At 46.9% G+C, this 68868-nt stretch overlaps 2 protein-coding genes across 4 annotated transcripts; one reads left to right on the plus strand and one right to left on the minus strand.

Moving 5' to 3' along the window:
• The first annotated feature begins 27421 nt into the window (after positions 1 to 27421).
• Positions 27422 to 43950, plus strand: ZC3H3 (Zinc finger CCCH domain-containing protein 3). 3 transcript variants are annotated; one of them, XM_089579797.1, is made up of 11 exons: positions 27422 to 27640; positions 27726 to 27846; positions 27980 to 28690; positions 30070 to 30163; positions 30251 to 30384; positions 30462 to 30672; positions 30737 to 30898; positions 34352 to 34550; positions 40329 to 40495; positions 43146 to 43261; positions 43626 to 43950. In XM_089579797.1, the coding sequence occupies exons 2-11, from the start codon at positions 27783 to 27785 to the stop codon at positions 43661 to 43663; spliced, it is 1896 nt and encodes a 631-aa protein (XP_089435923.1). In that variant the 5' UTR covers positions 27422 to 27640; positions 27726 to 27782; the 3' UTR covers positions 43664 to 43950. The 3 variants fall into 3 exon arrangements, with proteins under 3 accessions (XP_089435923.1, XP_089435924.1, XP_089435925.1); XM_089579798.1 differs by having other exon boundaries at positions 43149 to 43261; XM_089579799.1 differs by lacking the exon at positions 27726 to 27846.
• LOC149350690 (putative ATP-dependent RNA helicase DHX35) lies at positions 43734 to 60476 on the minus strand. The gene is made up of 19 exons (XM_089579796.1): positions 60026 to 60476; positions 59828 to 59964; positions 59671 to 59763; positions 59531 to 59608; positions 59355 to 59459; positions 58979 to 59205; positions 58065 to 58265; positions 55383 to 55470; positions 49785 to 49881; positions 49557 to 49709; positions 49375 to 49499; positions 49238 to 49292; positions 49089 to 49181; positions 48930 to 49024; positions 47546 to 47623; positions 44375 to 44504; positions 44151 to 44304; positions 43957 to 44068; positions 43734 to 43884 (listed from the first exon to the last, which is right to left on the minus strand). The coding sequence occupies exons 1-19, from the start codon at positions 60054 to 60056 to the stop codon at positions 43852 to 43854; spliced, it is 2085 nt and encodes a 694-aa protein (XP_089435922.1). The 5' UTR covers positions 60057 to 60476; the 3' UTR covers positions 43734 to 43851.
• Positions 60477 to 68868: the final 8392 nt, after the last annotated feature.

Here is a 68868-nt window from a genome sequence, read left to right on the forward strand (position 1 = left end):
GTTATGGGCTGTTAGTGGAAATGCGTATAGTTGAGCCCACTTATAACGACCTTGATCGTCACGCGGCATTTGTTCGTTGTATCCAAAGTTCTTAGTAAGTGGACCACCTATAATACGGGCAAAAAGAGCAAGCGAGACGAAAGTTAACTTTATTTTTGAAATAAGTCCGTGATGCATGTCTGCTTCTTCAAAGCTGATCGCATCACTGCCGTTTCTAATTTTTCCAGCGCGCAAATATGTTCATCGCCAAGGCCTCTGCTGCACACGAGTTCCTTAAGCGATGCGATGTAACCGATCGCGGTTGAAGCGTTCACAGCAACCGGCGGTAGAGCAGCATCCTCGTCATCGTCCTCGTCGGTCTCTGGGCAGTCAGGAAGGGCTCGCACTTCACGCACAATAGCTTCGTCAGTGCATGGCTCCGCAATGTCGGCGTCGTCATCAGCAGAAACGAAATCGTCCCAGGCAACGTCAGGTCCGGCCAGGTGCGTGTCAACGACGCGTTGCCACAAGTCCTCGTGCGACCGGAAGGCCGGTCGCACGAGGACACAGCTCGCACGAGGTCGCACAGCTTTCCTTTTAACACCTGAAGAGGTCGGCGTACAGTCCTCCATCGCACCAGGCGCAAGTCAAGCCCTTGGGCTCGCGCGTCGAGGCAGCCTTCAACTCCCCGATCTGGGAAAGGCACAGATGCGGCAACGATGTCAACGCAGTGCCATCGCACAGGAAGAATCGACGGCGCAATGCCCTAAGCGCGGGGTGGCAACGGAGCAACAAATCACGTGGATGCATCACAGCGACGCGGGCGGCGCCACTTTCTCTTTCGTCACCGCGCGCGCGCGCGCTTTTTCTTTTTAGAGCGCAGCTCTTTGGCGTCCGTTCCTGGGTTTCGCGTCGTCGTCGGCGTCGGCCTCGTAACCAGCTCCGCCCCCCTTTCATCCCCCCAGCGCTATCGGCGTCAGAGGCATCAGTCAGTCGCTGTTATCTCTTCCCTCCTCGCTTTATCGTGTTGTCCGCTTGCTGCGCGCGCTTCTGCCCCCATCGTTTGCCGCTGGGTGTACACGCAGCCCCCCTCCCCCCTCTTCCTGCGAGTCTCCGGTTGTCAAAGCGCCGGCTCGAACTTAATTCCTTTCTTCGCTCCTCCTCCAATGCAACCCCTGTGCGGTGGCAATCAGAGAGCCAGATCGGTGGCGGCGGATCTGTATATGTGCACCGCCCGAGCCGAAATTGCGAATACGTGTGAAAAATAAAAAAAAAATTCTGTGATAGCGCATACATGTGTTGCTCGATTTCTTTGCCTCAATCTATCGAAAAGGTGAAACAGCTTATTTGCTGCGCTCAAATTTCCCATTAGGAAGTAACGTAATCGTCGGTAATTTTTTTTTACTTTATTTTACCCGCAAAGGAGCGCCAGGGGACGCTTTGTGCGCTCTATGTTCGCGTCGTGTCAGGGGAACACAAAGTGCGCGAAATTCGCCTGCCGCGGGTTCGCAGTCGAGCGAAACCGCGCCAAACACCTCCGGCTCGGTCAACTACGGAGGCCCGACAGCTTCGCGTTCGCTCTAACCGAGTGTTGAGGCCACAACAGTTCGTTCTATGTGAGACACTGTGCCATTGCCCCAATATATATTTTGACGGTAGCACCGCCCTCGTTCGTACTAAGCGAGCGTTCGTTATATCTGCGGCTGTTATAAGTGGGCTCCACTTATAACAGCATACAAAATTTGCACTCGTCCCTTCGAATGTGTCTGACTAGGTTTTTTTTACCGTGACCATGGTCACGGTACTGCCTCAGGAACATACGGACCTTGCGGCATCTTGACTCACTGCGGGACACGACACGAAGGCGAAAGAAGACAGACGACTAACGTGTCTTTCTTGAGACATCGATTATATGGCAGTATTTGCTGCAGAGTTTCCAGCGATTGAGTTGGCCTTACTAAGACCCCTTGCAATGTTTATTAGGCCATTAAACTTGCTGACAGCCTTTCTGTCCTGACAGCACTCGGAGGCTCGACGGACGCTCTTCTGAGCCGTTCCCTTCGTTTCAGAGCGGAAGCTCTACTCCTCGCATGCAAAACCTCAAGGTCATGTCGTTCCGAAGAATGACCTTCAAGCGGCGGAGCAGGGGGTATGGCTGTGACGTCATACCATGTGACTCGCCGCGCCTCGGCGCAGCTGCGGCGCGCGGAGCCGGCGGTGTTCGCTCGCCTTCGCAACTGCGTTGAGCAACGTGATTTAACGCTCACCTCGCAGTTGCACTGAACCACGTGTCTTGCCCTTCATCTGATACGATAATAAAAAGCGCGAAGCGTTGCTTAAAGTTAGCGCGCGCTGCAGTCAGTGCTTCGGCACGTGTATCGTTGACGGATGATTGAATCTAATGATTCTTATGATCAAGAACGTCGATAGGGCGCGTTAACGAAGTATAGAGCGATGAAGCGTGCTAAGATTGAAGCAGAAACCGAAGAAGCACGAGGGGCTAGTCTGGAGAAGCAGCGGAGAAGCAGCGGGCACGTCACCGCTTCAAACACGGTCATGTCAACTCCGTTCCTTACGCAGGCTGTCCTGATATGGACCGTATCGACGCTGCCTTTCTGCTTCGGCCACTTCTACCCGGTCGAGGAACATCATCCCACGAAGCCGTTCCGTCAGCTACCTCGGATCGAGAACACTGATCAGCAAACCTCGGCATTCACGCTGTTTCCGGAGTGGAACGAACCTCTCATCTGGCAACCTGGTAGCACAATCAACGCGGGATCTTCGTGTATAAATACGTGGCACAAGCACCGGCGCGACTTGGGGCACGTCACCGCTTCAAACACGGTCATGTCAACTCCGTTCCTTACGCAGGCTGTCCTGATATGGACCGTATCGACGCTGCCTTTCTGCTTCGGCCACTTCTACCCGGTCGAGGAACATCATCCCACGAAGCCGTTCCGTCAGCTACCTCGGATCGAGAACACTGATCAGCAAACCTCGGCATTCACGCTGTTTCCGGAGTGGAACGAACCTCTCATCTGGCAACCTGGTAGCACAATCAACGCGGGATCTTCGTGTATAAATACGTGGCACAAGCACCGGCGCGACTTGGGGCACGTCACCGCTTCAAACACGGTCATGTCAACTCCGTTCCTTACGCAGGTTAGTTACTTACCGAACGCTTGTTCTACCCGTACAAGCGACCCTTTTTTATTCGCGGTGTCGTGCCCACTTGAGTTCATTGATTCTTGCCGCAAACTGTTGTTCGACATGTGTTTACATTGCATCAACGCCTATTATTTTCGTGTCTTGCTTATGCTCTCTGACGATGTTGAAGTGAACCCTGGACCTGACCAAAACGACACCCCAGCAACCCTAGAATCAATCGCTGCGGCAATATCGCGCCTTGAATTGTCCCAGAATACTGTTTTGTCCGAGCTTTCCAGCATACGTGGTGCACAGATTAGTATTGAAAAGAACGTCAGCGCCCTTTCATTGCGTGTTGATGCTTTGGAAAAAATTGTACATGCTGGTCAAACCGAAGAACAAGCTTCGCCCTCAAGCTCGAACGCCGACATTACCACTTTCCTCTGAAATCAAAATGCTCACGGAAAAGTGCGACGACGCAGAAAATCGCTTACGCAGGTCAAATTTAATCTTTTTTGGTATCGCGGACACGAGCGACGAAACCTGGGAGCAATCAGAGGCGCAGGTTGTCACCTTCTGTTCACAACACCTTGGACTGTCGATAAGCAGTGATATAGAACGCGCCCACCGAATGGGCCGCTTTCAGGAATCGAAAAACCGCCCAATCATTGTGAAACTGGCACATTTTAAGGTCAAGTCAAAGATTCTGGCTGCAGGGCCAAAGCTGAAAGAAACAAACTTTTCTGTTCGAGAAGATTATTCGGCGCATGTTCGATTAGCCCGAAAGAAGTTATACTGTTTTGGCAAGGAAAGAGATGTCACGTTTAAAATACGTTACGACAAGCTGCTTATCAACAAAAAGCAATACATATATAACGCCGACACAGATTCAGTAGTCGAGCTTTCATCATAGCAGTCATCGTCCGCCTCCAAGTTTCTCTCTAATGCGCCGCCCCAGCCTTTGCATATTTCACGCGCCATCCCATCTTATCATCACATGGCTGTCATGCTAACAAATATTCGCAGCTACTTACCCAAGAGAGGCTGTGGAAGCGCTTCTCGAAGATCACTGCTCAGATATTGCTATCCTTACTGAGTCATGGCTTACCGATGACATTCGAGACAATGAACTACTCGAGGGCAGTAAATCTTTCACTATCTAGAGGTTTGAAAGAGCTGGCCGAAGAGGAGGGGGTGTTCTGGTTCTGATGAAATCTAGCATACGCTCACACTTCGTGCCAGTCGGTTGTAGCCTTGAATTAGTTTGTGTTAACCTGTCCCTTACTTTTACCGCGACCATACTTATCGCCTGTTACCGGCCGCCAGATTCTGACTGCTCTTTTGTTGATGAATTGTATTCGGTCTTTCTAGACTTGCAGTCCCGCTTTCCCCGTGCACACTTAGTCCTTTGTGGCGATTTTAACTATCCCGACATCGACTGGGATCAGCTATCAGCACCTTCTCGTCAGTCAAAAAAATTTCTTGAATTAATTCTAATGTTTAACATGGTTCAGTGTGTTAATACTCCAACGCGTGGTAGCAACGTCCTCGATCTTGTATTCGTCTCGAAGCCTGAGTTGTTTAAGTCTCCCTCGTGTACCAGTGGCCTTAGCGATCATAACCTGCTATTTTTTAATTTGTCATTTGCCATTCCTTCCCGCAAGCCATCAATAAAATATTGTCACGGACGCCGGTAGGACGTTCTATTCCTGGCAGAACAGTACCTGGCGAGCACACTGGGCAGAGCGCAGCCGGCAGGCCCTAGCACCGAGCAGAAGAGGACGAAGTCCGGCGCGCGACAAAGGTCGAAGAAATTCCAGATGTTGCATTCAAATCTGCACATTATGCCGTCCTCCCATATTCGATCTCCCAGCTAACAGGACCCCTTTCGTTGCGTCGTCCAACCTGTCAGCCTATACCCTATTTATTCTCCTTTTCCTCTAAAGTTCCTAATCATTCCAACAGTTCACCGCCTGTGTCTTGGCCACTCCCCCGCAGTGGGTATGTGCCATTCTACTCGAGGCCAACCAACCATCCAACCGCACGGGGGCGCCGGTAGAGTGATGTCTAAACTAAGTGCGGCATTGCCCCTCCCCTCTGGAAAGGCATCGACTCGATGCCTGAAAGTGAGGGGGAGCCGCGTGTGGGTGTTAATGAAATCCCAGGCACTGAACGTGGTGAGAGTTGTCCTAGCGGGCATGGTATGGCTTGAGTCTTGCGACGTGCACAATTTCGGATGTCGGCGGGCGTCTGGAAGAACGAACACTCCCTTGCGGGCGCACTTCATACGTAACGTCGCTGAGTTTGCGGAGTACCTCGTAGGGGCCGAAGTAACGGCGCAAAAGCTTCTCGGAGCGACCGCGCAGACGGATGGGGCTCCAAACCCACACTTGATCGCCAGGCTGGAAAATGAATTCGCGGTGACGGAGGTTATAGCGGTGAGCATCGAGTTCTTGCCGCACGCAGGTTCGTTGCCGAGCCAGCCGGCGGGCAGCCTCTGCATGGCGAACGAATGCATCAGCGTCGGCAACGGATGGGCGTGCAATATCGGGCAACATCGTGTCCAACATAGTCACGACTTCACGACCGTGCACCAAACGAAATGGCGTGAACCCCGTCGTCTCTTGAAGGGCAGTATTGTATGTGACGTACGGAAGGATTGCGTCCCAGTTCTTATGGTCATCGTCGACGTACATAGAAATCATATCAGCGATAGTCTTATTGAGGCGCTCGGTTAGGCCGTTGGTTTGAGGATGGTAAGCTGTGGTCTTACGATGACTTGTGCCACTGAGCCGCATAACTTCCTGAGTAAGCGTGGACGTGAACGCTGTGCCTCGGTCAGTTAAAACAACATAAGGGGCGCCATGGCGGAGGACTATGCTGATGATGAAAAAGTCCGCAATTTCAGCAGCAGTGCCGCGGGGAAGGGCTTTCGTCTCACAATACCGGGTTAGGTAGTCGGTGGCAACCACAATATACCGGTTACCCAATGATGACGTGGGAAATGGTCCCAGTAAGTCCATGCCGACTTGGTGGAAAGGAATTCTCGGCGGAGCAATGGGTTGGAGCAAGCCAGCCGGCTTGAAAGGTGGTTTCTTTCGACGTTGACACTCGCGGCAAGTGCGTACATAACGCTTGACAGCCACAAAAAGCCTGGGCCAGTAATAACGGTGACGAACTCGTGCCATCGTTCGAGAAAATCCGAGGTGGCCGGAAGGAAGCTCGTCGTGGCATGCCTGCAAAACGTCAGTGCGGAGCGCCGTTGGAACCACGAGCAGGTAACCAGAGTCCGTCGGGCCGTAATTTCGTTTGTAGAGGACGCCATCTCGTAAGCAAAACGACGACAAGCCACGCGCGAATAGACGAGGCGGTAACGAGGCGGTACCCTCAAGATAATCGATGAGTGGCCGTAATTCCGTGTCGTCCCTCTGTTGTTGAGCGAGGGCGGACGTGGTCAGAGCACCAATAAATAGAGGGTCATCTTCGAGGTCATCAGAGCTGGACGGGATAGGAGCACGGGACAAGCAGTCTGCATCGCTGTGTTTGTTGCCCGACTTGTAGACAACTGTTACATCAAATTCTTGCAAGCGAAGGCTCCAACGAGCGAGCCGGCCCGAGGAGTCTTTAAGATTCGCGAGCCAACAGAGTGAGTGGTGGTCACTCACGACCCGAAACGGGCGACCATATAAGTAGGGCCGGAACTTCGTTATCGCCCACACAACAGCTAGGAACTCCTTTTCAGTGGTTGAGTAATTGACCTCGGACCGAGATAGCGTGCGGCTGGCGTAAGCAATCACGCGCTCAACACCATCTTGCCACTGGACGAGGACTGCACCAAGGCCAATGTTGCTGGCATCGGTGTGAAGTTCTGTATCCGCCTCCTCGTCAAAATGGGCAAGAATGGGCGTTGTTTGTAGGCGTTTGCGGAGCTTTTCGAAGGCGTCCTGCTGTTCCTGTGCCCAGACGAAATGCTGATCGTCTTTTGTCAGCCGTGTGAGAGGCTCAGCCAGCCTGGAGAAGTCTTGCACGAAGCGTCTGTAATATGCGCAGAGGCCAAGAAACCGGCGCACAGCTCGCTCATCAGTGGGAGTCGGGAACGCAGCTACAGCGGCCGTCTTGTCGGGGTCGGGGCTGACACCCTCAGGTGTCACAACATGGCCCAAAAACTTCAGCCGTTGGTACGCGAAGTGGCATTTTTCCGGTTTTAGAGATAGACCGGCTGATCGGATGGCCGTCAATACTGCACTCAAGCGTTTGAGATGTTCGTCGTAGGTCGCAGCGAAAATAACCACATCATCAAGATAGACGAGACACGACTGCCATTTGAGGCCAACCAGGACAGTGTCCATCATTCTTTGAAAGGTGGCCGGAGCGGTACACAGGCCAAAGGGGAGCACCTTGAACTCGTACAAACCGTCGGGGGTTATGAACGCGGTCTTTTCACGGTCACGTTCATCGACTTCGATCTACCAGTACCCACTGCGTAGATCAAGAGAGGAAAAGTATCGGGCATGACGCAGGCGATCGAACGAGTCATCAATTCGGGGCAACGGATAAACGTCCTTTTTAGTAATCTTGTTGAGGCGACGATAGTCGACGCAGAATCGGAGAGTGCCATCCTTCTTGGCGACCAGCACAACGGGCGAAGCCCACGGGCTTGTTGACGGCTGGATAACCTCGTCGCGGAGCATTTCCTCAACCTGCCTCCGAATTACCTCCCGTTCTTTCGCAGACACTCTATAGGGGTGGTGTTGTATAGGCCTCTCGCCTTCATCCACTACAATGCGGTGTTTAGCGACCGATGTTTGCCGAACTTTAGAAGTGGTCGCAAAGCAGTCACGAAAAGAGGCGAGGATCATGTGGAGGCGGTGTTTCTGATCGGCGGTTAGGTCGGGGTTCACGTCAGTCATAACGGGGGCGTCAGACGTCGATGCATGGGTATCGTTGAGGGACAAGGCGCAGTGGGAGACTGAGTCACTAATTTCATCGAAATAGGCTATGGCGGTTGCTTGCGGCAAGTGGCGGTATTCGGCGCTAAAGTTCGTAACAAAAAGCTGCGTTCGCAGTCCGCGGAGGGACGTAACACCCCGCGCAACGCAGACTTGTTGACTCAGCAGTAACGACAGGTTACCTTCCGCAACCCCGTGAGGCGTGCGGGGGTTGGAGCATTCCACCGTAATAAACAAACTGGAGCGTGGTGGTAGCGTGACATTGTCATCACACACGCGAAAAACAGACCTGCCGGGCTCGCTGCGGTCGGCTATGGCACACTGAGGTGAGAACGTCACGACAAGTTCGCGGAGGTTGATTATGGCACCGTGTTCCCGAAGAAAATCTAACCCGAGGATGAGGTCCTTCGGGCAATGAGCCAACACAGCGAAGCAGGCAGTGAAGGTGACACCACGAATCTCCATTCTAGCGGTGCAGACGCCAAGCGGTGTCACCAGATGGCCTCCAGCTGTCCGGATGTGCGTTCCAGGCCAAGGTGTCAGTACTTTCCTCAGGACAAGCGTCAGACCACGACTCATGACGGAGAAATCGGCGCCGGTATCTACGAGAGCAGTCACGCGGCGGCCATCAACGATGACCGGGATTTCAGCCGAAGCTTGGTCACCTTCAGAAAAACGCTGTGTGAGGGAGGGCGGACTAGGTGATCGTTCTCGCGGTCGGGTTGGGGCGTCAAGCGGAGGCGTCTCCGTTCGTCGAAAAGTCGTCGGACTTAAGGGTCGTTCAGATTGTCCGATTGAGGCGTCAAGCGAAGGCGTCTCTGGGCGTCGAAAGGTCGTCGCGGCGTGGGGTCGGAGGTCGGGTCGCATGCTAACGTCGGTGAGCGGAGGATGTTCGTAATTATGTCCGGTGACGGCGGCCCTACCTCCGGGGGTCGCCGTCCTCAGTTTTCCCGGCCCGGGCTGGAGGACTGCCGGACGTAGGACTGGCGGGCCGGTGAAGAAAACCGTCGAGGCGACGGTGACCTGGACTGACGTTGGGCAGTGGGTGCAGGTGGGACGTTGGCCGCTAGGTACTGATCGATCTCGCGGGGTCGTTCACCATAGCGTGGCAGGGGTGCGTCTGGCGAAAAGCCGCGCAGGCCAATCCGGCGGTACGGGCAGTGACGACGGATGTGGCCTGCTTCGCCGCAGTGGAAGCACAGGGGCCTGTTGTTCGGCGTTCGCCACATGTTTGCCTTCGTGACGGGTGGGCGGTCGTCTGGCAGCGCTGTCGTATGCGGGAATCGGTGGGACGGCGCGGTAGGGGCAGGAGAGTAGAATGCCGGCGGTGGTGGCGCAGGACTTCGCAATGCCTCGCTGTAGGTCATCACATAAGGCGCTGGCGGTTGCGGAGGTGGAGTGGGCTGCACCGTGCGGCGTATCTCGTCACGGACAGCCTCCGAGATGGCGGTGACACTAGGAGGCTGCTCCACAGAGCGAAGCTTCTGCAGCTCTTCGCGAACGATGCTCCTGATGAGCTCTCGGAGGGAGGTGTTCTCATCCCCGGACCTCGGCATGCGGCACTCCACAGCAGTGATGTTTGACGGACGGCCGTAGTGCGCGAACCGCTGCTGCAGGGCGCGCTCCATGCCTGCCGCTTCCTTTGCAAAATCGGCGACTGCAGCCGGAGGATCGCGCACGAGCCCAGCAAACAATTGCTCCTTCACGCCCCGCATCAAGTGACGCACCTTCTTGGCTTCCGACATCGAAGGATCAGCGCGGTTGAAAAGCCGGGTCATATCCTCCACGAACATCGCCACGCTCTCGTTTGGCTGCTGCGCTCTCGATTGCAGGGCCAATTCAGCACGCTCCCTCCGTTCGTTGCTGCTGAACGTATCCAGCAACTGGCGCCGGAAGTCTTGCCAGGTGTGGATGGCGGACTCGTGGTTTTCGAACCACGTCTTGGCGGCGTCCTGGAGGGCAAAGTAGACGTTCCGAAGCTTGCGGTCCTCGTCCCACATATTAAATTCAGAGACCCTGTCATACCCGTCCAACCAGTCCTCCACATCTTCAAACTTGTCACCATGAAATGACGCGGGCGTACGAGGCGAATGAAGAAGCAGCGGTGGCGAACTCACAGATTGCTGGAAGGTCTGGCTGGCCACCGTAGAGGTCATCTTGCGGGATGGCGCGGTGAGGGGACTGTACTCGGGGGCTAAGCCTTTCAAGCGGCGGCTTGACTTGTGGACAGGTGTCGTGTCCAGGGGGTGTGGCTGAGCGCTGGAGGTTCCTGGGACCTCTTCGTACATAGATCGTACCCAGCACCTCCACCAAAAATGTCACGGACGCCGGTAGGACGTTCTATTCCTGGCAGAACAGTACCTGGCGAGCACACTGGGCAGAGCGCAGCCGGCAGGCCCTAGCACCGAGCAGAAGAGGACGAAGTCCGGCGCGCGACAAAGGTCGAAGAAAGACCGCACGGGGGCGCCGGTAGAGTGATGTCTAAACTAAGTGCGGCAATATATTCGCGACTATAACAAAGCTGACTATGCTTAAATTAACCAGGTTCTAGAAAAGTTTCTTTGTCATTTCCGTAACTCTGCTCCCTCTCGAACAGTTAATAGTAACTGGTTGCTTTACAAGCAGAAAATGCTATCGCTGATGGAGTCATATGTGCCTCTTGTGTGCATACGCGGAGATGCTGATAAGCATTGGTTTTCCAATTCTCTTCGAAGATTATTAAAAAAGAAAAAGCGTCTTTTCCGAGCAGCCAAAAATTCAGCCACCGTTTCAAAATGGGATAAATACTTCGAATGTCTCCGTAATTATACGAATCTTTTGAGACGCTCCAAAAAGAAATTTTTTAATAATGATTTGCAAAACATAATTAAAAATAACCCCCAGAAATTCTGGAAGATTCTGTTGCCAAACCATAACTCGCCGCAGGGTATTATCTTGCGTGAGCAAGATGGCTCGCACGTCTCTGCAGATCGCTGTGCAGATGTTATGAACAATTACTTCTCTTCCGTTTTCACTCATGAACCCGTCCTCCATGTACCCAACCATAACAGCTCTCATTTCAGCCAGATGCCCCCAATCTCCATTTCTGCCGAAGGCATAGGTAAACTTATCGACAGTTAGAAGTCGTTTAGCGCCCCTGGGCCTGACGAGATACCTACCAAAATACTAAAAGGCACTAGAGAAATTTCATGTCAGATATTACAAATAATCTTTAGCCAATCAATTTCAAGTAGTTCGATTCCAAATGACTGAAAGTTAAGTAGGGTTGTTCCGGTTTTCAAGTCAGGTGATCGCTCTGATCCATCAAACTATCGCCCTATTTCATTAACATGTATTGCTTGCAAAATGCTAGAACATATCATATACTCACAGGTTGCTCTTCATCTAGACAAAAATTCCTCATTCTTTGCCAACCAGCATGGATTCCGTTCTGGTTTCTCGTGTGATACCCAGCTTTACGAATTTACTACGGACCTTAACCTCAATTTGGATTCTTCATTTCAAACTGATATTATCTATCTGGATTTCTCCAAGCAAACAAGGGAAGGGTAATGAGGGGCTCGTTATAAATATGACAGAAGCCAACAGCCACAGAAACCAAGGGGCACAGGGGATTTTTTTTTATTATTAATTTATTTTGTGGTGTTGATCAATTTAGAATATTACTGAATATGTTATCGCTTAAAGATAATTGATTAGAAAAGCAGAAGAAAAAACAACTACATGCCGCCGGTGGGATCCGAACCCACGACCTCCGAATTACGCGTCCGGTGCTCTACCTCTGAGCTACGGCAACGGCTGTCAATTCTTCTGCTTTCGGGGGTATTTATGTTTACAAGTAACCTAACCTTGAGAGTGTTCATCAGCGCCACCCACGTTCATAAGCGGCGGACGTAGAACGTCCTGAGTTACCGCAGGTGTGACGTAGAACGTCATCGAACGGAGAGGGTGGAAGCTGCGTGAGAACCCTCTTATGCTTCCTATGGCGTCAAGGCTGCCAGAATCGAGGCCCTCGCTAAGCATTAAGCAAACAAGGGAAGGGTAATGAGGGGCTCGTTATAAATATGACAGAAGCCAACAGCCACAGAAACCAAGGGGCACAGGGGATTTTTTTTTATTATTAATTTATTTTGTGGTGTTGATCAATTTAGAATATTACTGAATATGTTATCGCTTAAAGATAATTGATTAGAAAAGCAGAAGAAAAAACAACCACATGCCGCCGGTGGGATCCGAACCCACGACCTCCGAATTACGCGTCCGGTGCTCTACCTCTGAGCTACGGCGACGGCTGTCAATTCTTTTGCTTTCGGGGGTATTTATGTTTACAAGTAACCTAACCTTGAGAGTGTTCATCAGCGCCACCCACGTTCATAAGCGGCGGACGTAGAACGTCCTGAGTTACCGCAGGTGTGACGTAGAACGTCATCGAACGGAGAGGGTGGAAGCTGCGTGAGAACCCTCTTATGCTTCCTATGGCGTCAAGGCTGCCAGAATTCTAAATTGATCAACACCACAAAATAAATTAATAATAAAAAAAATCCCCTGTGCCCCTTGGTTTCTGTGGCTGTTGGCTTCTGTCATATTTATAACGAGCCCCTCATTACCCTTCCCTTGTTTGCTTAATGCTTAGCGAGGGCCTCAATTCTGGCAGCCTTGACGCCATAGGAAGCATAAGAGGGTTCTCACGCAGCTTCCACCCTCTCCGTTCGATGACGTTCTACGTCACACCTGCGGTAACTCAGGACGTTCTACGTCCGCCGCTTATGAACGTGGGTGGCGCTGATGAACACTCTCAAGGTTAGGTTACTTGTAAACATAAATACCCCCGAAAGCAGAAGAATTGACAGCCGTCGCCGTAGCTCAGACGTAGAGCACCGGACGCGTAATTCGGAGGTCGTGGGTTCGGATCCCACCGGCGGCATGTGGTTGTTTTTTCTTCTGCTTTTCTAATCAATTATCCTTAAGCGATAACATATTCAGTAATATTCTAAATTGATCAACACCACAAAATAAATTAATAATAAAAAAAAAAATCCCCTGTGCCCCTTGGTTTCTCTGGCTGTTGGCTTCTGTCATATTTATAACGAGCCCCTCATTACCCTTCCCTTGTTTGCTTAATGCTTAGCGAGGGCCTCGATTCTGGCAGCCTTGACGCCATAGGAAGCATAAGAGGGTTCTCACGCAGCTTCCACCCTCTCCGTTCGATGACGTTCTACGTCACACCTGCGGTAACTCAGGACGTTCTACGTCCGCCGCTTATGAACGTGGGTGGCGCTGATGAACACTCTCAAGGTTAGGTTACTTGTAAACATAAATACCCCCGAAAGCAGAAGAATTGACAGCCGTCGCCGTAGCTCAGAGGTAGAGCACCGGACGCGTAATTCGGAGGTCGTGGGTTCGGATCCCACCGGCGGCATGTGGTTGTTTTTTCTTCTGCTTTTCTAATCAATTATCTTTAAGCGATAACATATTCAGTAATATTCTAAATTGATCAACACCACAAAATAAATTAATAATAAAAAAAAATCCCCTGTGCCCCTTGGTTTCTGTGGCTGTTGGCTTCTGTCATATTTATAACGAGCCCCTCATTACCCTTCCCTTGTTTGCTTAATGCTTAGCGAGGGCCTCGATTCTGGCAGCCTTGACGCCATAGGAAGCATAAGAGGGTTCTCACGCAGCTTCCACCCTCTCCGTTCGATGACGTTCTACGTCACACCTGCGGTAACTCAGGACGTTCTACGTCCGCCGCTTATGAACGTGGGTGGCGCTGATGAACACTCTCAAGGTTAGGTTACTTGTAAACATAAATACCCCCGAAAGCAGAAGAATTGACAGCCGTCGCCGTAGCTCAGAGGTAGAGCACCGGACGCGTAATTCGGAGGTCGTGGGTTCGGATCCCACCGGCGGCATGTGGTTGTTTTTTCTTCTGCTTTTCTAATCAATTATCTTTAAGCGATAACATATTCAGTAATATTCTAAATTGATCAACACCACAAAATAAATTAATAATAAAAAAAAATCCCCTGTGCCCCTTGGTTTCTGTGGCTGTTGGCTTCTGTCATATTTATAACGAACCCCTCATTACCCTTCCCTTGTTTGCTTAATGCTTAGCGAGGGCCTCGATTCTGGCAGCCTTGACGCCATAGGAAGCATAAGAGGGTTCTCACGCAGCTTCCACCCTCTCCGTTCGATGACGTTCTACGTCACACCTGCGGTAACTCAGGACGTTCTACGTCCGCCGCTTATGAACGTGGGTGGCGCTGATGAACACTCTCAAGGTTAGGTTACTTGTAAACATAAATACCCCCGAAAGCAGAAGAATTGACAGCCGTCGCCGTAGCTCAGAGGTAGAGCACCGGACGCGTAATTCGGAGGTCGTGGGTTCGGATCCCACCGGCGGCATGTGGTTGTTTTTTCTTCTGCTTTTCTAATCAATTATCTTTAAGCGATAACATATTCAGTAATATTCTAAATTGATCAACACCACAAAATAAATTAATAATAAAAAAAAATCCCCTGTGCCCCTTGGTTTCTGTGGCTGTTGGCTTCTGTGGATTTCTCTAAGGCCTTTGACCGTGTCCCACATCAACGTCTGATGTTTAAACTCTCATCCCTCACTCTTGACCCCTCGGTACTATCATGGATTTCCTCCTTCCTTTCAGACCGCACTCAGTTCACTGTTATTGGCGACCATCGCTCCAAAAACTCAAATGTCATTTCAGGCGTACCCCAAGGCTCTGTCCTCGGTCCACTTTTATTTTTAGTCTTTATAAACGACCTCCCTACAGGCATTTCATCCACAATCCGCCTTTTCGCTGACGATTGTGTACTTTATCGTCGCATCACTAATACATCTGACCAGTTGCTCCTGCAGAAAGACCTCAACACAATAGAAACCTGGTGCGCCACCTGGCTGATGAAACTGAATGTGTCCAAGTGTAAGAGCATGCAAGTCTCCCGAAAACGCTCCAACCTTGATTATTCATACTCATTGAACTCCATGATCATTTCACGTGTAGAATCATACCGATATCTGGGAGTTATTATCACAGACAAACTGAACTGGTCTGAGCATATCACGAAACTTGTGGCGGACACATCTAAAACACTTGGCTTCATCAGGCGTTCTCTCTCTTTATCCCCCAGTAACATTCGTAAGCTCGCATATGAAGTATACATTAGATCTAAACTTGAATATGCCTGCGCAATATGGAGCCCTCATCAACAATACTTAATTGACTTACTAGAAAGCATCCAGAATCGTGCAGCTCGCAGCTCGCAGCATAGCAGCATAGCAGCATAGCAGCACGCGATAATCGCGCGAGAAGACCCCGACTGCAATAGTAGTCAATTTTCGAAGCGTAGGGCGTGGTCTAAGGCCAGTGAGAGCACCGCCGCTGCCTGTGACGAAACGGATGGACTCTTGCGTGAGAAAGAGGCTTCGTGCAACCGAAACGGCTGGCAGGTGTGCAAGAGCATAAACAAATACTACGAGCTTCAATAGGTGTCGAATGTGAGTTGTAAAGTTTAGGGTTGAGCAAGTACACGCAGTTTCATATCGTTGCCGTTGTTTGCTAGTTTATGTGATGCCGTGTAAGTATCGGCGACACTTAGCGAATCGGTGAGTGGCAAGCAGTCAACTCCCTGTCACCGCTGTCCGCCAGTAACAAAAAAACGATGTGAACCATGGCCTTCTATATTTGTTTTCTGCAGGCGTTAATGTGCAGCTGCCAATTGCAAGAAATAAGACCACCTTATACTAAAAAAAAAAGAAACTAAAAGAAAACAACTGTTGCGGTTGTGAAGTACCGGTCGTAATGTATACACAGTTCAGCACTTCTTTTTTGGCCAAAAGGCGATTTATACCGTTGTGCGTGCGCATTAAAGCTTACCAGAGGTTGTTTCAAAAGCATAGGACACCAAAATCACCCTACTGTGCGCTAAACAGCAATATACGAGGTCTGTTAGAAAAGTATCCGACTTTATTTTTTTTTTGCGAACACCTGATGGATATGAGACAAGCGCGCTTGCATCAGGCGACCTTGAAACTTCATGCGCATGCATGAATTTTTTCCCGCCTGCCGATAGCGTCAGTCGCTGGGAAGCAGCGTTTGAGTGAGGCAGTGTGCAGTGCTCTCGTCGGTTTTTTATTGCAAGGAAAATGGCGGAGTGAAAGGAGCAGCGCTACTGCAACAAATTTTGCCATAAACTTGGCGACAGCCGAGTGGAAACCATTCGAAATATTCAGACGGCTTTCGGTGAAGATGCTATGAGCAGCACACAGTTTAAGCAGTGTTACAATTGTTTTAAAGATGGCCGCACATCAGTGGAGAACGAGCCACGCTCCAATCGGCCATCAACATGCCAAAATGACCAGGTCATTGCCGAACTGAACGCTATGGTGATGCGGGACTGTCGCGTGACTATCCGAGAAATTGAGGAAGAGGTGGACATGAGCAATTTCTTCGCACATTCCATTATCACCGAAGATTTGGCCATGGAGAGAGTTGCGGCGAAATTCGTGCCGAAGCTGCTCACGGTGGAGCAAAAGCAGCTTCGTGTTGAAGTCTGGATTCCGCAAACAGTGACCCCGACTTCATCAACATCATAATCACTAGTGACGAGTCTTGGGTGTACAGGTACGACCCGGAAACCAGATCCCAGTCGTCAGAGTGGAAGCATTCCACGTCACCAAGACTTAAGAAGGCCCGCCAATTGCGCAGCAATGTCAAAGTGATGCTGACTGCTTTCTTTGACACCCTCTGTGTGGCAGACCACGAGTACGCACTCTACAGGGTCAAACAATGACCAAAGACTACTAGAGGGATGTCCTCCATTGCCTACGTGATGCTGTGCGGCGCAAGAACCCGGAGCTGAGGTCAACAGGAAATTGGCGCACCCATCGCGCCAATGCTCCTGCACATTCCTCGCACTCGAATCAGATTTTTTTGGTGAAAAACCAGACTCCTGTAGTTCAGCAGACTCCTTCCTGTCCTGATATGGCCCCTGCGATTTCTGGCTGGTTCCCAAAATCAAAAGGCCATTGAAAGGAGCGCGATTTCAGACAAGGAAGAACATTATGGCTGCAACGACAGCTGAGCTAAACTCCATTCCGAAAAGGGCCTTTTCGGAATACTTCCCACAATGGCAGCACCGCTGGGAGAAGTGTGTGGAGTCCCAAGTAGACTACTTTAAAGATGACTAGGTTTGCAACGCTCCAGTTATGCAAGTTTTTTTTCAACGGCCAAAGGTCGGATACTTTTCTAACAGACCTCGTATTTGATGACAATTTGAGCGGTGAAGGCAGACAGAGCGGTAAAGTGTGTGTTTCGCATATAAGGCTTTTATTTTCTGCCGGGGACCGTCCGCTGTGGTGTCGGCTCATAATCCAAAGGTTGTCGGTTCGAATCCTGGTGTTTTCATGTATGTTTATTTCTGTTTCCTTTATCGTTGTTATGTGTGTCAAGTTCTGTCAAGAACTATCTCGCTCTAAATTACGCAGGAAATCACGTGTCGTTTACATTTTTTCTTAAAATGTCTGCTCCCGGGGACTAACTGTCGCACCCTTTCGAAGGGGACCAACAGTTACACTCTTTGCAGTTAGTCCCGAAAAGGACGAATGCCAGTGGCAGGTCAGTTAGTCCCCAAAAAGACTAACCCCTGTTAGCCCCTTTTTCCTAAGAGTGAACGGCTGCTGTTATACCCCTTAAATTGTTTCTACTAAATGGCTTGTACGATGCTCTTACAGCATGAGGTGCAAAACTCTTTCACGAACCGTGGGGCAAGGAGGCAAAAAAAAAAAAAATCTTGGTCGATTTGCTTAGTAAAGCCAAATGCGAATTATGTGCGCTAGCAGTTCGGTTTTCACTTTGGTTCCGGTGTTCAGATCCCGTGTTCACGGATGGCAGTTGTTCGGATAGCGATAATGGGCGTTGAAGGAAGGGTTCGGGGTCGCAGCTGCTGCTTGACGGAACCGCGGCCAAGTCGACGTCCGTTCCCACCACCAAGACAGCAGTGCCGTCGAGTGAAGGAGTTGGGTGATGGGAGAAATATTACGAGTAGCTTTATTTACATATTTTACATCGTAAGAGCAAACGGGAGAACATCTCGGCCACACACAGCCCAGTTATATAGGCCTCTCATTCCCTAAAGACCCTAGGTAGAGGACGGCCTCGCCCAGGAGGGAGTGGCCTGAACGTTCACTTTCGCGCACAACCTCACACTTTCTCTCAATTGTGTACATGTCTTTGTCATGGGTTTGAGCTTGAGAGTCAGGAGAACGCCGTCGAGGTCGCGTAGGCTGCGGTAGGTCATCACGTGTTGTTTCATGGCCAGTTGGTGGTCGACACGTGTTGCCGAAACCTGTGCTTCAAACACCCGACTCGTGAGGAGGGGAAACACCGGAAATAAGACATTTGTCCCCAGACGTGGTAGCGGCAAACGGGGAAGATAACGCCCGCCTGCTCGCTGCGGTGTCTCTCCGCACGTGAATCGACACCGGAAATTTGGCGCTTTTGTGTCCAGACTTCCGTCCGTTGTTCTTCTGGGTCCCGCACTCCGATGGAGCAAAGCACGTTAACTGAAGCCAGATGAGAACCGGACCCTCTCCTAGTGGTCCATTACGGCAGGTCTTGAAACAATCGTCGTCGAGTAGACAGGAGGTACTCGGAGCAACCCAGAAGAAACATGTGCGCTGGCTGTTTCCAACCGAGACCTTCTGACGGCGTTCTTAAAGGGACTATGCAACGAATTAAAAGTCGCTTGTAAATGTTTTCAATGCTTAGAAATGATGCTAGAAGCATTCACACCAAGTATGAGTCTTCGAAACTGAGCCAGCAATTTATTAAGAATTTTTAAAAATCGTGTTTTTTTTAAATTCGCGGGCCGATTGGTGTGCTCCTAGTGACCGATTTTGAAACTGAAATCGTGAAAATAGACGTCACTGGTCCCGTGACGTCGGCAGACCACCAAACGCTGTCATTCGCTGGAGCCACGGCAGCCACGACGTCACAGGCACACTTCTGGTAGCCGTGAAAATCGTCTGCTCGTGCCGCCGCGCGACCACATTGGGCAAGCGCGAGCCAGGGCATTGCCTTCGCGCATATGGTTTCTACCTCTGCCGCCTCTTTCTGTCGGGAGTTCGGGAGCCACTCGCAGGGCCTTTGTCGCAGTGACAAAGAAAGAAATCTGACGCGCGCCGCAGTCCAGGAAGGCGAAGAGAGACCGGAGAGACGTTGCTGCTGGGTGCTGGGTGCGACAACCGGAAGTCGCAAACCGAACGTCAGCGAATTACGTATTCATGGGCGGGGCCCAGTCCCAGAGCTGTTTTAATTTTTTTTCTGGTGCCCCACGTGTACGAGTTGAGGGGGGAGAGGAGGAGCGTAAATTTTAATCGTCTATATCTTCGTTGTTATAGATGCTATAGTCGGATACAACTTAAGTCTGCAGTGAAGCTCCGCCCACATTCAGCCTCCGCGCACACAATTCCTCCACGACAAAAAATATAGTACTCCGCTTAAACGTTTCTTGTTACCTGTAAACAAGAAGCTTGTCACAAGAAAAAAATCTAGAATTTTGATACGTGGATTGTTTGATATAGGCAGACATTAAAATACTGATTTCTCTTACTGTTGCGATTGGCCAGCGGAGTAATACAGGATGCCCCGGCTCGGTGTTAGCAACTGCTGTTTCTTTAAGTTGTATCCTACTATAGCTCAAAAATTCTTGCGCTGGGGTGACGAGTGATGGAATGCCTATCTCTCGTCTCCTTTGCGTAATCTCAATTAATTTATTGCATAGTCCCTTTAACGGCTCCTCCGCGGCCAGGAGAATCTCGATTCTCAATCGGCCAGTGGTCGCAATCACTTGCCGTGGAGAGATGGACTTGGGTTGTAGCGTGGGATGCGTTTCTTGATTTTCTCTGCGAGCACAGAACAGAGTCCTAAACCTCGCACAATGGAGGCATTAGTCGAAACCAACCACGAAACATAGCGCCACTCCCCAGGCAGTGCAAGAAATTCACCCGAGGTCCGCCAGGCTCTTATGCAATAAAAATGCGTTGTAAGCATAAAATTGAACTCCAAATTTTGCAGTTGACAGCAATAGCCGTGCCCATAAAGCGAGTCTATATGCAACCTCAAAACCGCCAAAGTCAAACCGCCACGTAGCACGATTAAGGCGGGGTCTCTCAAAAAGCTTTGTCCTACAACTAAAGCTTCAAAAAAAAAAAAAAACGCAAAGCTTGGATCGGGCCGAGTCAACCCACACACTGCAGTCGGGCTGGGCTCGACCCCCTATAGCGTATATACTGTATGAGCCCGACAGCCGGCCGGTTTTCAGCCTGACAGCCTACTTAACGACTTGACCCGACTTTTGTCGGGCTCATGTAAACCTCCAGTCTGTGCCCCGTCCAGACACTGCGAAAGCCTCGGAAGCGCGTGTATAACCCTACTACAAAACATTGGTCCCCCTTAACACTTGAGCCAGCTACACAATTCCCCTTCTGACCAGACTGCTGACACAGCAGACGCAAACGTGCTTCCCGTGCCTTTTCTTGTAGCCTGGCGCTACAAAGTTGCCGTGGTGGCTTTCGATGTCGTCTTTTTCGCTTGGGATCGCCCCGCACATCTTCATCGCGTGACTGAGTGTTTCTGCAGTCGGAATTCTTTACTTCTACTGTTATCGTCCTTTTTCGAGAAGCGGATGCTCTATTTCTAGCAGGACGACTCACTCTCATGCTGACTGCACTCAGGACTCTGCTATTTCTGCACGTCGCGGCCTTTTTGGTGGCTCACCGCCACTTTCGCCCCTGGAAGAAAATTTCCTGTCATTTTTGAGGGGTTTGTTGTCTGACCTATCCGCACGCGTCGCATGATTAGAATCTACTCACTGATACGCAATGCGGGTCTTTTGTTTAGGCTTTGGAACAATCCCATCTTTCTTTACATCAGTGACAGTTCGCACTGCTAACTCAAGAAAAGAGCTTTTCCTGTTGCGTTTGCGCATCTCCCTGACTGCCTGACTGAAGGCTACCCTCAATTTCACATTCGGAACCTGTAGATTTGGGCAGCTCTACTTCCTTTTCACGCCCGTGCCGCTTGGACGCCCGAACAAACTTTTCTCGTGGCGTCGCGCTTATCCAACTCGGCCACGGTATGACGTGCCTTTCCCTCAGGCTGTCGGGTCGGGTGTTCTCCTTTTCCTGCTTTACTTTTTCGTCGGTCGCACGTTTGCTTTGATTCGTATGTCATGTCAACGCGCTGACCTTTGTGGGAATCCTGGCTTTGCGCCGTCGCCTTTGCGCGGCTGTGCCGGCCGCCCGCGTTGTTTCTCCTCTTTCCCTTGCTCCCGCCTCAGGCGGTGGAGAGGCGGCTGGGTGACTAATCACTGTCATTTAGCCACAGCTCCGCCCCGGCTCCCCAAGGGCCTTTGCCATTGGCGCCTTTTGGCGGGAATTCGGGACCCCGCTTTGGGCGGCCGCGCGCCGCGCGACCGTCCGAGCGGGGCCCAGAGAGAGAGAGATCCCTCCGAGACAGCGTAAGGTGCGTACGTTACTGTTTTGTCCGTGCCGGCCTTTGCCGTTCGGACCAGTGCTTACTCGAGCTCGCCCGCACGTGTCCTCTGACCTGCAGCGGCTCGAGCCTGTCCAGCGGGGTCCAGCGACCTCTGACAGGCGTACCTTGCGTTGAATGCCCACTCTCTCTCGCAACCGGCCCAACGGTCGACACGAGAGAGAGATCACAGCACTGCCGCGGGGACATTCTCCTGCAGCGGCGTGCTAGCGGTGCGCATTACTCGAGTCGCTTCGTGCGCGCAGCGGAGCCTTGCTCCTCGCGCGCCCCCGGGACGGGGTGACTATTGAGTGTGTGTGTATCAGCTGGAGGACGATGTGAATAAACGTCTCCTTTGTGAACTTGGAGGCCTATTTCTTTGCGGCGAATCGCTCTCCTCCCAGCGGAGGTTGAGTGCGCCGCATCGGTGTCCCAGTGGTGTGTGGTGACGGCTGATCGGGGCCCTTGGCTCGCGCGAAGCTCGAACCCGCGGTGGGTGGTGGCCTGTGTCCACTTAGGAACCCACACCTTGCTTGGCAAAAGTTTCGCGTGCCTTTTCCTTGCGCTCTGGTGTCAACTGCTCCCCTTTTCTTGCTGCACATTCGTTCTGACCAGACGCTTGCATTGGTCCCTCTATCCTGGCATCGCGTCGATACAGCTCGGCAGCGGTCTCTCTAGCCTATTCGGAACCTCTCTCTAGTGTTTTCGCGTTTCGTTTCCACCCGGGGCCGATTACGCGCCTGTTTCGTATTCGCAGCGTTGAGAGATCTTTACACTCCGCGACAGCCTGATGCTTAGCGGGTTTTCGCTGTACAGAAGCCGCATCGCACCTAAATGGTTCCCTCACGCTACCATTGAAGCGCATCCGGCGGCTTAGGCCATCTGTTTTATTCACTAATTATCACTATTTAGGGGCCAGTAATTAGGTGTCACTATATAGTCCTTTACTACCTCGAGTTCAGGTACTGTTCGTTTGATTACATTCGGAGCATTTTGGACATTTAATTCAATAAATACTCTTCAGTATTTAGGTACTACCTTTTGGTGCTTTATTGTGAAGCATTTTTAGCCGCTTTATTCACTAATTAGGGGGTCACAACTTTGACCCCTCCAACTCAAGTACTAACAATTTCATTTATATTCAGTGCATTTTTGGCATTCTGGACGTTTTTATTCACCAGTTATACTTAAGAAATTGACAGCCATTAATTAGCAGTCACTAGTCGTTCACTCATTACCCATGCACTGTTAATCAGTACTGCACTCATGCTTCTCTCTTATGCATCACATCGCACTGAACTAAAGCCATCGGACGCACGGCACGGGTTTTTCCATTCAACGATCCATAAAACGATTTCGCATTAATATTCAGCAGGTCACGTGTGCCAGCTCCTATTTTAACGGTCGATGAGTGGTTGCCGCCGACGCTGGCACTGTGGCACTGTCCCGTACGGCATTGTCATATGGTTCAGAAACAATTCACTAGAGCCACGTTCACATGAGGAAACCGAACACTTGGTCTTCCTCTGCACTCGCGACTATTTTATCCTACGGCCTGCTCAACATAATACAAACGCTTTATATGAGCGCACGGACTTAACAAACCCTAGCACAGATAGCTATTGCCAACGGCAATTATAGGTTTCATACGCGCACTTCAGCATCTTATTTCGTGACACAGAAAGTTTATGAAGCTTCAATCCACACAAAAAATTTTTTCGGAAAAGAACGTCCTATTCAGATGGCTAAACAGAAGCCAAAATTACACGCAAGGTAACTTTCAGCATTACCAGTGCTTTTACCACCGTCCATGAATATTTAATTACTCAGTGAGGCCCCCAGCCAGCCCGAAAACAAGCGCCAGCATTCAATGCTGCTACGGCCTACGGGCGCCTGGACGAAAAAGCGTGCCGCGTCGGAAGCCAGCGCGCGAGGAGAAACGAGGAGGAAAGCGCCGCGTGGAGGAGAGCGATCGGTACGTTATATTACCAAAGGGTTTACAGCACTCATGACAGCACTGACCCCTAGTGGAGGTTTGCAGCAAGTTGGCTGATCTACAGAATGGAGGTAGGACAGTCAGTTTGCCGCGCTGGTCCGCGCATGCGCATCCGCAGCGTTGATAGATATCACCCATGGCATCACCTCATGCTTCAACCACTTCGAGTATAGTGTAGTAGAACATTATATTCATCTAATTTAGCGTAAGACAAGATCTTGCTAATAATGAACGCACGCACATAATTGTGGACCATTGCATTGCTTACACAAGGACTATGCTTACACCGATTGTGTGTACACACGCACACGCGCACGCACACACACACACACACGCACGCACGCACGCACGCACGCACGCGCGCGCGCGCACACACACACACACACACACACACACACACACACGCGCGCGCGCACACGCACACGCGCGCGCGCGCGCACGCACACGCACACGCACACACCGCGTTTCCGTTGTGTAAGAATCCTAGACAGAAGTAGGCAAAAAACCGCTTGCGAAATATTATTTTGAAGCAAAAGTTTCACTACGCTAGGTAAAGCCAAGGTCACCATGGTTGCGGATTTCACCATCATTTGACCTTCAGATAAAGCGAAGGAACAAAACGTGCATAACTGGCGCCCTGGGCAGTGAACACCTTAGTCGCGCTGTAAGCTACGAAACCGATGAAGAGCGGCAGCTTCGAAAGCAAGGAAAGGCGCATAACTGGCCCCCTAGTGGACACCTTAGTCGGGCTTTAACCTATGAAACCGATGAAGGGCGGGAGCATCGAAAGCAAAGGAAAGGCGCATAACTGGCCCACTGGGACAGTGGACACCTCAGTCGTGCCTTGGCGGTAGTGACAGATGTGCGCTGCATGCGTTGGCATTGACAACGCTGTGGCAGAAACGCGGCACTGACGCCATAGGCCGTCGGCGTTCATTGCGTTCATTGGCGTTGACAACGTTTTAGACTCCGATGATTTGAAGGAAAGGAAGTGCGCATAACTGGCTCCCTGGGTCAGTGGTCGCCTGAATCGCGCCTGTGGGGAGTGAGAGATAGATGCGGGCTGTATGCGTTAGCGCTGACAAAGTTGTGGCAGGCACGCGCAGCATAATAGATCGCAGTGCTCATTGTGTGAGCAAACGCTCGCGATCAACCGTTACCTGCCACCTGCCAGGGTGGCAGGGTGGGCGCGCTGCCTATCCAGTTGTCCGGAACGCACTCAACGTTACAGACGCTAAGCAGCGCATAGTTGCCCTATACGCTATAGCTTTCGCGCTCTAACCAGGTTCAGCAGTAGTTAAACCGCACCTAATTTTGAAGCCATAGCTTCACTCTGCTAGGTAAAGCCGGGTGTCGCCATGTGTGCAACATGACCTTCGGATGAGCTGCCAGTGCCAGGTGGCTCAGAGCAACCTATTTTTAGGAAGCAGGTGGGCAACCTGCCCACCGGATAGTGAGCATGTCCACCGTGGCATGCTCAAAGTAGATAATGACCTTCTGCATATATGGGAATTAACCCATTACGCTATTGCGTCAAACACTTAAGGCGGAGCTTAAGTGTCTCCTTTTTATTATAAAAGCGGAACAAGATTGTCTCAGTGTTACTTCCCTTGCTCTCTACAATGAGGAATTTTCTTTCGCACCTCACCTGTTCACTTCCTGCGTGCTCATTCTGAAGATCCCTGTAAGGTGGCGTTTCCGCAGATCAACGAACATTATATGCTTTAATCTTTCCTTGGATAAATCAGTTGTGAGTAGCGCACGTTTTTCGTCTTGTGTGTTCTTTTCTTTTGTCTGGTGTGTGTTTTGTACTTAATCAGATATATATAATGGCTGAAAACCAACTAGCCCATCAGTTAACGCTTCTGATGTACTACACTTCAAGGTGATGGCCGGAAGCTCCCTCTTGATTTTTTTTAAGCTTTAATTATACTAGGCCCATTACGGGAAAAGCCGGCGGCACGTCTGTTAGAGTGCGTGTCCGTGTGTGTAGTCGCAGATGGTATAGAAAATCTCAGAGATGGCAAGAAAGATAGGGTGACGTCATCAAGCGGTCGTAGGACAAATACAGCGAGCCAAACGCCGCAATCTCAGACAGTGATATACAATTTTGATTCGTCATACATATCTATCAGTGGCTGACCTCAATGTTGTGCCAGTATTCCCGGCTACATTCGTACCAAAAATATGAGCAACCATTCGTCGTACAGCAGTCCGAGTTGTGTCATACGATTTCTCTTTGCCTATATACCTTACTTGTTCTAGTGACGTTGGAGGCTAGCTGGTGACAGGAATTTGAACCGACAACATAGCAGAGTGGACCAAATTTAGCTGTACTTATGTGGAGTGTGAAATTTGCGGGGCTTTTTTAATACACCTGATAGTATGCGTTCCAGGACTTTACCTCTTAAAATTGATAAATTGGTTTTTGAGGAAAGGAAATGACACAGTATCTGTCTCACATATCTCGTTGGACACGTAACTGAACCGCGCCGTAAAGGAAGGGAGGAAAGTGGAAATGAAAGAAGAAAGATAGAAAAGGTGCCGTAGTGGAGGTCTCGCGCCGGAATAATTTCGACCACCTGGAGATCTCTAACGTGCACTGACATCGCACAGCACACAGGTACCTTTTGCGTTTCAACTCCATTGAAACGCGGCCGCCGCGGTCGGGTTCGAACCCGGGTACTCCGGCTCGGTAGACGAGCCCCTGGGGCCCGGTTGAGGTGTCCAGCGAAATGTGAGAAAGTGCGGTCTCCTTTCCTCAAAACAAATTTTCGCATTTTCGTATTAAGGCGAAAGCCTTTAATGCCTCATACTATCGTGACCAAGACGTGTTAGCAAATGTGTCCGTGTTTGGGACGCATGCCTTATATGGGCATATGCCAATCAATAGCCAATCGATACTTAATCGGGCGCAATCGAAAGAGAACGGAACATGATATGAAGGGATTTCATGATTATATCATCGTACTTAATGACTAAATGAATAACTGGTAATTAGTAGTAGTTAAGAGGTTGCATGTGGTACTGTGCACTGCGCCTGTACCTTAACGCTAATTAATCAGTGCACAGCTAAAGTCACGCTAACTATCACAAACCATACATTAACTAGTATCATGAAATGTGCAAGTCATGCTGAACCATCATTAACAGTTAGATGTTTTTAGACGTTTCATATACATTGTGTCGAACCATTAACAGGTGAATGACAGGATATGATGGATGGCATTAGAACAATGGTAAAGACCAATTAGCCTAATTAACCTTTCTAGTCAGACCACGTAAATAAATAAAAGTGAGTAGGAAATTGGTCGAGTTGGGGAATCGAACCAGGGTCTCCGGAGTGCGAGAGGAGCAGGCTAACCACTCCGCCATCACAGCTCGATGATTTGGAATAAACAAAGGCTCGTCTAGCTAATAAGGAGTCTTCGTTCACTCCCATCTTCCTCCCTTCCCTTACGGCGAGTTTCTGGTGTCCACCGAGATTTGCGAGAGACGTACATTTCCTTTCCTCAGAAACCAATATACCGTCGAGCAAGGCGTGGAGCCGACACAAGCACACAAGCAGTGACACAAGCAGTGACACAAGCAGCAACACTGCTACCGCACTTTAGGTAGGGACATGGTAGGGACCCTGGTAGGGTATTCGAACCGAGTGTTTGTGGAATCAGCGTACTGAGGCACGCCTCCGTTTCATTTCTCAGTGCGCAACCTGCGTCGAGGTCGACCGCTCATGATAGCACTTTTGTTTTGTTGCGACCATGTTACGGCCGGGTGGAAATTTCTGAATCCAATCCAATCCGACGTTGGCGGCGCAACGGTCACAGGCCGCAGCTGGTAGCGCGAGGCCGCGAGCAGCGTGCGCAGCTGCGAACGTATTTGGTGCCGTTGTCATCTTGCTGCTAGGCTAGTGTTACAGTGTGCAGTACTGTAGTGAGATAAAACGTGAAGCACTCAGGTTCTTGTTAGCTGTATCTCTGCGGGTTATGCTTTCGGAGCCACTGGCGTCATCGTAGGTGAGTCCCGAGCTTTTCGTCCCGTTTGCGTTCGTAGCCTTCGTTCATGAAATTCTGGCAGTAATTTCGACTGCACTACTTACAGGTGCCTTCCATTATTTTATAAGGCTTCGAGCGTTTTTGATTGCGTCCAGCTGTCAAGATGGACGAAAAAAGCTATGAACTCGAGAAGAAAGCTTTGCAGGACGAAATCTCGTATCTTTCGCGTAAGTGGTTGCAGCTGCATAACGCGAGCATGAAAGCCTTAGCTGCTTTGTAGAGTGCCTAACCGCCAGTTAAAGGCAAATAATTTTCTGTGCGTGATTGTCTGAGCTAATTAATCGCCGACTCTGTTTCTAGGTCTGATTAACAGCCATCGTAGCTTGACGAAAACACGAGGAGGCACGCGAATGAGAAGTTTAAGTCGTTATAAAAAGGTCAACGCACCTCTCACTCGTGACCGAAGCACAATGTGCTCGGAAGAAAGCCTTACCAACGCAATGAAAGTGGATGCGCCCTGTACAACGAGGAGCGTTGGCAGCAAGCACCCTTCTGTTATGCGCAACACGTTTGGTCTACAAGGAACGCCGCAGGCGAGACCCCGGAGGAGGTCCCGCTCAACAGTTGTGCACAAGAGTAGGTACACTTTGACGAAGCTACACGCTGGGCCCAACACTACTGAGAAGCCAGAGCAGAAGCCTGGATTAGAAGCAAGAACGCCAGGAAGTGTTCCGCCAACCACTGTCACCCGCACGGCCTTGTCACGCCACACGTCTTTCAAGCGTCCGCCGTCAGGCAGATACGTGTACCGAAGGAAGAGTGAAACAAATAGCACGGCGTGCTCAACTGGTCATTTTGGCACTGCACCAAGCAACCCCAGCATGAAGAGTCCGCGACCGCTTGTGTCCACCTACAAACTGATACGAAACAGGGCAAAAGCTGCAACACCAACCAAGAGCCCTAGTTCAAGCCTCACTCGCCTTGGAGCCAGGCGCATTGTGAAGAAGTACAAGCTGAACAATGTAAATAGGTCCAGAACTTCATTGCAGAAGTCACAGCGATCGCAGTTTGGTATGTTTCATTTGTCAGTACCATGCTTAGTGCCACTGTTTTGACTATGTGAAAGTTTTATATTTGAAAGCTTTGCATTTGTCAAAGCTAGACTTGCTGTGGTAAACGCTACAGTTGGAGTTCTGACTATGATATATGGTAATGCTTGCCCGAAACTTTGAGATGAGTGCATAAAAGCGGTGACTGACTAGTTACAGTATTATTAGCAGCTGCTCATCGCCAGTGACAAGTGTGAGGTGAGCTCATTTCAGATGTACTATATCGTAATGTTAACAAGATCATATATTTGTAAAAGGCTTTCAGGGAAACAGACTACAGTTGACTCTCGATTATTAGAACTCAGAGTGGACCAAATTTAGTTTTATTTATGTGGAGTTAGAAGGGGCCTTTTTAATACACTTGTTGATAGAACCAAATTAATTAGCGTCTTATGGCTAATACCATGGCCTCATTAATTTGAACTATTGAAAGTTCAAAGTAATGAGTCCACGGTATTAGCCATGAGACGTGAATTTTTAGTGTTGGAAATTCAAAAGCATATTGGGTTTATGTGTGTTTTGGGCACTTCGTTTTTGGCTTTTAATTTTTAATTATTTTTTTTAGAATTTGGGAAGTAAAAACTGGGTGCTGTTTCTTGATGGCAAAGTTGGTCACAGATTGTGTTATAATTCCATAATGCTGATTTTCTGTAATTAGTTTTGCCAGAAAAAGAAATGCTAGTGCTTGTTTTTTTGCAGTACCTGTTTTTTCACTGTCTCAATTTCTTGCTTATTTTCATAATCTGTAAGTGGCAGGCGACAAACATTGCTAAATTGGATATTTCTTGTTTCTCATTTATGATTATTGTTTTGTCATATATGATACCGTCTCATGCACAGCATTGCATGTATATGCTAAGCCTGCCCGCCTTTGCGTGTAGTTTGCAAAAACATTCTTTCAACATCATGGTGGCCATTTGCAGTGCACTATGGTGCTAACGCAGGGTGTTATTAACACTGGTAGTGCCTGATACAATTATGCCAATAAGATGTCATTCAATAACTGTATTCTGGTGGCTTGATGCTAAGAAGTACTTTTCGAATTTAGCCTGAGGTGAAGACACACTGTAGAAACAAAGCATTATAAGACATTTAAAGTCATCAATATTAACTGAAAATGTCATTCTAGAATGGATTTTGGGTATATCTTAATTTCTGTGTGGCGTCTGGCTATTTGCACCGGCTAGTTGTTGTCTTGAAGGCGCTTTATCGGTTAGAAATTGGGTTTAGCCCGATTGTCATGAATTCTGCGTGCAGTGTGAAAATTAAGCAATGACATGTTTAACTTGAAAGCTAAGGATTGTGTATATGCTTGCTTAGCTTTGTACTGTTATTGTGCAGAGAGGTGCGCAGCCATGTCTGGAATGAAACGGTTCTGGCCTCCATCCTACTCAAGCACCCATTATTTTCATGGCCAGAAGAAGAAAATGACGGGGTATTGTAGCTTTCTACTTTTAAAATCCAGATTACGATATGCACATTGCTGTACACTGTATCTTCATCTGTTCTGACTTCATTTTAGGAAATCTAGCACAGGCCTAAATGCCACTCAATCCCACTACATCAAGATTGGAAATATTACATACAAAGCCTCAAGGAACAAGTTGTCGAGGGCATTCAGGAGGTCCTTTTCCCAGAGCCCAGTGGCTTGCAATGGTTAGTATGAGAGTTTTCTGTTACTTTTTCCTGTCCTTTTTTTTCTGTTGTATTTGGTACATTTTTTCTCTGTGCAGCCTCTCCACATCATGAGCGAATAATAACAGTGCGGGGTTCTGTCTACACCATGGATAAAACTGGCAAGGTCCTTCGCCGCATTTCACAGCCACGCCGTAATTCATTTGCAAGTGGGCTGACTCGCATCGATGTTGGTGGGAAGACCTACATTGAGCAGAAGCCAGGAGTGCTTTCACAAACACCATCTGCAGAGACAAGAACATACCTTAGGTTGAGTGCTTTCAAGCCATCCTTGTGTTGGCGGCATACTGATATTTTTTTCTTTGTTTTGCAGTCGTACTGTTAACCGCAGCATTCAGAGGGTGCGAACAGTGAACACTAGTCGGAGGCCAGAGTGGAAATCGTATTGCATTTTCTTCAATCGGTTTGGCCGCTGCAATAAGGGAGACAACTGTGCCTACATTCATGATCCTGAAAAGGTGGCTGTATGCACCAGGTAAGTAGAAACTAGCCCAGCACTCTGGCTTGTGTCTTGCCTTTGGACCTCTTATTATTTTATGCCAGGCGGTGATGTCAATACATGCAATTGGTCTAAGGTGCCGTAAAACCCAAAGCTGGCTTAAGGAATGATCTACTGAATAATGTACTAAGCAAATGACCAGCATTTCCGACATCAGTAAATACGATTGTAATTGCGCAGCAGCATTAAAGCAGCTTATGGTGCATGTAATTGTGACAATGTTGAAATGATATTCTTATTGTGTTGCTGTTGTGAAAATCTTTTGCTGTTAATTCTGTCTGTGTGCAAGGAGTACAATTTTGTATTTTTGACAGCTTGAGTCAAGCCATTGGCACAGCCTGTATATGGTTTAACGTGTTAAGTGCATGTGCTAGCAGTGGACGTCCAGATGCAAACAGTGGAGGGTGTGTTTTTTTTTACTTTTCAGCCACTTGGTGGTGATGTGCCTCTGTGTAGTCTATGGACTCTAGAATCCTACCACTATCTAGTTTACTTCTTTAAAAGCACATTTGCATTCTGTCTTTTCACTGCATGGAACACTGAAATGCTGACGCTGCTAGAGTGGGCATTTAGAGCTCCAACTGACAAAAAGGTGAAACATGAATGCTGTCAAGGGTATAAACTGAAATAAAAATTTGCAAACTCATAACCAACCCTTAGGAAGCCAAACATGATAGCGTTAGGAGTCACTTAGCCTTCCTTCGCAACTCCACAAGCACCATTAGGCTATGCAAGTAATCTATCTTGGAGCCTCTTTCTTTTTACACAAATGTACTGCTGACACGACTGAGAAGTGCTCCTTCGCTGCTCCACTACTCCCACAGCCATGTCACACACACTGTCACGTGACGCAATGTGCCAAGCATAGAGTTGTGGAAACTTTCCACGTGGCCTGACTGTTTCGCAGCTGGCACTGCGCCAACCCCTCGCCCGTCATCTGCCTTGACATCTGGAGAGCAGCATCTCGTTTCTCGTTGGTTGATTGTTGTCTGACATCACGACCTCTGCCGACCAATCTTGAGTTAGTGTGACAGTGTGCGTGGCTTTTCCACTGAACATCCACTCTAATGCTATCGCGTTAAAATCTGTAGAGGCCACACTCTCGTGCCCAGCAGCTATGTGCAGGTATGTTGCAGAGTGGCGTTGATAGTATGAAAAGTCACATGCTCTGTTGTTATACCCTTGTCACATGGGGACATTTAGGTTCGCTTTCAATGAGTGACATTTGCCTAAAGTGTCATTAGTGCAGTGCCACACGATGAGCTTTAATGACACTTGCTGCAGAACGCACTTCTCCTGTAGTGGGTTTGGCAAACTCACCCCACTTGTTCCGGCAAGGTGAGTGTGTAGTCTCAACAGCAGTGCTCCAACATAAAAATTTGTTTTCAGAATTGAGAGATCTTAAAATCTCTATCTTATTTTCTTGATTGTGCTTTTTAAAAAAAATGAGAACTTTTTTTAAAGTCATCAGCAACTAAAAATAATGTGCACGCTTGAACAGCTACTCTCGCTCTGCCAAACGAGGACGACCCCCTTCTGCAATAGGCCTAACGAGCCCGCTGGGTTCGTGTGTGCAGTTTCGGCAATTGTGGAGAGCAAATTTACAAGTTTTAGCAAATGCAAATGGCCAATGAGTAGTTTTGACAACTGTGACTTGGAATCAACCATTTCTTATATACAGGACGTGCATACAATGACCAGGAAGCACCAGTAGGACCCAGAGTGCCGTGCAATGCTTTAGGCAAACAGCAGTAGTCATCGTTGCTTGTGGATAACTAATAAGGGCATTTCAATTAATGTGAACAGCCACCGAACATACTTCTGAATAAAGTGATTTAAAATTGAGTATTTGTCATATTGGAGAAAGCAGGGACAATTAGCAAGAAGCGCCAGTCCTACATGAAGTCAGCCCCGGCTACCAAGTTTTTCCCAGGCGGGTGATCACTTTGGCGTTTCCTACAGTGTTGTCGCTCTGCGTGAAAAAGAAAGGGTACAACCGGTACAAAAATGAGATTATTTAGTATAACTAAAACACAGCTTGCGTATTATGTCATGCAAACGAGCAGTAGCAATTTGTGCACAGCAGTGTAAACAAGAGTACTGGAGCAGCATTGTCCTAGTCGGTGGATTCTTGGAGAAATTTCACGCTTATGTGGTAAATGCTCAGTAGTTTACTATGACCTTCAAGCACTCATTTAGTGAGTACATGAAATCTTTTGATAAAGAAGCAGCAGGAAAAAGCGAGCAACACATATGAATATCAACATTCACAGAACTGAAGCAGCCATCCGGCGTTGCTGTGGGTGGGACAAAGTGGTGGTGATAGCTGTCAGTCAATGTGGCCTGTGTTTGCGTTTCGAAGGCTTTTCAAAATTTCGAATGCCGTTGTGGAGCTCCGTTGACTCGAATGTATCTGATCCGAATGCCATTCAAAAATTCATGTAGCAGCACTAGGCAGCAGTTGTGTTGAATAACATTCGGTTGTAACGCATTCGAAACGCCCGTGTAGCAGAGGTATTACTTTACTCGGATCGTGATGTTTTTTGTAGTTAACAGCATGTTTTCAGATGTGGAAATAAAACTAAAAATTAACTTGGAGTAATTAGATTTACAATAAAATTGTATTCTCCAAGTATTTACACAAAAACAAAATTTCCACAAATTTCTATTGCCATTGCCATCATTTCCAAATACCGCTTCTTTTTGCCGTGTGGCAGCATGCATCGAAAGCGTCATTTCTTTAAGGGATATGCACTTCGTGAAAGTCTCGCTAAACTTGCCCGTGTGACAGGGGTATAAAAAAGAATGCCATCATACTTGAAGACAGCACTAGGTCAGTGGCAGTGAAGGCAAAGCTGCATGGAATGTGCATGTTGTCCAAGGAAAGGAAAGCACACCAAAGAAACTATTTTCGATGTTGCTTACTCTTAAATTTAATGCTGTTCTGTCAGACATGCAATCCATGTTGCGTTTTGCTGTTAGGTCGAATAGCAGGAAGATGTTACAGAGAACTTCTGCAATAAGGTTCATACAGCCTATACTGAGCTGAAAGAAATGATGAAAATTTACTTTCAGCCAGCCATGCAGAGGTTCAAGTGGGCAGATGAAATAGGGAACTTTGTCAAGATAGGTTCATCGCAATTGGTGCAGCACATGGCTAATTGAAAATCAGTGGGAGAAGCCTTTGTCCTGATGTGAGCATAGCTGGGCAGGTGAAGGTGAGAGTGGAGCAGTGCTGCTGATCTGAACCCAGAGCAGGACTGCCTCGTGATTCCCTATGCAAAAGTATAGCGTGTGTTTTGTATTCTTGAAGCTATTCACTTATCCATTCTTCCATGACAGTACATGAATACTGAGGTGTTGAAGAGGTAGTGTTAAGAACTGCTTTTGTTTACGTTGTGCATTTTTAACTGAACAATTTTGTTGCAGATATCTGCGTGGCACTTGCAAAGTGTCCGATTGCCCATTTTCACACAAGGTTGCACCAGAAAAGATGCCTGTGTGTTCCTTCTTCCTGAAAGGACGGTGTACTAATAACCCTTGCCCATATCGGCATGTCAAGGTCAGCTCAAAAGCAGAAGTGTGTCAAGACTTCGCTGTTCGTGGACATTGTGCTGATGGAATTAAGGTAAGAGTATTTTGATAGAAATTGTAAAGATTGGTGCGCTTAAGGGCAAACATGCATACAGTACACTAAAATTAGCGTAGTGCTCTTCTGCTTTTGTATGAACACTCTGCATTGACTCAGTTTTTTTTTTCTGCTTGCAAATATGGCTCTAGTACTGTGATGTATGGACTCCTTGTCCTTTGTGAACTTGATGATCAACCTCCACCTGCTTGACAAAGGCCCTCATCGACTTCCTAGGGTCTTTCTTCATCAATGATACCTTGTATGTGACTGAAGAATTGCAGCATCCTAAGAGTGTCAGAACACCGACAATGTCGTATCTTATGGGAAAAGTGTGCACGTAACCCCTGGCAGCCTCCAGTTCTTTCTGTACTTTGACAACGAATGACTGGGCAACCTTCAAGGATGTAGCTATCTGAATCGGGGTGGCCAGTAGCCAATGAGGTGATGACTGCACGCCTCTTTATATGTCGAGTTAGCCAAAGTGCTGCCATGCTTGTCTGCAGTAAAAAAGGATTTGTTACTATGACATAGAGGATGGTGTGTCACTTATAATTTGTGTTCTCAAATACTTGCCGCACTCTATTTTACAGATAAATTCCCAGTATTTCTCATAGAGGAGCATTTCAGTCTGCTGTTGTGCACAGGGGGTAAAAAAAAAAAAATGTGTACTGAGAAGTAAGGTGTAAAAAATGGACACAAGATGCGTGCGATACTGTCACAGCCTGTTATGTCACTCAAGTGTAGTGCCCTTTGGAAGTGCAACAGTGCATGATAAAGCATGGCAACAGACAGTCATTTCTGTGTGCAGTACCTTGAAGTCCAAGACCACATCAGCTATCAGTCTTAGCAGTCATATGGAAAGATTAAGTGGTTCACCTATATTGATATGAAGGAAGTTTAAAAGACCTTATGTGTGCGGTATGTGGTGGTTCTGTTTTTTTCACCTGATCTGTTGTTCTGTCCTGGTGCATTCCTGTTGTCTTCTGTTTGGCCTCCTTGTTAGCTCATGATGTCATGATTGGTCATCGTCAGCCATGTGCTCTCTAAAGTGGTCTAGGAAGGGTTGAAAAGTTGGTGCTAGTGGAGCAGAAGAAACTTGCAGGCCAATTTGTGGGCGTGGCCTTTTGCAAACATCAGTAGTGTGTGGTTGAAAGGCTGACAACTGCATGCTCATAGATAGTGCTATGCTGCTGTGATGTTCTCAAGTTCTATACGACTGTGAGGAATGGCCATGATGCGGAATACGTCTGCCTTGCATACTGACTGGTATGAGGTTTGCACACTAAGAAATGTGTCGTATCACTGTTTTTTAAAGTTTCTTAAAAGCTTAGCCATATTAGAGTGTACTGCACATGTCAGAAGCTTCCAAGCCACTGTGTGCATGACCAGGATTGTTGCCATACCATGTGGTAGAACTCTCTCTTGCTAATACTCAACTTAATAAAGGGGACTGTGCCTCCAGCTCTCAGATGCTTCCTCCAAACCCCAAGGCACACTATAGAGCTCCACCACATGGTGCGGTGGCTGCTTTTGTGACACACAAGCGCCCTGTAAACTTTTTAACTAATACATGTTTCGAACTAAGCTTGCACTAGAGAGCCGCTTCAGTGTCGCAGTGCTTATGGCGCTCGGCTGCTGTCCCAAAAGACGCGGGTTCGATTCCGACCATGGCAGTTGCATTTGGATGGAGGCGAAATGCTAGAGGCCTCTGTACTGTGCATGTTAAAGGACCCTAGGTGGTCGAAATTATCCAGAGCCCTCTATTACGGCATCCCTCATAGCCTGAGCTGCTTTAGGACGTTAAGCCCCTCCATACAACCAAGCTTGCGCTAGAATGTGAGTTACCTTTCTGTCATGTTGAAAAAGTGTCCTTTTGTCAGGCAGCCTTCATTGACCAGCAGCTGTAGGGCAAGCATTTGGGAGGCTGCTGGCCATGTTCGTGGTTGTCAACAGAGCTTCAGTTGTTTGTACTAAAGTGAGCAGAGTTATTTGTCAAGAATTAAAGGAATGAGAATTTTTAGGTAAATATGTAGAAAGATATTTAATCATCACTATCAAGGAAATGATGGCACTTGAGTTAAGTATGTCAGTAAGGTTTTAAGTGCTGGACAAACTGAAACCATGTATGCAGGCAACAGCCTATGTGTTGAAAGAAGGGGTGGGGGACAATGCTTGCCTTATTTTTGTAATTTTTGTAAGCATACTACATAGTGTAGTGCAAAAATGGCCATCGAAAATAGGAGTAGTTGACCTACATGCAGAGCTGACATATTTGTGAGGTGTGAGGCCTATCTATGAGACCCCTGACTGCTGGTCTTGACCTTTTACGTGCCAGTGTTTCAAAATTGGAACATACGAAACTCAGTTTTTTTATCTCCCTTCAATATATGCCATTCTTTGGAATTTTTGTTTTCCTATACTATGTGATGATTGTGGAAAACATTGCAACTGTTATTTATTGTCGACCTATTTAAAACTGAGTTATTACTGGTAAACAGACATATTTTGTGCCTTGTCCCAGCTGAGTGTTTGTGGAGCCCTTTTGCAAGAAAAAAAAAAGGTTGAAATAAACAAAAACCAGAACAAAAGTAATTGCTAATAAATAGGGATATCCTGAGAGAAAAATTAACTAAATCCTGCGTGTCTTCCACTGGCAGCGAGTCTTATGCATATGTTCCTTTTTTGAAACATTGGCGTTTGGCAGTAGCAAAATTCAGACAGGCGATTCTCCAATCTTAGAGTCTTGCATTGTGCCAGCTGGCACAAACGCTGTCCCGTGCTGTCTGTCAAATGTGTGGGTTCAGGTTTGTGGATGTTATTTAGCAGCAGCCCAAGCCCATGCTACGTATGTTGGACCCATTTTGCGTCTGCGGGCTCTCACCTCCATCTCCCGTGTACGTGTGACATCTAAAAGGCATTCTGAAGCCTTTGAGGCATCTTCAGGTTTCTCATGCGATGACGGCAACGATTGCACAAAGGTGGCCGGGGTGCATGTCATAGCAACTACGAAGGCAGCAAGAGGCACGTGCGGGGGCTGGTCACATGATCACGGATTGGAGCCTTATGGGGTTTATAGTGCGACGTAAAAGCCATTGCTCAAAAATTTGTTTCTGAAGTGTCTAATGTGATACAGCTCCCACGGTGACAGAGAACATTATTGAAGCATTGTTATTTTCTCTATAATTTGCAGAGACATTGCAGGCAGCTATAAGGTTGTCTTCAGACAGCAATAAATTCGCACTGCACAGCTGATAAAAGCTGTTTCAGATGACATCAGCATTCTGTATATGGGAAATTCCAATGGTTCAGAAACGCAGCAGGCATAAAAACGTACTTAGTAGTTGTAAATGTGGCTGAATTTTTGTCATTCATTTTGAAAGCATATTTGAATAGGCAATAGGAAGTTTCGTCTTTGAAATATTGCTTCATAGTGCGATGTTCAAAAGGTTAATCGCGATTGCGTTGTTGCTCTGCTGTGACGACTCAATAAACACCTGCCAGGCATATGCACTGTGCGCCCATCTCCATGTGCCTCCTGCAAGCTCCCCTTGGCGATTGGTTGTTAGGAAATGAAAGACATAGTAACAGGGAGGAAACTGGGAGTTGAGGAAGAGATAGAGAAAGAGGTGCCATAGATGAGGGCTCCAGAATAATTTTGACCACCTGGGGACCTTTACCGTGCACCGGCATAGCACAGCAAACGTGTGCCTTTTGTTTCGCCTCCATCGAAACGCGGCCGGATTTGAACCTGCAGTCAGCCGAGACTTGTTCCGCGGAAGTCAAGGAAGCCGCGTGTCATCTGATTAGAAAGATTTAGCATATTGCAGTTCGTGGGCACTGTCGCGAACATATTGCAGCTTCCGTGGGCAGCCACTGCGCATGCGCAGATTGTCTTGAGGATGCCACAAGGTGCCGGCCAGCTGTTTGCATGCCTGCCCCGTCGGGACCAGTCAGTGCGTGCACACTGGCGGCGTGTGGAAGCGGATCGTGCTATGCTAAATTTCTCTGCTAATGCACGTTGCAGTGCCAGTTACGGCGCATGCACACCGCGGGCAGCACGGCTGCAGACACCTGGCAGGTACAGATCTGGGCGTCATGCTTCCGTCTGCTCGCATGCACTCACCAGCTCTGGCATACGCACAGGAGCGCAGGCACACGGTGCAGAGTCGGAGCTTTGGTTGCCTGCGAGCCGCGGTGCCATCCTGGAGGAGGTGCCATGGGGGTGAAACTTGATATACCTCCCAGCAGCCATGAATTGCAGGCAGTAGCGCCAATTCCTCCTTCAGTTACATTCATACCAAATGGTGTATGACTTTCTCCATGTCAGTGGATGACCGAAACGTGCGGGCGCGGGTGGTGTTCGCATGGCAGCTGCTTCACACGCGGACTGGTCCAAAATCGGGCCCGCTGCGCTTTACTTGGGTTTTGTACACCCTTTCGTTGCTGTTGTGGCATGTTAAAATTGATTGCACTGCTGGTCAAAAATGGTAACTGCAGCGCTGGGCCAATGCATGGAGACCAGAGAAAATTTTTTTCATGGTTTTATTGACACATATATCGTTCTCATTACTTTGAGTCTAAAAGAGATAGTTCTCAAGATACACTATTTGTCTACGTTACAGCAATCTGTACAATGCAGATAATGTGTGTCGACACATCAGAAGTTTATCTCAAGCGACGCAGCTGACATTTTCAGTACATCGTTTCGTGCATCATTCACGCAATACAGAAAGATCAGTCCGTGCACAGCGAGTGCACACAATTTAATGCATGCATGATGTACCTTACAATTGTAGATAACTGCAAAAAAATTGTTTAGTATTCACCTAAATGCATGAAAGTGAACCACTATCACGCAGTGACCTTCACTCTCCATGCTGATGTATACAACACCATTAAAATTCAGTTATACAGTTGCTTAATCGGTTCCCACTATGTGGCGACTTTGCAGACTGCTTCGTCATGAGCAGTAACTAAATGGTTCATGATCCATGGTGCCAAAATGAGCAGTGGCGCGGGTGGCTCCCGAGAAAGCGAGCGCAGGTAGCGAGCAGTTCCTGTCATATCCATGCGGGTCTCGCTGCACTCTTTGCAGTTTCGAAGGTCACGAGCGTAAAACCAAACACCACCGACATCACTAGCACATGGAGGAACACGACGCCAAAGTGTCTATGACCGGCGCTGCAAAGCAAGGCGACAGCACCCAAGATAATGCATCTGACGGAGTTCGCAAAACATGCAAAGGATGCGTGGCGGTTGTAACGGCAATGCGGGCCAGAAATTCAAAAGGGATAGAGAGGGAGAGCGAGAGACCTTTTTTCCTTTCAGAACCTTCTTGAGGTTAGATTTTGTTGTTTACTACAGACGCTAGCGCAAATTCTTCCTTCAGTTACATTCACAACGGATGGTGTATGGAGTTGCAGCTTCAGCGGAGGTTTCTTCAGTTAGCCGGGGTGAAAGTGGCTTGAACTTTCCTCTCCCTGGAGGTACGCTGAACCGAAACCACACAAAGCAAGAGTACCAGAAACGTTATTCGCTCGTAACGATTATTTCAAGATTGTTAATACCAAATATTCGGGTCAAATCGAATATCAAATACTTTTCTTTCCGATCAAATATTCGACACTATACAATATTCGCACAGGCCTAAAAATTAGGTGTCTATGATCGTTTAACCATATGTACTGCATTAAAAAGCAAGGCCAGTTTAACTGGTAGCTTGTTCAGCTAGAGTTTATGTGAAAATGGCTGCCCTATGGTGCCTCACAATTTCAGTGCAAGAAGCAGCACATCCTTATTTGCCCTGAACATGCTGCCAACAAGAAGTGCCCAAGAGGGAACAAGTGCTTCCTGTCCCATCGTGCTCGAGGCAAAAAACGCAAGTGTGAGGAGGATCCACACACCAGTACGGCCAGTGCACCCTTGAAGGCTCCAAAACAGAGGCAAGTTTGGTAGCGTGTGCCTATTGTACTAGAATCTGGAGTTGTGGCAGCTTAAAGGGGTTGTGAAAAGAAAATGAAGCTGCCCGGTTTTAATTTTTACTGCTTCCATAAACATTAGACATGCTGATTCCGAAATATTTCGACTCAATATTGAGTCTGCATTTAATAAAGCCCGTTCGAAATCGCTGCCTTTTTGTGCTCATGAAACGACCATGCGCCGCCGTCGGCTGGCACACGCACTACTCGACTACGTCATTTTAAGATCTTCAGAAATGTACAGATATCTTCAACTTTCGTTTGCCCTAAAATAATAGCTTTATGAGAAATTCAGAAAGTGAAACAAGGTTTTCCAATTATTTGCACGCGTAATTGCACTCTGTTAAACTGCAGCACGTGGTCATACATCAATCACTGACCTGGGACCAGTTTCGGTTTCGGTTCTGCTTCTCCATCCTCCTTGGCTTCAGTATCAGCGGCTCGACAAAGCCTTGCTTACGTGAACCTATCTAGGTGGTGTTCCTTGACAGCGGTGGTTTGAGTTGGAGAATCGAGCTGAGCAAGGCCAGCCCATCTCGACGACTCTCTGTTTACATGAACTCTATACGAACGAGTCGGCTATCGCGGCGCGCATCGGCTCCGCGCTTCTGCTCTTTGCTGCAGAAAAATATATTCCAGAAGCGTGAAGAGGGTTAGGCATAATTTGCAGATGGGGCTGCGAGTCAACCCACCCCTTGCGATAGAGATGAAGACTCGAGTCCACGACCGGGTTCGGAGGTTCACGGTCGGGGCTCCCGCAGGCAGAGGGGTCGCGGGCTCTCGGCATGACTGCTACTTGCCGGGCGCACGACGTGCCGTTGCGAGCGGCGTAACAACAACTGACAGCAGCTCGCCGCCTGCGCCCAACCGATGTCAATGACAGGCCGCATGCGGCGCGTCGCACTGACAAGGGGCAGAATGCGAGCACACAGAGCGCCAGCGTCATAATGATGTGGGGGCGCGTTTCTCGGGGCCGGCCTGTCAGCCTGGATGCCGGCGTCAAAAAAACACGCTAGTATTATTTGTTCACGCTCATAACAAGCACTGGAATAGATGAATGCCAAAAATGAATCATTCTTGAGGATCATTGGCTGATGCCGAGTTGCTGGCAGTATTTAATTCGGCGATACAAGCAAATTTCATCCCATGACCGCTTTATTTACTGCCTGGTCGCCGCTCGAATAGCTGGCATTTGCTAGCTCCGCTGGCGTATCGAGCATATCTTTATTTTATTATGGGACAGGTTCACAGTTAAAGGGGTGACGAGAGTATTACCTTTTACAGCGCTGACCAGTTCCGAAGCTCCCTCAGCTGCGGTATCGATAGTATCGATGCAAAACCAGGTAGGCTTAGCGACGACCAGGGCCGCCGGCAAGGCTCGCAGTTCATCGCCCGGCGCGTCCGCAGGTGGCGTCGTTGCCGAAAGCTCGGCATGCTGCCACTGCTCGAATATAACAGGCAGCCTTTCTGATAGCGTGGCTGTTTTGTCTTTTCTGGTGCGAATGTGAAATACAGCGAGTCTGCAGGCCGACCGGCAAACCTGGATCCCGTCCGCTGGCGTCATTAAAATGAGCTAAAGATTTTTCTTCACGTAAATAATAAACTGTGAGAGCAAGAAGTGTGGAAAATAGATCATTTTTGAGGATCATTGAACAATGCCGAGTTGCTGGTAAAAGCAGCCACTGTAATACGAGCAAATTTCTTGCCACAACCGCCGCTGCCCGGCTGTTGCGGTTCGGCTTGCGCCCCTGGCGTCCGCTATATAGCTCCGCTGCCGAGCGAACCGCAACAATGACCATATTTTTTGTTGTGAGACGATGCTGTTGACAGTAAAGCGATGCCAAAAGCAGGCATTTTATTATAACCCAGGCTACTTCCGAAGCGCTGTCCACCGCGGCTTCGATGCGAAACAGGCCTAGCGACAACCAGGGCAGCCAGAGCGCAGTGCAGTTCGTCGCCCGGCGCGCCCGCGCCCAGCGCCGTTGCCGAAAGCGCGCTACGTGGGCAGGCATGGTTTGTCGCCGCCCGAGTACAGCCGGCAGTCTTTCTGATAACATCGCTATTTTGTCTTTTCTGGTGCGAACTTCAGTAGCCAAGCAGCGCGCAGGCGCTGGTGTGCGGTGGCAAAGTGTTACACCGGATTTGGGCCGGGCATGAGCCTAGCGGCGCAAAGATGCTTGTCGCTCCGTGTCCCTGCTTGCAGTAGGCGGCAGTTCGCAAGCGGCGACTGGTGCGGCGCGCCAGCCAAGTTTTCGCACATGTGTCAACTTGACAGCTAGCAGACTCCATTCTGAGCAGACGACGGTGCCACATTCGAGTCAATATGCGTCCTGTAACCTCGGTCAACTATGGCTAAATAAATAGGTCTCGCTAAGCCACCATGTTGTGTGACGACAGAAGCCTCTGATTGGCTTCTTAAAATGACGTTTGCTGTGAGTTGAGGGGGACGTGCACTGGGAAACCGAAATTTATTTTTTTTAGCTATTCAATCAACCCAGACGATGAAACGAACCAAGGTATACTATAGAATGAAGGGTCAGAATTCCAAATACACACGTCGTTCAAAATTTTCGGAAAACATTTCACGACCCCTTTAACTTTCTGCTGTTCCCAGCAGGAACATGGAAAGTGAAGAAGAAGCCCAGGAGACAACAAAAGCACCACAATTTATACCGTTGGAGTCATGCAGTCCCCTCCCAGTCACTCCTGTAACCCGCACCTGCCCAGGTGGTGAGTGCTTTATGCCTTGTTATCGCGTTTTGTCACAGAGCACTGTAGAGCTTTCTTATGGTTAGTGCCTCCTAGTGGCCATTGGGTTTTTTTGTACTGTATTGATTGTTGTTAGAAAGGGAGTAGTCTAAGACAAAGCTGAAATGTCAGACAAGTTAAAAAAAAAATTTTGTTCATTGTAAAATTGCACTAGCTTGGTTTCCTTTACATAATTACAGTGCCCCTGAACACAGGGCTTAAATTAGTAGAGCTTCTGACCTCAGTGCATTTATTTCCATTAGTTAAAACACTTAATGTTCAGTGGTAGAAATATTTCTGTATTCGAACACTATTGCATGTTCTGAATGGCTTCTAAATATTTCAGAAACTGGAATCCGGATCCGCCCAAACTTTCTTACATAAAATCTGGAAAAACTAGTGGCTCCAGTGCGGTAAGAAATTTTGTGGTAATGAAAATCTTCTTGGCATAAAATTGTGGACTGAACAGTTTATTATGTAGTTATGTGTATAGTGCATGATCATAATGATTCATGATTTTCGTCTACAGTTGGCATTCTTATTCACAGTGTAAATAAAATCCATGTGCATTTTCATAACAGCCTTCCTCTTGCAGCATCTGTGTCCTGCACAGCAATGAAAAATAATTGTAAAGTTTTGTACATTTGTGAATAAACAAAATATGAAACGTTGCTTACTGTGCCATACTGATAAAACCCTGGTGCAAGTTCATAGAGCCACGATGACTCCACTACTGTTACATTCCTCATGAATTCTCTGCTGGTATGAACAAGCTCTCCGAAAACAACCCTGCAGGAATATGCATTCATGTAAATCACAAGCTGCAAAAAGGAATTCCCGGTGGCTGATTTATGATGTAGAGTTGCCTTACCACTTTGGCTGTTTCTGTGTATATAGTACAGATGTGGGGTGTATAGCCAGTTGATGGTCACCACACACAGTGCGGTACTCTCCCGAGTAATGCAAGTATGCAGCATAGGCAAAGTGGCCTGCTACAATGCACCGGCACACTGAGTCAGTGTCACCTGTAATTAAATGATGCATTCTTAGAAGCGTTAAATTAGCCGTACAAACCAGTCGCAAACTGCAACATACCTTGACAAGAGACTAGTGGCACTTTGTACTTCAGCAGCAGCTTCCGCAACTGGTTCCTAATTTCAGTGGCTCTCACAAGACCATTGTAGTTTAGGAACATCTGTCCACACCACTGCTTATCTTTCCCTTTCTACAAGAACATGGTAGTCATTGTCAGGACTGATAAAACTGATTGCACACACCATCGGCAAGATCATGGTTCCTAAGGGTACCATTTTTTTAGCTTAGTGCTTCTACCATCCCTGCATAACAACAAAGTTCTTGAAATGTACTATCGGGGACAAAAGTGGTATACACCACGCGGCAGGAGCCAAAGCAACGCAAAACTGCGCCATTTTGGCGAGCCAAAGCACGAAACATTGAAATGAGCCAAGCGATATTCCTGCTGATAATAAACGTCACGCATTGGCTGTCTCAATCCCAGATGCCGCCTGTAGATGGCATTGCAACGCAGTTTTCCATTGCTCCTGCCGCGTGGAGTATACCACTTTTGTCCCCAATAGTACATCCACCTGCTCATCATGGATTCTTCGTGAAATCTTTGCACAGTCGCTAGAGTTGTTCCATCCCTCATGATTGGTAGGTGGGGAAGGTGGTTCCATTACACAAATCAGGATAGTTAGGTAAGTGCTTCAGCACTTAACTATCAGCACATTTCACTAACCAGCGTACCCTGCAAACTTCTTCAGCACATAACTTACTCTCATGTTGTTACTTTTATCAAATCTCACAAACTTTACAATTCATGTCAACACAGCTTCAGAAAATTTTTTTCGTGCGGAATACAACTCCAATCTTTCACTGATGATTTATTTTGCACTATGGATGTTAACGTTGTTGTGGAGTGCATATTCTTAGACTTTGCTAAGGCGTTTGAAACTGGTTCTCAAGATCTACTACTACTTAAACTCGGTGCTCTTAATATTGACGATCAGGCATTAGGCTGGATTAAATGTTTTCTTTCCGACCGTAGCCAATAAGTCTTAGTTAATGATTATGACGCAACTCCTATTTCCGTAACTTCTGTAGTACCTCAAGGTTCTTTGTTAGGTCCTCTTGTTTCTAATTTACATTAATGATCTTCCTAACGACATTATTTCCCATATAAAACTTCTCGCAGATGACTGTGTGCTACGTCGTTTAATTACTAATCCCTGTGATGAAGCATGTTAGCAGTCTGAGTTAAAATTTTTTCATGGTGCAGCGACTCGCTCATGACGCTTAACACCACTAAGTGCAAACACCTATGTATTTCTAGCCACCCTCACTATAACACCTCTTGCTTTCTTCTTAACAACACTCATTTATCACCTGTCTCATGGTACAAATATCTGGTTATTCACAGAACCCACAATCTGTCTTGGAAAATACACGTGAACTGCATATCTAACTAGGCTGTAGTACTGCACGCTCTGATTCTTGACCACCATTTCAAAGCCGCAAACAGCACTGTTAAGCTTCATCTGTATAGGATGTTAATAAGACCAAAACTAGAATGTGCATGTTCTATCTGGAATCCTAATCAGATAACTTTAACGACAGAACCGTGGCGCCCAATTTATTGTTCAAATTACTCCTGAACAGGAAGCGTATCTGAAATCACATCAGCCCTTGGTCTTTTGGTTCTTTTCTCAGTGCCGCAAATATTTTGCTCAAGTCTTTCCAACACAGTTATTATACTAACCCTATCCTCAAAGCTAAGGTACTCCCTCCTCCAGTCTGCATTGACCACAACTTCAAGGTAGGAATACCGCACTGCCGAATCAGCCTTCGTATTAATTCTTTCTCAAACTGGAATTGACTGGAACCACATTCATTGGAGCCACCTTCAGGCAGCCTTCATTGCTGCTATCATTGACGGTGAGAAATTCCAGGAAATTGCCGCTGATTTTGTATGCCCCTACTCTCTATAATGCAGATGGCAGACTTTTCAGGGCTGGTAATTTAGTAATGTAATGAATTACTTTTGCTGAATGAGTCCGTGCTGTTCCTTTTATCGGCCATGCTTTGGCCTCGCGTTTGCGGGTTCGAACGTCTAGATAGCAAGAGAAATGCGCGACCAGCAAGAGCGAACACTCCAGTCTCCAGCGAAGCGGAGCATGCGGACGAGAGGCGATGTGCGCGCAGGCATCAGCACCGCCTTGATGAAGAGTCTGTAGGAGTGCTACGCATCTTCCAGCACTACGTACAGTCATACACACAGATGCACTACAGGACCATAAGGAGAGCTCCATGACCATGGCATGCCTTATTGCACCTATGCACAGATGCACTGCGAGTGCTTAAGCGAGTACTTCCTTCTCGGCTGCTTCATATATAACTGTCATGTTGCCACACTGACCACATGTTGTTAGATGTCTCAGCTGACATCTAACAAACCTGGTTGTGACTTTTTGGACAAACTACCTTCTGTGGCCGGACTTTAAGCCCTATTTTTACATCAAGGGCAACGTAGGCGACAGCTTCACCGCGACATGCAATTTATATCCGCCGACATGCCTTCACAACGGGTCAATTCAACAACACAATGGCAGCTTCTCTGTGCCCCGGTGCATTTCCGGGATGATGAGCACGAATACAAGCAGCTGATGCTCTCCCAAAGTTTACATAGTCGACAAATTCTTCAAAATCAAGAGGGTGAGACCATACTACACACTGAACGATGAACTTCTGATTAAAGAGTGATGTGAGCAATTATACATGCTTTGCGATTAAGTTGACCTCATCTACGTCAGTAAAACGGCTGTTCAATGGACTATGGCTACCTTTCAACAAAGAAGGGCAAAATTTCCGACGCCAATTTTTAAGGTCACTGGTGGTGCAAAGAAATCTAAAAATTTAGTATGAAGTATGAACAATGTTTCGAAACTAAAGAAAATTTCAAAGTAATTATTACTTTTGGGAAGTAATTGTAATGTAATGCCATTACTTTGTGATGATGATGAGCGATTTCTAAGAAAGTAATTAGTAATGTAATTTATGTACTTTTCAAAAGTAATTTTGCCATGCATGTTGTAATGCCTCCGGGCCCTGAGAGTATTGAAAATAAATAACAATGTGTGCAAGCAGGACTACGCGAAGCTTTTACATCGATACAGCTCTCAGACTACGTACACTCGATGCTTTCAACTAAAACGTAAGTAGGAGCACCACTGTAATCTAAGCACTTACTTGGATGAAGCCATTGTAAACATTCAACAGAGTGAGCAGATCTCCTTCAAGCACTGAGAACTTGTACTTTGCTTTTCTCTGGAAAAGAGTGAAACAGCTGGCAAATAATGTTTCTTCCTTCAATGATGCCTACAAGGTGGTGTCGTCTACAAGACAAGCAGGATTTCTTGCAATTCAAAGGGTATACCAAGGATCAGAATAACGGACTACTTGCCACTGCAAGCTCGTCCCTATGTTGAAAACTGAATAAACTATGCTAGTTAACAAAGTTACTTTTATTGCAAAACTGTGGGCGAGTGGTCAACACCTGTGCGCTGGCCAGTTATGATAGCTTATTATACAATAGAAAAAATCCAACCGACCATTTCTGACCTTGAACAGCTTTGTGAATTTGGCTCATAAACTGACTCGTACTTAACAGTGACGCACAATTTTAACATGGTAGGACATCACCTCCCTTCAGACTTCCCAAGCCTTACTGCACTTGATTAGTGCTGTTTGTGGGTAGCAGGTGGGATTCTTGAAGCACACTTCAGTCAAATGGACTGCGTCCACTAACGTCAGCATCATCATCATCAGCCTGACTGTGCCTACTGCAGGGCAAAAGCCTCTCCCATGTTTCTTTAATTAACCCTTTTCTTTGCCAGCTGCGGCAACCGTATCCCCACAAGCTTCTTAATCTCATCCGCCCACATAACTTTCTGCCGTCCCCTGCTAAGCTTGCCTTCTCTTGGTATCCACTCTGTTACCCTTAAGGACCAGCGGTTATCCTGCCTTCGCATTACATGCCCTGCCCAAGCTCATTTTTTCCTCTTGACCTCGACTAGGATGTCATGAACGCGCGTTTGTTCATCCACCAAACTCTGCCCTCTTCCGGTCTCTTAATGGTACACCTATCATTTTTCTTTCCATAGCTCGCTGCGCTGTCCTTAACTTAAGCTGAACCCTTTTCGTTAGCCTCCATGTTTCTGCCCCATAGGTGAGTACCATTTATTGCCTTTAGCATAATTGATAGCATGTGTGCACCGTGGGGAGTGGGCTCCTCAGCCCTGGCCCCTATACCATTTCTCCAACTTCTCCTCTTTCACCTCTCCATCCTCCGCACCCCTAGCCCGAACAACGAAAAACACAGCCCCCATGGCATGGGGACAAAGGTTCACCTCTCTCCTTTTCCTGCTTAGCCTCTAATGCATTGCCAAAAAAAGTTGTCCTCAAGTATAGTTCCAAATGTTTGATACTTTAAATTTTAAGCTCAAAATAAGCTTTTCTTTCTTTTTGGTCGTTTGAAACCACGGTCAATCGTGAACTGTAGTGCAATCCTTATAGCAAGACAGTGACTTAGGGTGTTGTACAGTAGATATACAATGACAGTTGCTGTTCTTACCGCTTCTGCTCGCCTACTTGAAGGAAACAAGAATATGGACTCAATCTGCAGCATTGCAACTATTGTTAATGCCTCTTCTGAGCACCCAAATTCACCTGAAAAAAGGCTAATTAGCAAAAATAGTCCTCTTGGGCCATTCTCGGCACAGATATTACATACCAGATGCGAGCAACATTTTTGCTTGCATGGCAGGCACTGGAAACATGACCATCTTCATTCCTAACTCTGTGAGACCACCACTCTTGTCAAGTGCTGGACAAAAAAAAATTACTTAGAATGCTTTTCCATTAAAATGTGGCTTTGCTTACCTCCTAGAGCATAGTCCAACTCTAATGCATTAATGATGATTCTTGAGGGAGGTGCCTAAGAAGAAAGAAATGCAGGTCACTGCAACATTCTCTGCTCGCAACATTCCTGCAAACAAAATTACTGAGAAATTGCTCACTGAAGGAAAGCTGAAATGTGCTATATTGTTTACTCCCAACGACTTGAGCTGGAGTACAAAGGTTGATAAGTTGCTGCGTTGAATCTCTGGTGTTGTGAACAGTGGGAGTTGTTTAAAGTCTTCCTCTGCAAAAAGATGGGGACAGAACTTGTTGCCTGCATTTTCTATAAGCAGGTACTGACCTCTGAACAGTCTGTAGACCTTTCCTGATGACACCCTACCAGCACGGCCTGCTCTTTGTGTAGCTGAAGACTGTGATTCAGGCACCACAACTAAGGCATCCGTGCTTGTCTTTGGATTGAAGAAGTTGAGCTTCACGAATCCACAGTCTACCACTACGTGAAGACAGTGCATAAGCTAGGGCTGTAAACAATGAATGGCACTACTTCTGACATCTCTGAACAACTTACCATAAACAATACCATTGATGGTCACAGAAGCTTCAGCAATATTGGTTGCCACAACAACTTTTCGAACTTTTGGGCTGAAGGGTTGGAAAGCTTTCATCTGTTTGATATGAAAAAGTGCTTAGTCACATAAAAATCATGAAATATTCATAGAGGCAATTGCAGTTTTAGTGTATGTTATGCCAGTAAACAGCAAAATGTATTCATGTACAGCAAAGGCAGTAGTGTACACATCTTCTTCATTCAACATTTCTGATATTTTTATTACAGGTTCCAGGTTAGGAAGCCTAGCAGTGTGGCTGAAATAATGCCACAGTATAAACCTTCGCAAAGCTTGTACAGAGCACACACAGTACAGTCATGCTTAACTAATACGGATTCATATTATGTAGTTTTTCTGGGGACTAAATGTTTCGAATCCATTTAAGCCTAGTCAATATGAAAACTCACTTTTCGGACAGGGCAAAAATGCACTGAGCCCATTTGGACCCATGTATTTTTGTCTACTAATGTGGGCAGTGATGTGAACAAAATCTTGACTGTGACAACCAGACACTGATATAGAGAGAAAGGACTGTTGACACTCTTCGGATTTTAATAAAAATCTCATACGCACTGAATCATGACTTTGTTGCACATTGGAATGCGTATCATACTGCATGCCACATTGCGCGCACACTTATTCGCAAGTCAGTGAACTGCAAGCTGCAGTTACTTCTGCTTATGCACTTTTTCGCTGCCAAAGTGCTTCTCTTTCTGAGAGTTGAATTCGTAGTCAACGAGTCTCTATGGGCTCAGAGAGACTCAATCACTGTTGTGCATTGTTTATTCTACACTAAATGAATTAAAACACCCTGAAATGAATGAACAAAGCTACTCACAGCATTGCCTTTTTAAAAAGAACACATGGCCAAAATAAACAAAAGAAAATTAAAGTGCCTCTGGGACTTGATGCAACTTGGGTTTGAGGCACGGCAGGTGGTAAGCTCAAAGGAATGGAACTTCATGCAGGTGCAGTGTTAGGAAACTGAATATAAGCGGCAATAATCCTTTCAGTCATTTGTAATGCCATGAAAGGTTATGCGCAAAAAAAGATGCCACATCCTGTCGTGTCTTCTGTCTTTGTGTCGTCTTTTTTTTGCGCATAACCTTTCATGGTATTACAAGTATCAAGCCAACTAGCCCAACAACATCTCTTGCTGAAGTTCCTTTCAGTCAATCCAAGAAGTAAGAGTATGAGTTGAAATTAAACAGCAGTTGAAATTCTGCTGTTTCAAATATGATATGTATGCGCACATTTTACGCACACAAAAAAGAATTAGCATTGCCTCATGCTTTTTCACTTTCCTTAGCAACTTGGCTTTTACTATGCTTTGACAGGTCTCTCAAGGTAATAGTGAAATAGGTACATGAACAATTATTTGTTCTCAGCCTCGGTAGGTTGACGGTTGTATCAATACTTCCAGGTGAGAACCCTGCGATAGTAAACTTGGATATAGTAAAAGCACGGGTATCATAAAGTGAAACTATGGTCCCATTGCGCATTTGATAGATGACTACATTTCTTTTTTTTTTTTTTCATTTATAGTAAAGACATCTTTAATAAGAAAACAGTTATTGTAAAGAGCATTTGGTCATGGCGAAGTACCTCCCGCGTAATGACATCGTGGCAAACGAGCAGTCTAGGAATCTCTGAGTGACAGACGCATTATGGCGCAATCGCAAGGCTAACTGTCGGAGGCAAACGGATATCAAAGACAATAAAATGTCACTCTTTGAGATGGCTTACCCACCGGATCGTAAGCTGCAAGGACAAGCCAACTTTTCGAAGGCATAGGAGCCACGAGGGAAAGCGCATGGCACGGGCCGTTGAAGGGAAAAGCAGTAAAATAGCAGAGTAGATAGGGAAAAGAAAAAAAAAAAAGGGTGGACAGATGCAGCAGGAAGCAGCCTCAGCTTAGAGGAGAGGGGGGGAAGGGAGGGGGGGGGGGCACGCTTGATTGTGCCACGTGCATTAACTAACTATAGGGTGGCAAAGACAATGCAGTGCTCATGTAAAGCTTTCATTTTCATATGCATTTAAACTCCCCCTTGCGTTATATCTATATTGTCCACATTAATGAGGCACAGCTGTAAATACGCATTTTTCAGCATCAGTACTCTAGTTTAAGAGCGTACGTTGTTGGGCTAGTCGGTCGATCATGGTAAATAAAAGGGGTACTGCGCACAAAAAGACACGGACAAGAAGATAACACAAGCGCAGACAGGGAAACTCTTCATCTCGGCACTGTTTGATGTAGGTTTTAAAGACTGTTCCTACAGACAGAACACATGACCTTGTTGCAGCAGTCTACATACAAGCTTTCTTTTTTGCCTTTTACGCAAGGCAAAGAAGTGAATGACATAAGTCCTTGATGGTCATGGTAACAGTGCCTACCTTACCATATTGCATCACAGGTGAAGCTTTATCTCCAAGCTCTAAGCAAAAGAGTGCCAACCTGAGGTCAGCATCTTGCTCAGTAAGGGCTTGGCTTTAGTCATTCTCTCAAGAGCTTTTGTATGCAAGAAAGTTAAATAATGCTCTGACATTTACGGCTATGATCCCAGCCACAGCGCTCCACTATAGCATCTTTCACAGCCAATGTACAGCCGAGTGACGTTAAACATCGCATACCATACCAATTTATGGCTCTGGGAGTTTAAAAAAATGTGTTGTATCAGCAAGTAATTATATGGAATCACTGACTTTTTACATGCAATTTACCCTAGCCATATGTATGGGAATAAACTGCAAAAGTGTTGTGAATTAGGCTCGTTGCTTGCCAATCATATCGCAAAGATGGGAGACAGTAAGGAAACACCACGAGCACTGACTATCAACTGGTTTTATTCCAAGAAGCTCAGGAACATATGTAGCTTTGACAAACTAAGAACAACAAAATAATTCCAAAACGTGCACAACGTGGCATGACGGAGGGGGCGGCGCGTGCCCAGCTGGACTGCTAGCAGGATCTCGAAGGGGAAGCCACAAAGAACAATGAAGCAAGCGTAAAAAAGCAACACAAAAAATTCAAAACAAGTCTATAAGACAGCTAAAATTCTTTGCAGTTGCTTGTTTACACCTGTTTCATTGCTCTTTGTGGCTTCCCCGTTCAGCTACTGTTAGCAGCTAAGCGGCGCACGTGCCGTTCCCTCTGTCATGCCGTGTTGTGCACCTTTCAGAATTATTGTTGTTCTTAGCTTGTCAAAGCTCGTCAAACTTATACATGTTCCTGAGCTTCTTGGAAAGAAACCAGTTGATATCCAGCGCTCGTGTTGTCTCCTTACTGTGTCCCATCCTTCTGCTGTTTCAAATATGATATGTATGCGCACATTTTACGCACACAAAAAAGAATTAGCATTGCCTCATGCTTTTTCACTTTCCTTAGCAACTTGGCTTTTACTATGCTTTGACAGGTCTCTCAAGGTCATAGTGAAATAGGTACATGAACAATTATTTGTACTCGAGCCAAAAAGTGTAGACGCTCAAACTGCCATACATGACATGGTTAAAGAATGCAGCGCGAAAAGACAAACGAAGAAGTGGACAGGATGGACAGCACCCGTCCTGTCCACTTCTTCGTTTGTCCATGTCTTTTCACGCTGCATTCTTTAACTATGATCACAGACCAACAAGCCCAAACAGCCACTTTAGTTCATACATGACAACTTGGTCAAAGAAGGCAAAAATGACAAAAGGCAAAAATGAAAGCACCTGCAGACAGAAAACTCAGGTTTTTAGACTGAGAGTTGTATTTTACGTGCATCAATATCAAAAGAATATTCTGTGGTTGCAGAAATTTTTTTTTCCCATGCTTTTTCAGCACACTTAGGTTAGTTAAGAGAAGCAGCACATGCTTTTAATTGAGCTGCCATGAGCAGGCCGTGTACACACTTTGTGGAAAGGAGCTTTGAAGTCCAAGTCCTGTTCTACTTAGCAAAATAGTGCAAAGGAAAATAAAAAAACTGTAAGGAGTAAAATTCTCCCCAGGGACACTGTACGGTATTACCAAGTGTTTTCTTTGTGATGACTAGAGAGGCGCGACTGTCTAGTAGTAAAGAAAACACGAGTGCAGGTTGTTTCTGTGTAAGTAAAAGAGCCACTGTAGGAAAGTAAAACAAAAAAAAAGCAAAGCTATGGGAAGAGGCATGCACTAAAAAATGCAATATATTGTGAAAATGTGGTACACAGTATTACCATGCACACTGGGCACAGCTACGCATGACAAGAAAGCTACTCTATATAGCAGGTTCAACACTACCTCAAAGGTGGTTCTTCGCCCATTATGAAGCACTTGAATGTGCTCAAAAGCTACTGAGAATGAAAGGGGACGCAAGTTATTTGAGAGAAGTAGGAAAAAGTTCGAGTTTATTGAACAATCAGTTCGGCTGTTTGAAAGGAAACAATCAACTCGTATAGCTTTTTTTCTTCAATTTTTGTATTGTTCAACCCTTTTTTATCTGCTGTTTAAACGAGTCCACGTATAATATATCGAGAGTATTTCATAAAATAACCATGAGGTTGTTCGAAAACAAAGTCATCTTGTTCTTGCTGTCATTCTATTTTATTCTTGCTCTCCCAAATGGACACGAGACAGCCAGCTCAAGTTAATACTATTTTAAATATAATGCATGTGCAAAGCGTAAGGAAGCCTACAGCACCCGTGTGGTTAGCATATGCCACTGAAAGCATTCAGACCTCAAATTTATGTGCATATGTCTTTCATTATGTGAGCTGGCTTTTACTCCATGCTTAGCTCTTTTTGCACAGTTAGCAAAGTGAGTCGATTTCACAAATGGTATGCATATTCCTAAAGCATTGAAAATAAGTACAACTATGGTCAAATCTAGAAGAATTGCGTGCAAAGTAGCGTGAAGCTGCCTGTAAATGAGTGCTGCATTACGCAGAAATGTTTACCTTACTCAAGAACGGCCTGGGCTTTGTAGGGTACCTTGCAAGTGATACTGAACACTGCCCCCCCCCCCTAATTTTTTCTAAATGCATAAAAAGAGCATAGAAATTAAAGGCACAATATTCAGCTTTGGCGAGTCCCCCAACTCAAATTCTTTCCTTAGTTTTTTCACAATTTTCACCTCCACACAGAGGCAAGAGGAGCTCCACGCAAGAGTATCAGCACAGACGTCATACAGGTGACTGCTTTATGCCACCAATAAGGTGCTGTAAGAAATGAGGGAGCTTAGTTTGCGTTTTATGAATGCTATATGTCATGTACAACTAAAATTTGTCTCAGATGTTCACAGTGGCATACTCCACCTGCTGAATGTGTTAACTACTCTCAATGAGAGGTTCAGATCCCCTTCAGTGTTGGATGATCAAAGGTAGCAAGAATAAAGAGCCCAAAGTTCCACATGCCAAACACCTTTGACAATTGACTGTACACAGTGCTTCTTGTAGTCACTGTACTACTGGCAAAGGAAAGCAACCAAGGTAACCTTCTAGGCAAACAGTGATGCACTGCATAATTGTTAAGTGGTGCAATGTATCAATGCTTGGAATCAGGTGATTTTCCTGAACACTGCTGCTCTCCAAATGGTCCATACCTGTTCAGATTGAGGTAGTGATCCATACAATGGTAAAACATACATGCTTGGAATGCCAGGTGTATTTTTTGTATTCCTTGAATACTCTCTGAAACATTGCAATTAAACTGTTAAGAAATTTGTATTTGTATAATAAAAAACATTTGAAGTCTGAATAATGAAAAACAATCCTGTTTTAGAAATGTTAATGTCCAGAATTTATCTGCATCCAATATTCATCACGAATCCAGCAAAGTCACCCCATAAGAGAAAATTGCACAAGAATAGATATTTAATGTCATATTTTCGTTTTCTTCTTCTGACTAAAGAAGTCTCTTTATTAAGGCTGTGTTCAGGACTAAACATGTTGGCAATGGTTTCAAAGGACACCAAGGACAACTCCATCCAAATATTGTCCTCAATAAAAATTGATTCTCTGGCTCCTTCTGGCTATGTTGACGTTTGTCCAGGAGCAAAACACACATGTAGCAGCCGGAAAACCGGTTTGGTTTGGTTTATGGGGTTTAACGTCCCAAAGTGACTAAGGCTATGAGAGACACCGTAGTGGAGGGCACCGGAAATTTCGACCACCTGGGGTTCTTTAACGTGCACTGACATCGCACAGCACACGGGCCTCTAGAATTTCGCCTCCAAAGAAATTCAACCGCCGCGGCCGGGATCGAACCCGCGTCTTTCGGGTCAGCAGCCGAGCACCATAACCACTGACCCACTGCGGCGGCCTGGAAAACCGGATTTAAAAATCTTTCTGCCAGTCGGTTCAAGCTCCTGATATCCTTACTGAAAAGGAGTGGTTGCTGCGTTTTGAACCGAATTCCAGTGCTGGGACCTGCATACAAAAATTGGTGTCGACGCGCTAATTTTACTTGAGAAATAGGCCGTTGGTGGAGACACTTGTATTTCATTTTTTGGTCTTTCCTATGACTTATAAAAGCTCCGTTTTTGGTGATAGTGGCCTCGTTGTGTTTAAAGCGTGCCCTACCGATACAGGCCAACTTTATTTTTGTCCTCAGTGTCCCTTTAGATGGCAACTGGCTAGGCGACATATAGTTAGGGCCCTTTCTTTTCGAATAAAACCCGATGCCATCTGGCTCTTGGATCCCAAACATATTCCCTCAAAAATCAGGCTAAACCAGGTTTTGCCTCCAAAATAAGCCTTCTAGACAACACTGGTTTTCCAGTTCACAAAGCTAAAGGCACCGTTGAAGATATGCTTATTCCAGAGGGGTGGCTACAGTCAACTGGTGATCTTAAACCTCTTGTAATGCTAATTATTCATGAAGTGGATGAATTTGAGGACAAATTCAGATAGTGCGATTTAGAAGTGAGAGGCTGAAACACAGGTACCAACCAAATGTCTTACTGATATCACTGTACTCGTAGTAAACGCTGCCCATGCTAACGATGCCCTGCCCCAAGGTCCTCACACGTTGAAAATGGCTGCTTTGATGTTCGATGTTATCGCAATGAAGCATTAAAGGCAAGCATCTTTTGGTCGGACACAGGAGTGCTGCATATGAGCTCGCTAACATACGAGATAAAACATTTGTAATAAATGAATAAAAAAAAAGTTTGGTAAACAGTTTTTTAGTGCAACCTGCCTATTCCATGTTTATGAAATAATGACAGGGCATTTTATGTTCAGCAAAAAAATGAATGGCTATAGTAAATTGTCTTGTGCTACAAAAATATGCCCCAAAAAGACTCTATTCTGAAACTTTTTCTCTGAACAACCCGATTTGTACCCAAATTTGAGCTCAAAAAGAATCATAGAATTTTCACCTTATGAATTCCAGAAAAAATAAAACCCGAAAACAAAGGTCCCTACATATAGTGTGGCTGCCTGCTACCTGCTAACCATTATGACCAACAACCAGCAGTAGCTGGTTGGTAACACTGAACACAATATGACATTACCCAAAGCCTTGAATGCAGATGTGTAATGTGACAAACTATGTGAACAAAATGCATCATATGCTCTTCTCAAATATGCAGACTGTCAACAATCATTAGACATCTGCAGAAAGCCAGTCTCAACTCTGTTTCCCAACAAACAGAATGCGAGATTCTACCACAAAGGTGGTAGACCACAGCGCAATGCGGTGGCAAGTACTGCATTACCAAAAGGTAGGTTCTATTAGGCTATCTTTCAATTCAGAAAATCTGGCACCTGAGCCTGCTGATCGCGAAAAGTTAATAGTTAGTTTTCTATTGCAGTCCAGTACCATGGTGAAAGGTATGTTGCGCTACCATGTGAAGATAAAGTGTGAGTAAATTATGCCAGGTCATGCTAAGGATATTGCCAAGTTACACGACTAAAAATAGGGATGGCTTCTGCAAACATCACAGTGGCCGCGATATGATAGACCGGGAGCATGGTAAAACCTATGAATTTTTTTAATTCACTTATCACCACGTGCTCTGTCCACGTGATACTGGTGATGTCAAGTGTATCCAGCCTTTACATGCACTAGCTTGGAATAAGATCAGGCTAAAGGAGAAACTGCATAAGACAAAGTCAAATTACCTCACGGCAAGATAAATCCAAGGAAAGTTAATTTTTGCCAGTGACAATTCTAGTTTAAATACTGCACTGACACTAAGAGAAATCACGCAGCACTAATACTATATTACAGCTTGTGTTTTTAAGTGAGCATTCAAAATAAAAATAATTGCAATATTTACTTGAGATGACTGACAGCTTCTTCCACCTCATCCTGTCCAGTCAGGAAGACCAGCACGTGGCCCATGCGCTGTGTTTCATGAATTTTCACAACAGTTTCAACAGCTGCCTTCACGTAATTTGGCACTGGGTTGGTCAGGTAGTACACTTCAACAGGATATACTCTCCCTTGGATGCTTAAGATCTCTGACGAAATATGTTTGCTAAAAAAAAAAAAGGAAAGGTTGAATAGTACGGTGCACTCTGAACAGTAGTTCATTCTGAACACAGATTCTACCTCACCCCACAAATACACCTGAAGCCCTCTACACTTCTGCACATTAGAGCTGCTACTGAATTTCAACGTTTTTAAGTTTTTCATATTGCTACAGCACTTAGTCTTGGCTAAATAATACTTTTAAATTAATGATAAAAATAGAAGACAAAATTCAGACATTAGCTGCAGGACTTCCATACATTACGTAATGGAATCGCCATGTATAATCCAATAGTAGTGATTCTTAAGTGATTTAACGCATAAGCAGGTCGAAGCAATATGAAAGGGAACACTTTACAAGAAAAAAGTCAACTATTAGTGCCCAAGGATGAGTGAAAAGCTTAGGTTTTTTTCCTCGGCAGTTTTCATATATGCAAGCCTTTTAATGTTGTCTAATGTTCAATGCAGATGCAAAAATAAATGTGGTTCTTGAGCTGAGTTTTTATTCTAAGTGGTCCCTTCAATTTTTTCACATCTGCACTATGCTGCAAATTAAGTTTTTCATTATTATTACCACCACAACCAATTGTGCTGTGGCCTGTTCATTTACTTCCATACAACATTGTTTGCATTATCTGTTTTCACTAGGTAGCAAGTCACAACAAGCTAAGGCTCATCTTAGCTGATAATTGGCAAAATGATATCTGTGCCTTGCCACACCTTTCAATATCACTGTGAAAAAAACTCTTCAGGACTTCTGCTTCCAGTGTTGCAGATGATATAATAAGGCGGAGGTCTGGCCTTTTAAGCAGTATCTTCTTCATGAGCCCCAAAGATGTGTCCGTCAAGAGAGTTCTTTCATGTGCTTCATCCAGCATGAGAACAGAGTATGAGGGCAGGAGTGGACTGGTCATTATTTCATTCACCAGTATTCCTTCTGTCATGAACTGAAAGAAGATTATCATGCTCATTAGTATCAACCCAGCCAATTACAGCATGCCATTCAGCGTGGGATGCACTTCACATCAAATAAGAGGCAGTAGTTTTTTTTTTTCTTGGGGGGGGGGGGGGGGGGGGGGGAACAAATGCTGCTTACTTTAATCTTTGTCCTTTCCTTGTCAAAGCAGTCATCAAACCGTACACAGTAGCCAACCTCTTGTCCTACCAAACAACCTTTCTCTTCTGCTACCCTCCTTGCCAGCTGTGAAGCAAGGGCAAAAATATGAGTGCATCAGTGTGAAAACAGGCCTGCTTGAAAGAAATAATACCCACTGATATGGCCGCTACTCTTCTGGGCTGCGTGACTCCGATCATTTGTCCCTTCTGCGCCCAGCCTGCTTCCATCAAATACTGAAATAACCGCATATTGCAGTAGAGTGAGGGTGCACGCACAGGCTATTTCAAACTCTCACCTGAGGAATTTGTGTACTTTTACCGCTGCCAGTTTCACCAGTAACAATTAAGACTCTATGCTTCTCCAGGAGGTACAGGATGTCTACACGATTCTGTAAGGCCCACATATAAATAACTGCAAGACACAGGGAGAAGATGTTATTACTAATTGCTTACCTTGAACACTGGCAACCGTTCTCTCTGTTGTCTGATTGACAGGGACACGTTTGGGTTATACACATAGTTGGTGTACTCCGCAGAACCACTTGAATCTTCTATGATCCATTCCTCGTTTAGGAATTCCTTTTCTCCTCCTAGATCAACGCCAAGATTTAAACAAAACTGGGGGCCTCACGTATGTTAATCGAGACTCACCTGGTTTCTGAAACACTGGTCTCTGAAACATTGTTTTATTGCACTTGTTGATGCACCTCACATTGAACAAACGACCGGTACGACAGCTGCTCCAGGCATGAAGTGAAATTTAAGTACGTTACGTTGCAATCACTGTTCAACTTCATGCAGGAAATACGCTGCAAAACTGGCAAAGCTAACAGAAGGTGGTTCACGTCCAATCGCTGCGGTACCACCGTGGTTCAAACGAAACTTGCGCGCATTATCCGCGGTAGTGGTGGTCTAGAAACATTGGTGGCGATTGGATTTGGATTGGATGGGGTGGCCCATGGGGTGGCCTTACGAAATTCCTCCGTAAATAATGTCCTAGTCTAACTACGTAAAAGACCCTACAGTCTTCCTAGTGTTTAGGAAGTCAGTTGACTCTTCGCCGTTTCCACTGCACCAGTCATGCCACAAGCGTTTGCGGGACGGCAGGCTGGAAACGCTGATTGGTCAAAAAAATATGACGTCATACGCGTGACGTCATAGGTCACGTGATATTTAATGACGTCATGTCCGGTTGGGGACAGGCATGTTTTCCCTAGATTTTCCCCCGCCACCGCTCGTCAGCGGACGGGGCTGCTCGCGAGGAGGCGAGGAGGCAGCGTGCACTGCAGCGTTGCCTCCTCGGCGTGTCCCCGTCATGTCTTTCGACCCGCCGCGGTGGCTCAGTGGCTATGGCGCTCGGCCGCTGATCCGAAAGACGCGGGTTCGATCCCGGTCGGGGTGGTCGAATTTCGATGGAGGCTAAATTCTAGAGGCCCGTGTACTGTGCGATGTCAGTGCACGTTAAAGAACCCCAGGTGGTCGAAATTTCCGAACCCCTTTCACTACGGCGTCCCTCATAGCCTGACTCGTTTTGCGACGTTAAAACCCCAATAAACCATAAACCCATGTTCTTCAGTGCGCGCGCGAGATTAAAAAGCGCACCTGTCGCGCTGCGCTGTCACACTGCATGCCTGCTTCCGTGCATTTCTTGCGGACTCCTTTCAGTCATACTTAGCTATACTTTGACCAAAAGGCTTCTTAAACAGTTACTTCAAGTTTTATTGTTATGTATAAAGAATATGTTTGTAGCAGGTGCGTGAGCCCGAACAAAAGAAAACTGTTTTTATTCCCCTTCAGTATTCCTGCTTATCGAGACTTGAGTATTTATATGTTGCAGTACATCTTTTTTCAGGCATCACAACTGATGTTTCGATGTGTTTGGTAATTGACTTCATTGTAGCTTCATACTTGCACCATTTAAACTCTGCACATAGCTCTTTTTTCACAAAAGGAAATGTGATTAGGTTTCTGAATAGAGCTGTGCACGGGCCGCAATTTCGAACCCGCGCCCGGCCCGGGACTTAACCTACCGACAGGAAGCCCGGCCCGACACTGAAGGACCCTGAGCACGCTCGTGCTCGGCCCGACCTGCAAAGCGGCGACGACACAAAAAGAGAATTTCAGGAAAATGAGTTTATTTCAATGACATTCAAATTTTGACCTCGCATTCCAGATCACAGTTTGGGATTATACACAAGACACAACGCATAAAGGTATAGATTTATCACTCTAAATATGCAAGTTGTTCATTGATGATGGCTTGATCGAAACAAGAGCGGCGCTCTTTCATTACGAATCCTGCGGCGCTGAAAATTTTCTCGCTGCTTGAATTGGTGGCCGCAACGGCTAATACTTCCATAGCAAGAGAAACGCTTGAAGTATGAAGGGGAATGACAGACGTGGTGTCGTAAGCCATGGATGGCGTGCCACAACAGGAAGACTTTTTGACTTGTTAGAGGATAAGCGAGCAAATAAGCGACAGGGCGGCGCTATACTGCGAATGCCGATGTGGCCGCGACGTCCCTGCTTGTACTATTCACGGGAAGGCACGGTGCTGTGTTCACTTTGCTGACAAGCGATTACGGCGAAACGCAGCACTGCGCCAGAATAGTACAAGCTGAGCCGTAGTGGAGGCGCCAGTGACATTCTTCTAATGCTTTTCATGTGGTGCCCCCCCCCCCCCCCTCCTTCGCTCTCGCCCGCGACTATTGTCCGTCTCCCCGGCCGGAACCTGCCGGGTAGGCGGACAAGAGAGAAGGCTGCCGGCTCTGCGGTGCGCTGCGAGTGGCGAGTGGAAGAATTTAACCTTTTCCCGATGTGCTGCTGCAGCGCTACTCCGTGACCCCGCGACCTCGCGTGCGCCGTACGCAGCCCTGCCTCCGCTTCCCAGAACCATCCTTTCTTCTTACAAGGCGCCCAAAACTGGTTGCTTTGCCCCAACGTTGGTACTTGCTAGAACGAAAAATGCGTTTCTAGCCCCAGCTAGCTTTTTTTTTTTTTTTTTAGCGTTTGTACTATCTTCCCGTCCTTGTACATGCCCTCCTGGATGGTCTAGACACAAATCACTTCCTCAAAAGAAAACATTCGACAGAAGTCTGTCTGGTTGGGAAATTTAATGTTAGGAGAAGGTAAGTGACGCCAACCAAGTAAAATACAGGAAAAACACGACGTTTCGGGACCGGCTCGGCCCCTTCTTCACGGTGTGACTACGGGCGAGCGCAGCTTGGCTTTTTAAGCCCCTGTGTGGAGGGCCTGCGGGTCAATGGCCGCAGCCCATGGACGTAGGATGAGGGGAGAGTCCCCAGGGAACGATTAACATTCTCTCGTGTTTGCTGTATGTGCCACGACTCGAGTAGAAGCCTCCTGCGTGGGTTAGCTTCCGTTTCCAATACAATGGTGCTGTCGAAGTCAATTGGGTGGTCACACCCTTCACAGTGTTCGGCCACGGCGCTGCGTTGACGATTCATGTGACGGACGTCCGCTTTGTGTTGGTTCATCCTTTCCGCGAAGTTCTTCGTTTCCCCTATGTACGACGCCGGGCAGACGGAACACGGAATTTTGTACACGACGCCCTGGGCCTTTTCTCTGGGCTGCCGGTTTTTTGGGCGGGGGAGAAGGCGACCGATAGTGCTGGTCGGTTTGTGCGTTGTCAGCACCCCTTCTTTTCCGAGAATGCGACCGAGCGTCTCGCTCACGCCTCTCACGTAGGGGATGCAAACACGTTTCAGCTTCTGGCATGCGTCTGAGGAAATAATAGACCGGATTTTGTTTTGCCTTTTTTGTTTCCTGATAATGCGCCGGATGAATGAGCTTGGGTAGCCGTTCTTTTGGAGGTCAGAAATGACTCGGTTCTTCTCCTTCCTTTTATCTTCACTTGAGGAACATATGGAGTCGGCTCTCTTCAGTAATGACGTCACGACAGATGCTTTGTGCGGGATGGGATGGTTCGAATCGAAATGTAGGTACCGTCCTGTGTGGGTTGGCTTCCTGTGCACCGAGGACTGCAGGCCTTTGTCGTGCCTTGTAAGTAGGACATCCAGAAAAGGCAGGCTGCCCTGCTGTTCATGTTCAACAGTAAATTGTATGGCCGGTTCAACTGAATTTAGATGACTCTGGAGGTTTTCTATCTCTGAGGTTTTCACCACACAAAAGCAGTCGTCTACATAACGGAGGAATAACTTTGGCTTGGGATTAAAGGAGGAGAGGGCCCGGCTTTCGACGTCTTCCATGGTTAGGTTAGCCACTGTGACTGAAATTGATGCCCCCATAGCAGTTCCGGTTGTTTGCTTGAAAAATTCTCCGTTGTAGGTGAAAAAGGTACTGCGCAGACAGAGGTAGTCACACCGTGAAGAAGGGGCCGAGCCGGTCCCGAAACGTCGTGTTTTTCCTGTATTTTACTTGGTTGGCGTCACTTACCTTCTCCTAACATTAAATTTCCCAACCAGACAGACTTCTGTCGAATGTTTTCTTTTGAGTCTATACGCCAAGACTTCGGCATCGAGACCATGCAGCTAGTGAAGCGATACGTCAACATCACCAAGAGTATTGCTGTCTTCCGGACACATCTAAACTTCAACAAGACCTGCAAGGAAAAGGATGTGATACCCGTGAGCCTTCGCCTAAAGCGCCCTGTAACCACCGCAGAAGGCCTACGGCTGGTGTCCAAAACGGAGCAACAGTTATTAAGTGCGCGGATACACGAGGGCCATTCCGTTCTCCGCAAAAAGGAGCTGGACCGGTTCTTCGCGCGCCGCCAACTAGAACACAGGATGCCTGAGCTCTTCCCGCGGGTGGACGCCTTTGCCATGGAAGCGGCCTCCACTGCAGCCAACAAACATCGTGAGTGTCAAAACAAGAAGTTGTTTGCCCTACAGCAGCGGCAGAAGAAACAGCCTGACCCCCATAACTCTGGCTTTGTAAAGAACCTCTCCTCCCGTCGCTTAACACCGCCTGAATCCTCTGTTCTCGCAAAAGGACATGGATTCAACATATCATCTGGTCCCGCCCTCCCAAAACTAGTCGCGGCTGTTGAAGATGCGATCCAGCACCTGGAGCCGCACGTCAGGGAAGAGGTCCGCCTGAAAGCGATTGGTGTCATCACCAAGGTACCCCCCAAATTTCCGAGCAATCTGTCTCAACTGGAACGAAAAGCCCTACGCGGTCTCAGGGACGACACCGACATCGTCATACTCCCGGCAGACAAGGGCAACTCTACAGTGGTGATGGACCGACGCGACTACGAGGAGAAGGCGTCAGCCCTTTTAAGCAGTGGGGCGTATGAGAAGGTTCGCAAGGATCCGACTTCAAACACTCAGGCAACACTCAACAAAACCCTGGCAGAGATGTTCAAGCGGCATCCTGATTTCAAATGGCTTTACCTCCGCCTCATCTCCAGAAACGGCTCAGCTCCAGGTTTTTACGGGCTTCCTAAAACTCACAAACCTGGCGTCCCCCTTCGGCCAATTGTAGACTTCACCCTGTCTCCTCTGCGACGTCTCTCTGACTACCTGCACAAGGTACTGGCGCCGCTCGCCGGCAGAACACCCACGCATGTACAGAATTCGCGGCATTTCGTCCAACTTGTCTCGAACCTTACCGTGGAGGAAGACGAAAGCCTAGTCTCGTTTGACGTGGTGTCGCTATTTACCTGCGTACCGGTTCCCCTTGCTGTGTCCGTTGCTCGCCGCGCACTCGAAAACGACCAAACGCTGCACGAGAGAACTCCACTCAACGTCGATGAGGTATGTCGCCTTCTCGACCTCTGTCTGCGCAGTACCTTTTTCACCTACAACGGAGAATTTTTCAAGCAAACAACCGGAACTGCTATGGGGGCATCAATTTCAGTCACAGTGGCTAACCTAACCATGGAAGACGTCGAAAGCCGGGCCCTCTCCTCCTTTAATCCCAAGCCAAAGTTATTCCTCCGTTATGTAGACGACTGCTTTTGTGTGGTGAAAACCTCAGAGATAGAAAACCTCCAGAGTCATCTAAATTCAGTTGAACCGGCCATACAATTTACTGTTGAACATGAACAGCAGGGCAGCCTGCCTTTTCTGGATGTCCTACTTACAAGGCACGACAAAGGCCTGCAGTCCTCGGTGCACAGGAAGCCAACCCACACAGGACGGTACCTACATTTCGATTCGAACCATCCCATCCCGCACAAAGCATCTGTCGTGACGTCATTACTGAAGAGAGCCGACTCCATATGTTCCTCAAGTGAAGATAAAAGGAAGGAGAAGAACCGAGTCATTTCTGACCTCCAAAAGAACGGCTACCCAAGCTCATTCATCCGGCGCATTATCAGGAAACAAAAAAGGCAAAACAAAATCCGGTCTATTATTTCCTCAGACGCATGCCAGAAGCTGAAACGTGTTTGCATCCCCTACGTGAGAGGCGTGAGCGAGACGCTCGGTCGCATTCTCGGAAAAGAAGGGGTGCTGACAACGCACAAACCGACCAGCACTATCGGTCGCCTTCTCCCCCGCCCAAAAAACCGGCAGCCCAGAGAAAAGGCCCAGGGCGTCGTGTACAAAATTCCGTGTTCCGTCTGCCCGGCGTCGTACATAGGGGAAACGAAGAACTTCGCGGAAAGGATGAACCAACACAAAGCGGACGTCCGTCACATGAATCGTCAACGCAGCGCCGTGGCCGAACACTGTGAAGGGTGTGACCACCCAATTGACTTCGACAGCACCATTGTATTGGAAACGGAAGCTAACCCACGCAGGAGGCTTCTACTCGAGTCGTGGCACATACAGCAAACACGAGAGAATGTTAATCGTTCCCTGGGGACTCTCCCCTCATCCTACGTCCATGGGCTGCGGCCATTGACCCGCAGGCCCTCCACACAGGGGCTTAAAAAGCCAAGCTGCGCTCGCCCGTAGTCACACCGTGAAGAAGGGGCCGAGCCGGTCCCGAAACGTCGTGTTTTTCCTGTATTTTACTTGGTTGGCGTCACTTACCTTCTCCTAACAAATCACTTCCTGCTGTGCATGCAAGACGCCCAGCGCACCACAGCCATATTCGCACTTCCACATATATGATACATGCTTTGCCCAACTTAGAGCCTTGGGCGTTTGGTTGTGAGTAACTCCGTATGGCGCGTAATGCATTCCCATCAGGCAGAATTAAAATATGAGAAAATTCATCGCAAGATATATTTCCTTGTATTCTCCAAGTAAATTACTTCTATACTAACTCCTCCCTTCTGAAGTGACCAAAAGATAAAACAACTCAGCGTGTAAAAAAGGTGAATGCAAAAATACACTACTTTTGTGCAAAATTCACAGGAAGTGCACTTAAATTGCCACAAGTGCATGGCCAATTAAGGAAAAAAAAACAAGGGCAAAGGACGGAGACGCACAACAGGAACACAGGACGACGCTGTGTTCTGTGTTCCTGTATTCTGTGTTCCGAGTTCTGTGTCCCCGTCTTTTGCGCTGGTTTTCTTTCTACAATCGTGAACCAATTAACTCGCCCAGCTCTCCACTCTACTGGACCAATAAGGCATCAAGCTTCACAGTGCATTAGTGTTATATCTTACGCTACATATTTTCGAATTGTTTTTGCTCGGCATACACGTCTTTCATTTGCTTAGGAAGAAAGCAGCGCAGTCAAGAAAGTTACTCCCTCCTGCCAGCGAAAATTAAAAAAATGTGGTTTTTTCAGCGCCAGTATAAAATCTTTGCATGCTGACGGCATGTTGAAATTTTCGTTAATGCACCGTAATAATTATCTCATGAAGCCCCAGCTCTTGTGGCCCAGGACGAAGAGTACGATGATTTATAGCGATATTTGAGGTGCATTTATGAGCCAAGTTCTTAATGCTCTAACGTTCTCCTAAGCAAATAAAACTGAAAATTGTGATAATTTTGATAATGCTTTATGGAGCTAACACTACCAGGACGTGGTAAATAAACAAAAAATAAATTCTTTGATAAAGGCCTGTACGCTGCACTTGTGCTGCTCATTTATTTCATGCTGTCCATTTTCTCAGTGCAGTGTCTTCTTTGATATGCATATTTCTGGCTCATTACATACTTTGCTTCGGTTCACAATTCTTCTTTTAGCTATATTTCATCCACTTTCCTGCCATAATCTCTATTCAAACGTAATTTGTATAATTTTGCTTTGTCCGGGCTCCTGCAATGTTCTTTTTATTTTTATTTAGAACATACTGCAGGCCTACAGTAGGCCCAAGCAGGAGGGGCGAATACATAATATATGCAAAAAAGAACAGGTTTAGCAAAATTGAAAAATGTTAAATACAAGTTGTAACACAAAATACAGCAATAAATACAAGGCTCAGATGCAAAAGTATATATGAATGATGTGAAGACCTGTTTCAAGCTGTTGCACTATAATTCAGTCTAACCTCCTCGATCACGATCACCTAAGCCTTTCCTTATCTGTTGCCATACTTTTTTATGGAAACACTTAAAAACAAAGCACCATGATCTATTTCAGTATTGTTTTATTTGCCGATCTAATTTTTTCGAAGATAACATGGGATACCAACTCCCCTTTAATGTCCCCGTTCTCGTCTCGAAGTCGCGAATTTTTAGATGTGCGCTCAGTATTCTCGTTAGTGCATTTGTGCTCACAAGGGACTATAACAGCCAACGCGGCTAATACGCTAGATTTAATCCTGACAAATCGATCTGACATAGTCTCACCTATTACATACCTGCCAGGCATCAGCGACCACTTGCTAATGCACTATGGCATTAATCTAGCCACTCCGAACACTAACAAAAAGAAAAAAAAATAATAATACGAGACTACAATGGAGCAAATTTTCAGGCGATAAATAATGAACTATTTTTTTTATCGATGCTTTCCCATAGCTTTGGTGTCCGCAGCATTCAAACCAACTGGAGCATGTTCACAGCTATAATCACCCAACTCACAGAACAATACACTCCTGAACGCACTGCTACCACCCACTCAATAGCTCCCTAGTGTAATAATCACATTAAACGTTTATCTAACAAAAAGAAAGCCTCTACCGCATCGCAAAGTTCTCGCCAACTAGTGAGCGATCGGACTTCGTATTCAGCGGCTTCCAACATGTATGTTCAGGCGCTCAAAAGCGCTAAAAGCACTTCCACTCACATGTAACCACCAATGTCAAAAATTCTGGCGGGTCATTAATCCTTCCACCGACGATAGTTTTGCGTTATCTGACCCGTTAGGCGACCTCATCCCTTCCGACGTTCGCGTCACGATTCTTAACCGCGTAATCACTGACAACTTTACACCCATATCTGATGTATACATATGCCTACAACTCACCACTTCAACTATGTTTTCATGCCACCTATAACTGTTGCTCCTACTGGTGTGAATAAGCTTATTGATGGACTCAGTGTTCATTCCGCTCCGGGTTATGACTGCGTTACTTAAAAAGCACTGCAGCTTATTCGCCCATTATACTAACCAAACTTTTCCAGCATTGACCAGTCAACGCTGCTACTGAGTGGAAGATCGGA

The sequence above is a fragment of the Amblyomma mixtum genome, chromosome 3 (genome assembly GCF_055824585.1).
Source record: "Amblyomma mixtum isolate Tamu chromosome 3, ASM5582458v1, whole genome shotgun sequence".
Classification (NCBI taxonomy): Eukaryota; Metazoa; Arthropoda; class Arachnida; order Ixodida; family Ixodidae; genus Amblyomma; species Amblyomma mixtum.

Coding starts and splice junctions, on each gene's coding strand:
- ZC3H3 (XM_089579797.1), top strand. CDS start 27,783: ATGGACGAAAAAAGCTATGAACTCGAGAAGAAAGCTTTGCAGGACGAA. Junction 27,847..27,979: donor CGAAATCTCGTATCTTTCGC/GTAAGTGGTTGC, acceptor CTCTGTTTCTAG/GTCTGATTAACAGCCATCGT. Junction 34,551..40,328: donor ATTGTGCTGATGGAATTAAG/GTAAGAGTATTT, acceptor TCACAATTTCAG/TGCAAGAAGCAGCACATCCT.
- LOC149350690 (XM_089579796.1), bottom strand. CDS start 60,056: ATGTTTCAGAGACCAGTGTTTCAGAAACCAG. Junction 59,965..60,025: donor ACCAGTGTTTCAGAAACCAG/GTGAGTCTCGAT, acceptor GCGTTGATCTAG/GAGGAGAAAAGGAATTCCTA. Junction 59,460..59,530: donor GAAGAGTAGCGGCCATATCA/GTGGGTATTATT, acceptor CTTGCTTCACAG/CTGGCAAGGAGGGTAGCAGA.